General features: G+C 31.9%; 2 protein-coding genes across 2 annotated transcripts; one reads left to right on the forward strand and one right to left on the reverse strand.

The window, feature by feature from the left end:
• The first annotated feature begins 2,468 nt into the window (after nt 1-2,468).
• On the forward strand, nt 2,469-30,142 carry LOC134237255 (GTPase IMAP family member 4-like). The gene is made up of 4 exons (XM_062719357.1): nt 2,469-2,568; nt 2,839-2,904; nt 28,745-28,822; nt 29,301-30,142. Exons 1-4 carry the CDS (start codon nt 2,469-2,471, stop codon nt 30,140-30,142), a joined length of 1,086 nt encoding a protein of 361 aa, XP_062575341.1.
• Nucleotides 30,143-37,524: 7,382 nt separating this feature from the next.
• Nucleotides 37,525-42,340, reverse strand: LOC134237256 (ryncolin-1-like). Its single transcript, XM_062719358.1, has 5 exons — nt 42,244-42,340; nt 41,995-42,149; nt 40,722-40,818; nt 39,363-39,530; nt 37,525-37,784 (listed from the first exon to the last, which is right to left on the reverse strand). The coding sequence occupies exons 1-5, from the start codon at nt 42,338-42,340 to the stop codon at nt 37,525-37,527; spliced, it is 777 nt and encodes a 258-aa protein (XP_062575342.1).
• Between the last annotated feature and the right edge of the window lie 11,837 nt (nt 42,341-54,177).

Below are 54,177 nucleotides of genomic sequence, written 5' to 3' on the forward strand. Positions count from 1 at the left end.
TCATGGCGTCAAAAATCAAAGTGTTTTAGAAAGGTCTTGTCACAGGTAATATTTATTCGTAATATGAAAGTCCTATTCTTTCAAATTATATTACCAAGCATTGTTTTTGTGACAGACGAACAGACAAATAACTTTTAATGTTTCCTAGCTTTTTCAAAATCGGGGGACAACAACACAACAAAAAATAGCAATAGAATTAATACATGTATGTACAAATTTAATTAGTATACTTTCTAAATAATTTCCAGGCTATGAGAACATTATTTATTTCATTGAAGCTATCACGCTTGAAAAAGAACAGTCCAAAAAAGAAGAACGAAGATTTACTCGTGACTATTGGCGCAAAATAATGTATTGTGACCCGTCCTTCATAAAACTATGACAAATGAACAGATGCAGAAGTATATCAAGTACAGTGGACCCTAGTTCTCCGGACGCTTTGGTTCCTAGTCAATTTGTCCGGCTATGTGAAGCATCAGGATATCTGAATCACCAGTTAAACAAGAAAGAATAAAATTTAAAAATTTCGTTCCGAAGAAAAATCGTCTGGATACTGAAGCATCCGGATATCTGGGGTCCGGATATTTGAAGGTTCACTGTATATCAAAGTGTGCAAAACGATGAAAACGATAACATCGACATGTCTTTATATGGAATTGTAAGGGAAAATTTTTAATACGTAAACAAAAGGAATATAAAGTATCAGTTCAGCAGTATCAGATTATTTTTTTCTTTTTGCTACAGTTATTGTAAAAATCAAATAATAAATTTTCGATGTGAATCTGCTTGTACAATTTTTTGTTGGCTAGCTTTCATTCCATTATTTTGCACTATTAGCCTCTCTGACGGTCGTTACTCTGGGAAATGAGTGCAAAGCTAATGTCGACGATGGCTGGAAAAATTGCACTGGTTGTTTTCATGTTGAATTTTCAAGGATGCGATCTGGGATATTAATCACAAGTTTGAATTTTCCCCCCATTTTAATCTTAATTTACGTTTTCATCTATATAAATCATGTTTTGCGGTCTTTTTTTCTGTGAGAATTTTGAGTCGTTTCATTCAAAAAAATTCTAAGTACACTATATTTTTTTTTACCCTGTAACCCTGTGACCTTGACGTTGATGTTTGACCTACGTTTGCATAAATGTTAAATTTTCCTGATAACTTTTGATTGAGAAGAGTACAGGCTTTCATATATGCATGAGCATTATCTGTGACAAGGTATTTCCGCTATGATTTCTGACACCGTGACCTTGACCTTCACGATTGACATAATTCAAAAAAAAAATTCAAAGTGATAACTTTTGAATGACATATGAAAGGACGTTCATAAGTAACACAAAATGGCATTTCACCCACAAAGACTCCGAAAGCGGTGGACCACAATCCCTTGCAATACTGCAAGTAATTTTGCTGAAATTACGTGACTGCCGCATCACGTGACAAGTCAAAAATTGATATAAAATCTTATCGTTCTCAGTATGTAGTTTTTCACAATAATTACAATTATCCGATATAAATAATGCACTAAAAGAATCGCCATTCCGATTATGAATATATTTTTAACTGCAAAATATTTTTGATATTTTCATTGTGCACCTTAACTGTACCGAGAAGGTAGTAAAGGGTGCAACGAAATCGATTTATCGTGAGGGCATACCCTCATTGAATCATGCCAAGTTTTTTACACATGAACCCAAGAAGCATTTAAATATTTGAAAAGTTTTTTGAACAAAACGAAATCTTGCAAATAAATTTATTATACCTATATTTTATGTAGTTCCCCCAGTAAAATATTCTATTTACTAGGGGGTGTGATATTGATCCGTATCAGCCCTGCATGCATCAGGGCTGATAACCTATATCAGCCCGGAAAATTCATATCAGCCCTGCAGGGCTGATACAGCTATGGTGACGTCAGCCATATCGCATATGAAAAAAAACCCTGTTTTTATTACAAAGTATGTAATAAAAATGAATAAATCTAATCGTCCTCAACATGTTGATATGAATCACATAGCATTTTTCTGATATAAGTAAATTTATTTTTAAAAATCGCCCATCCTTGAAAAGAATGTACTTTTATCTAACACAATTCGGCGATGTTTCCATTTGTCATTGAAACACTGCGCCTTGAACAGAGTATTTCTATATTTTCTTCAATAACATTTTTTTCTGATTTCGATTTTCAAGTTAATTTAATATAAACTCATAAAAACTTTCATACCTTAACCAATAGCTACTTTAATATATAAATAACAGTCCTCATGGTAATTGTATAATAACGAGTTGAACTCGTTTTTGATATACATGTAAAATTTATTATCTCTAGAAGAAAATATTAATTTCATAATTTACAGGAAGAAGATGGAACATTTTCTCAATAAAATTAAAAGCAAAAGACACGTCGAAAAGAGCTCAAGTTCTCGTAATGAGTGATATAATAAAGAATTACACTTAATCAAATGATGGACGCAATCAACAAAAAGTCAACGGAAGAAGAAATCAGTGATATTCAAAGCAGTTTTGAATTGTACGTTGATGGAATCACATCTGATGACGAGAAGAGTCTGCCATGCATTTGCTTGAAAGAATGAAAAATATTATTCACAAATATGCAGGGATGAATCCAGAAAAGAAGATTGCGATTCTAAATAAATTTGTAGGGTTTATATCAACCCTCCGAAAAAATTACAGGCTTAGCGATATGAATATTAAGTATGGAATTATGTTAATGAGCATGACATTTGCAACAGAAGATGGATACAATCACTTCATAGATGACTCAAAGAAAGGGAAAGTAAATCAATATTTGATGGTATTTTTTTTATGATCCAGATATCCTGTCAGCAGTTGGTCTTGTAAAAGATGACATCTCAGTTTCTATTACAGATTTAAACAGCGGTATGTTTTTGTATAGATCCTTTCTACTAAAACATTTAAATAAACAGTCATGTATCTTGATTTCAGTCAAACATCATTCAAAACATGGAAACAAAATGGTTAACTTTTTTTGGAGAAGGGGGGTTGTGGATTTTACGGTACGGTGTACAGAGAAAATCCGTTCACCCTTAAGCTTATTTCAGCTACTTTTGATTTTCTCCAAAGAAAAAAAATTAAACAAAACATGATATTTGAGGGTATGCATCGTGTACAGTGCATCTATTGGCGAGGACCATTTTTAAGCATGTCATCTATACTTTTGTCGACTTCTTCTGTCAGGTTTGCTGTCGCCCTTCGTGGTCTTTATTTAATAGGTCTACTGTCACCTGTATCGATATGATGCTTTACTATTCAAATAATGCCATAGTCCAAGCTATTTTCTGTACATAAACATGTATACTTTAGCAACAGGTTTTCTGCGAAGGAGTCATAATGTTCTTACTTTTATTACGTAAATCAGGTAAATCCTAACAAAGCATTCTACTAGTTGATAATTTCTAATTTACCAGTCAGTCCATCACTATCACCCTCAGCAGGTTTATCAATTACTTCTCCAGAGTGCACATTTGACTCTTGCTCAACGTTCATTAGTCTATCTTACACCGTTTCTATGAGAGTTACCACTGCTCTTGCTGTGAATGTGATCTGATATTTTTTGTACTTTTCAACTGGTTCAATAATACTATCGGTTTATGGCAAACTTAACCCCTTCGGAACACACACTTTACTAGGTACAATCATCTCACTCCTTGGCGGAATGCTCACTGTATTAGCTACAGCACCAGAGTGAACCTTCAATTATCTTTCTCCTATCATGACCATTATCATCAAGAACTTCATTACTAACATCGACGTTGCAATGATTTATTTTCATAATGTCAAGGATCAATATTTCTTTAAATTTTGTTAAATAAGCAACCACTGCCGCACTTTGATGAATTATCCTTTGTCAGGGTCTCACGAATTTCGCCTGGTTAACACCCATTCTCAATATAAGGGCTCAAATAATGTCGCCTCATTTTCATTTAAAAGAAATACCACTGATGTAATTTCTAAATCAACATAATAAATAGTCATATAACAATGAATAAGAATTCATATAATTATCGATCTGAAAGGGTATTTAAGGAGTTCCGAATTCAAATATAGTAGCCTATTTGAAATGTACGTTACTGTCGCCAAGGCAAATATTATTCTGAATCCGCTCTGTGTAATATATAGTTTTGATTCTTAAGTAAAAATTTTCTGATAAGTTAAACCTTGTTTCATATATATTTCTTTTCATAACAATAAATACATTTTCTTTGTGATAATAAATAATTTTTATTGAGCAATGTCCCTGTCGCTTAATTCTATTTCAACCAAATTACAAGCAAACACAAAGATTATACACCTGATAGTTTTGTTCTCCTTTATTTATTGATGGGCTAAATTTGAAATTTCAAAGGATTATTTACTCCTACTTAGATAATGTAACATGAAATTGAACGATTTGAGCAACTTTTATAAATATGTTTACGGATTGAAAGACATTTTCAATCGTAGAGATAAGAAAGAAATGTACGTTACCTATATTCTTCCATTAAGAATATATATTAAGTAGAAAATATGAGACGACTGTGAATAAGCAACCCCTTGTATCCTGTAAACTGGCAAATACGTTTTGCTTAACACAATTATAAATTATTTTTTACATGAAAAGTGATCATTTGAAATGTACGTGACTGAAATGTACGTTACCATGAAATTCGAATTAAGTGAATCTCGCACGAATTTTCATGTATTCTCATACTTTCACACACTCGAATGTGTACACAAAGGAAAGTTTCAAAGGTTAGAGGTCGGCTAAATCCCAAAATTAATGAAAAGAAACATTTCTGCTTAGGGAAAAAAATATATTAAGGTCAATTATATGTAATATAATTTTGATACCTGGTATATATTTCCGAAAACGTAACTTGTATGATGCATTTCTTATGATATGCAAGTTCAAATAGTATCAATATATTGCGTGTCTAACGTACGCTTGTGGAAGAGAATTGATTTTTATATTTGAAATGTACGTTACGTATGGTAACGTACATTTTACGTATTTCTAACTGACATTTTTTTTAATTTAGTCAATGAATTGCGTTTACACGAGCGAAACAAAATTATCGTTACAATCCATTTGACAACTGGCCACATAAATCCATCTAAATTCACCCTAATCCTCGTAATTGTTTTAGACTTTTACCACATGCTAGATAATTTATTTCTAAGTGTCTTAAATTCATCTTAGGCAACCTTTTTGTAGTTTGTTTACTTTTAATATGCGACTTTTCGTCAATATTAATTTAATTGTTGTTGATAATTTAAAACAAGGCATGCATAGGCTTATAACGTAAAAAAAGAAACAAAAAAATAGAAAAAAAAGAAACAAATAGGCCTAAGTCCAGAACACAAGACGGTCACGTACATTTCAAATACTGAAAGGCACACAATACTCAGTTTTGTTTGAATCATTGCATTTTGGGTTATATTTTTCCAGATCTGCTGAAAAGCACGTATGTTTGTGTTTTGAAAAACGATGTTGCAACATACTAAATGAAATAGTTAACAAACTGTCGATGGATATATTCGGAATAGATTTATGTTCAGTTTCAATGGCCAAACACGAGCATTTGTTAGATCATAGCAAAATACGTCTCTTATATTTTTTTGTCTGTACCCTTGCACACAGGTAGAAGTAACTAGGCTACGACCGGAAACAGCACAAAAGAATGGTAATGAACTGAGGTGGAGGGGACGCTCCAATAATATGTGAAATGAACGTTACCGAAGTGACGTGACATTCATGTAGTTGATGACAAATAACTTCGTTTGTTACATTATGATTTCTTATATTACTGCCTTAAAACGCTTCATTGAAATGATTTCTATGTCAATAATTGCTTTTTTTTCAAAATTTCTTATTACTAATTTACATATTATTACAAGCTTGAAATGTACGTTACCTACTCATATTCTGAGGCAATCGTGTCTTTATAGTGGAGTTAGCGACATATAACACAATGTGATTACATAGAGAATCTTTTTTAAATAAACTGAAACAAAACTATGAATTTTTAGATGAATTTTAAGCTTTTTATTAAACAGAAATATATCTTGAAATGTACGTTGCATTTACGTAGTTTTCTAAATCGGCATGGATATATGTTAAAAAAGACAGTAACTACAAAATAGAAGTTTACTACATGTACATGTTAGGTTCCAGTATCTATAGAAAATGACAAGATTCCAAACTGATAGCTCTAAACAAAACAGAGAGAAGAATTTAAAGCATATATTTAAAAAATGTTTTTATACATCTGTATCAAAAATTAACCATTGTTTTTCTGAAAGGAAAAATCAAACGCACGTTCGTATGCCGAGAAAATATGTTGCTGACAGAGTTGGTAGGGTGTGCTGGTGTTAAGATGAGCTATTCCAATTGTGATTTTAATGACTACATTTTTTTAACATATCTTTTTGGACATTGAAGAAAGAGTAACGTACATTTCAAGCTACATTTCTGAAAAAAAATCACCCTCTGCTTTATCGTCTTGTCATTATTCCATGTATTATAATTTGATGAAAAAAATCTGGAAACAAAATCTTTAGATACTTTCTTTCAAAGGTAATTGATAGAAAAATTGTTTTCTTGAACTTCATTTTTTAAAAAATCAGAGAGGCATTTGTGCCCTTATATTGAGAATGGGTGTTAAGCCAAATTGGTCAAGAGTCTGATAATCTGGCCTAATTCAGAGAGTGTTTTGTCGGTGTTTGTCTCTTCTCTTTAAGATGTACCAGGCATCGGTCAGTTTGGTTTGGAGGTGATCTATCTCGTATAGACCTTTCACATGTCTCATAATGCTGACCTCTGTCAGTCGTAAATCGCCAAGGACAACTAGAGTTTAATTATAACTAATTTACAAGTTTCTCGGAATAATCTGTGTCATCCATATCATTTCCTTTGCATTAAAGACAACACAGGTAATTAAATGTGTATAATATTGGGACTGAAAATGTAAATTTCGATGAATTTTGCTGTCGTTACAATCAATATCTTAAAAAACAGACATACGCACTCAAAGTTCCTCTGCCGACATTGCTCAATGCTCTAAATGTTGCTGAGCCCATGCGGCGTAGGAAAAGAGATATGACTACCGTCACGAGAAAAGGGCCCTTAAGGTCAAATTTTCATAAAATGACCTTTTGATGAATTTTGATAGCCGAACTCGTTCTGAATGCAAATATACATAAATTTTGAAAATATCTCACTTTTTCAGTTTTTTATGAGCATTTTAGTGAGGCGCTCCAAAACCAACTTTGACGTTACTCACTGAAAACGTAATGACGTCGCCTGCGTCTAATTCATTTTTCATAAATTCTTAAAATTACGTTATTTAGATACTAGTAACATCGATCGTTTTGAGAATTTAAAACTTAAAGGTATTTAATTTTTTTTCTTCCAAGCGACTAATATGTAACTATTCCTAAGGAATTTCTTATTTTGTTATTATTTATTGTTACTAATTTAGAGCAGATCTAGTTATTTCGTAAGGGGGGGGGGGTGTCTAAAAAGAATCTAGGAATAGTTTATACAGGTAACATAATCAGTAAGGAATTAATATTTGTTTAAATCTTTTTATATGAAATATTCTAATTCAATTTATAAAATATATTTATAAAGCTCTCGGACACTTAAAGATTAAAGGAAATATATACAGAGAGAGAGAGAGAGAATCCCATGCAGAATGGCACCGCGCACAAAACGGGGCACCCCCTCGCAAAAAGCACATAGATCCCGATATTTAAAAAATTCATATGAGTCAGCATTCACTCACCAACACACACGCACGTAACTTTATTCCCTATAACTGTTACGATAGGATGAAAAACACCATGTACTTTCTGTATCATTGAAAAATTTCAATTGGAAAATCAATTCAGATATGTAAAATTGTTTTTAAAAACGTTTATTCCGTTTATAAAAATCATGAATTAAAAAATAATACTATACGTTCGCTACTTCCATGCAATCTGATTTTAAAACTTTTACCTTTTTGAATATTTTATTTAAAATTTTTAAAGCTCTAAGGTTCCATTGTTTAAACAATTCATTTTTTCGCCTGTCTTAGTTATGGAGTAGAAACATAGTAAATAGGCTAATACTAGTAAAAGATTCTCTTTTGAATGGTTTATATACCGTACCTTAAGTTAAAACTTTCTTTGAATTTTACCTCAAATTGAAACCGTCTTTGAACTTCTTACTTTTTTAAAAGTATACCACAATTAAAATCAGTTACAAATATTTCTGCACCTAAACATTTTTTTTTTAATTTTGTGGCACCTGTACCGTTTAACTTGAACACAACATTTGTATATTTTTTTCCAATTAAGGGCCGCTACTATGATCTGAAAAAAAAAGATCTATGTATATTGTATGATATAATCAAAAGGCATGGTGAATTGTGCTGTTCTTTTCTCTTTCTTACACATGTACACTAAACGCCTTGCTTGACTTTTCTTAGCTGCAGATCTGTAACGTTATGGTTTTACATATTTTGTCTTTGACCATGGTCAAAAACAAATGTGAAAAACCATAACGCTACAGATCTGCAGCTAGACTTTTCTGTGCGAAGTTACAGTTCCATTAAAATTTTGAGGAAATCAATTTGAAACTGAAACTGAATAAATACTAATATATTTTTACGAAAGAACGACAGGCCCGTAGGAAGCCATATTGGGTGTGTTTGTATGTGTGTGTGTGAGGGAGGGTGAGGGTGTGTGTGTGTGCGGGGGGGGGGGGGGGGGGGGGCAGCTATATTTTTTTTCAGTTGTGGGCATTTTCAACCACCAAATATTCCTTGACAAGCAAAACAAAATCTTTCGTGCGTCCATGAAAGGTCATCTATTCATTTTTTTCCTCCGTAACAATGGCTAATTAACTTGACACCTTATAGGTTTTTCACATTTTGATGCTACTGTCTTATCCACTAATGAAATATTACGTCCAGCACACGTTCATGCTTTTTGTACGAGGCGATGCTTTTAATTAAGTAATAATATACCACTCTAATTTGACTCTCTTTCGCTTAAAATATTTATGCAAACCATTGTTTTCCTAGTTATTACTTCAAAACATACCAAACATATAAAAAAAAAACAACATACATTTAACTCGTATCTTCTCCTGTCCCCACACACTCATTTGAAAGAAAAGGGGGGGGGGGGGGGGGGTCAGCCAGAAAAAAAAATATCATAAACAAACTACTCAACCAAAAAAAGGGGGGAGGGGGCTAGTCGAAACTCGAATCCAATTTCGCCGTTGGGGAGGGGGAGGGGGTGTAGGTTCAATCTTCTTTCAGTATCAATTTTTTTTAATCAAACATAACACACTGCCTTATTTTTTTTGTAGTGCACGAATTTGACTATGCCGCAACAAAAAGTGTGTATGTGTGTGTGGGGGGGGGGGGACCAGACAATTCAATGTAGCTCCCCCCGTTGCTACTTGCGTGGGCTGTAATGGCCAATATTTTCTTTAAAAGTAGAAATGTTTGTGTTTGTTTATTAATTCCTTTCCGTAGAGTCATGTTACATGTAGGATTATGATAAACTAGTGAAGTTTTATCTCGATTTTAACGAAACTTAAAGAAATTAATGTCGATAGAGATATGCGTGGTATTTTGATACATGTATCAGATTTGAAGATTTCGATGCAGAACGTGAATCATTTATTTCAAATCATGAACTCAATAGTCAGTGAAACACATTTCACGCACGTTTTCATTACTTTTGGAAATTACACCCAAAACCACTTGTCACCTATACTTTTTGCTCTATCTATAGTAATGTATTCTTAATACATACCCATATATGTGTCATTAGCCAGAAATTCGTACGTCTTTTCGCCTACTGTAATCTATATATAGTTTTTTTTCTTTTGGTTTATAAATATCCTCATTCATATAACACTGTCGATGCAATATTGTTAATTCCATCAACATACGGTATGCTTTTGGGAAAAGTCTACAATAGCTGTATTTATTTTCTTAACATTTTGCAATACAGGTTCGAGTGGGATTTCATTCAATCGTTTCATCGGAATAATTTTAGAAATTTTAAAACAATAGTAATTTTTATCATACAATTCCTTTGAATGTATTTATTCGATCATTTTAAATTTGTTTTTGAAACAAAATTCTTTTTAGCAAACTTTTCGTGGCATCCCAATCCACCGTATTCCCCCCCCCTTTTTCCCTTAGCATGTTCTCTTACTGTAAATTTATAAAAAAAAAAAATATTGTTGATGTAGAAGATTTCCTAGTATTTTTATTCAATCAAAAAGGGATAATGTTTTTACATTGAACTTTAACCGGCCATTTAATTCGAAGATTATGTTTTTGCTTGTCTACTTACCCCCGCCCCCTTTTTTTTTTACACACTTTAAAATCGACAGTTCACCGAAGGCTGGCTATCGGGGTACATCAGTAAGATTAACTATGGATTAAAATGGCTTTATATAATACATTATAAATAATGATATATAAGTAGCGCTTATAAGAACGGTAATTACTATATATGCAAAGATCTCTCCCTCGCTCTTTCTTTCTTTCTTTCTTTCTCTCTCTCTCTCTCTCTGAAAAAATGTACATGTGTCTGGAATATATATCTTAATATTAAGACTTCTTATCATTAATTCAAATTTCAGCATTTGTAAATTGCTCAGAAAACAAATACGCAGCAGCTTTAATATAGTTATGCATAGACATCATTTTATTCGCTGTTCCTGTGTTCAACAGCAATGTGCATGTCCAATGTCCCGTATATCAACATCAAGTTAAATGCTTAAACAAAATTATGAATAAATTTACGTACTAAATAGTAATAATATCATAGACCTTTTTAAAAAATATCCCCATCAAGTTTCAAATTCTTGTAACACTCTGAAATTCAACTTTATTTCTTGTTTACAAAATGCAGTCAACAAAAATTGCTTCCGTGTTTACAATACCGCGACTTTGACGTCGTTTTCTGAGCATTGTGACGTCAAAAGATAAGGGCCCTTTTCTCATGACGGCAGTCATATAATATATATGACGCCTATATACATGTAGATCTTGTACGAACTTTCGTAATACTGCTAATGATAACAATTTAGATGTGTACATCTTAACACCGATATGCAATAACGCATATCACAACGACTTACACATCGTTAACTTTTTTGTTAAACAGTAGAAAATAGCACATGTACTGATTTTTACATGTAGTACTTGTTTGGGATGTTGTTATGACGTATTTTTAGAGCGTGCGCATTGATTTTCAGGTCATACTGGGAACGCATTCCAAAATCAAAACAGAAAATCTTTTTTTCTGTTTTAAGCATTTTGCCCTTAGGCAATGACAAAACTCAACAAATAACACAGTTTACAAGATATTTATTGGTGCGAATATCAAAAGTTTAAAGAACGCAAACCATCGTTCACATAGCTAGATTTTACGGAGTAAATTTCCTCCCAAAACTATCACTGAAACAGTTTTCACTACCACATTACAATTTGAAAAAGGCAAAAATCTACAGGGTAAATTTCCTCTCAAAAATGACACTGATACAGTTAACACACAGTAGTCAATTCAAAAGCGACTATCCTTGATATAAAAAGATTTTACGGAGTAAATTTCCTCCCAAAGAATATCACTGATACATTATTCACTAAAACAATTACAATTTAGAAATACCAAAAACTACAGGGTAAATTTCCTCTCTAAATTCACGTTGGTGCATTGTACATTCAGTGTTTCAAAGCCAAAGCAACCATCGTTTACATAGCTAGATTTTACAGAGTAAATTTCCTCCCAAAGACTATCACTGAAACAGTTTTCACTGCCACATTACAAATTGAAGAAGGCAAAAATCTAGAGAGTAAATTTCCTCTCAAAAATGACATTGATACAGTGAAATAGACATCTACATTTTAGAGGGTAAATTTCCTCCCAAAGAATATCATTGATACAAGTACAGTGTTCACTACTAACATTACAGTTTTAAAAAAGCAAAAATCTACAAGGTAAATTTCCTCTCAAAATGACAATGATACAGTGTAATAGACAGCTACATTTTAGGGGGTAAATTTCCTCCCAAAGAATATCACTGATGCAGTTTAAACTACTAACATTGCAGTTTGGTAATAACAAAAGATCTACAGAGTAAACTTCCTCTCTAAATTCACATTGGTGCATTGTACATTCATAATTTCAATGCCAAAGCAACCATTATTTACCTAGCTAGATTTTACGGAGTAAATTTACTCCCAAAGAATATCACTGATACAGTGTTCACCACTACAATTACAATTTGAAAATAGCAAAACTCTACAGAGTAAATTTCCTCTCTAAATTCACATTGGTTCATAGCACATTCTGTATTTTAAAGCCAAAGCAACCATCGTTTACACAGCTTGATTTTACGGAGTAAATTTCCTCCCATAGACTATCACTGATATTGTGTTCACAACTACATTATAATTTGTAAATAGCAAAAATCTAGAGAGTAAATTTCCTCTCAAAATGACATTCATACAGTAACATACAGTAGTCAATTCAGAAGCGACTATCCTTTCTATAACAAGACTTTACGGAGTAAATTTCCTCCAAGAAGAATTTCACTGATACAGTGTTCACTACCAACATTACAGTTTGTTATTAACAAAAATATAGAGAGTAAATTTCCTCTCTTAATTCACGTCGGTGCATTGTACATTCAGTATTTCAATGCCAAATCAACCATCGTTTACATAGCAAGATTTTACGGAGTAAATTTCCTCCCAAAGACTATCACTGGTACAGTGTTCACTACTAACATAACAGTTTGGTAATAACAAAAATCTACAGAGTAAATTTCCTCTCTAAATTCACGTCGGTGCATTGTACATTCAGTATTTCAAAGCCAAAGAAACCATCGTTTACATAGCTAGATTTTACGGAGTAAATTTCCTCCCAAAGAATATCACTGATACATTGTTCACCACTACATTTCAAAATAGAAAAAACTCTACAGAGTAAATTTCCTCTAAAAATGCACATCAGTGCATTGTACATTCAGTATTTCAAGGCCAAAGCAACCATCGTTTTCACAGCTAGATTTTACGGAGTAAATTTCCTCCCAAAGAGAATCACTGATATAGTGTATACAACTACATTACAATTAGAAAATAGCAAAAATCTAGAGAGTAATTTAACTCTCAAAATAACATTCATATAGTAAACATACAGTAGTCAATTCAAAAGCAAATAGCCTTTATATAACAAAACTTTACAGGGTAAATTTCCTCCCAAAGAATTTCACCGATACAGTGTTCACTACTAACATTACAGTTTGTTAATAAAAATCTACAGAGTAAATTTCCTCTCTAAATTCACATTGGTGCAATGTACATTCAGTATCTGAAAGTCACGCAACCATCGTTTACATAGCTTGTAGATTTTACGGAGTAAATTTCCTCCCAAAGAATATCACTCATACAGCGTTTACTACTACAATTACAATTTGAAATTAGCAAAAATCTACAGAGTAAGTGTCCTATCAAACATGACATTGATACAGTGTATATTGGGTCCTTTCGACAACTTAACTTTACGGAGTAAATACCCCCCCCCCCCAAAGTATAACACTGATACACATGTAGAGTTTTCAACATATCTATAAAACGTTAACATTTTCAAGTTAACAAAATCTACAGAGTAAATTTCCTCTCAAAAATGACATTGGTGCATTGTACATTCAGTATTTGAAAGCCAAAGCAACCATCGTTTACATAGCTTTTTGATTTGACCATGTTTACGGAGTAAATTTCCTCCCAAAGAATATCAGTGATACAGTGCTACCTACTAACATTTATAGTTTGAAAATAGCAAAAGTCTACAGGGTAAATTTTTTCTCTAAATTCACATTGGTTCATTGCACATTCAGTATTTCAAAGCCGAAGCAACCATCATTAACATACTAGATTTTACAGTCATTATTCGCAGTAAGAAAATAAAAATTATGCAAAGAAAACAGCAGAACATCAGAGGGTTAATTTCCTCTAAAAATAAATTGATACAATATACACTTTTAACAGGAAAAAACATACATGTTACATCTTATTGAAAAAAAACTTTCGAGGGACATTTTTATCTCAATATACTAATGATGTAATACATTATTTTTTAATATATAAATAAACAACATATAATCCATACAAACGCATCTGTTTTTTGACTGATTTCAAGCCGTATTCAACGAGCAGAGGGGGTTCAATGTGCATGCAGGAGCATGTTGACGTCACAAACAATATTCAAAGTATGTTGAAAACTGTATTGTCCAGTCTATATCCGAGAAGGAAAAAGGAGAAGGAGGCAAGTCCCTACCTTGATTATTGTCGAACAATTTGATTTCAAACACATCTATCACATTTACTTTCTTTGACCGAAGATCCACTTCTATCATGTCTATGCTTTCCTTGTGGCTTATGCAATTGAACACTTGTTGAATGCATTTCCAACATGTCCAAAAGAAATCTGGCCGCCATATTCTGAACAAATCCATAGTTGACCTATTGATAAAATTTTTAGACTCGTAAATCATCTCATATAATTGTTTTTAAACTTTCAATTTTTCAAAACCCATGGGCATTTATTTCTTCAGGCATGCCGGATTACATGTTGTGCACCACAGTCGAGCAGTGGTGCTTGCACAATTTTTGTAAAATCAAAAAATAGTCTTTCCGTTGGTTTTTCGTATGGAAATTTCATTTATCTAAAGAACACGTACATATACCCCCAGTCTACACACATATTTTGACAAACTAAGACAAGATAAATTTTATTTGAGGATGATGTCAATTTTCTCATATAAATCCAGATCATATACTTTTGCATTAAACACGATTTTGCGTTCAGATTAGTTCAGACAGGACATATGCAATTAAGACACTAATTACTCACGCCTTGAATTTTAAAAGGGGAGTTCAGAGAGATAAATGAAAGCAAATACCTTGACCAAAGGATCGAAATCCTCATGAACTGTAGTTAAGGGTAGAATTCATTTGAAGACACTACCTAAATTACACTTATCGTAACATATACATAATTATATAATTGTAAATATACCTTTATTGTTCAATGTTTGGTCTTGGTTTCAATATTTCTCCATTCATCAGAAAACAGACACTTTTATATCCAGTCGTCACTTAAACCACTCCTGAAATAATTGCGTTCACAGAATGTGGGGCAGTCTTAACTTGGTTTTCTTTCCCTAGCTGTGACTTTGAAGTAGATGAACCACTGGGCAGAATGCAAATATCCGATGCCGCCAATTTCAAAACTGCCATACACACAAATCATTATGTCGGATATAAAACGGGAAACGGAAAAATAAACTGCTTTAACACAGAACTTAAAAACAAATCTATTATTTTCAAGATAAATGAATTAGGTTGTTGTGAGAGAAAATTGTGATGGTCTGCTTCTCATCATTTCACCATTTTCTTTTCTGCTGTATGAATCCCCGCTGTTACACTTGTTATCAACCCTTTGTATTGGATAGAGCTGCGGCCATGTCATAATAATCTGACCTAAATTAAGCTGTAATTTCAACATCTTCTCAGCATCAAAATCTAAGCCTGTCAAAAGCACAAGTTGCTATTATTTACAATTTGTTGATATTTAACATTATACTCTGCTGCGAGTGCATTAACATTATCTACTCGTGTCGTAGTATTTATTATTTTTTGTAAATATGCGGTTTCAAAGATCATGAAGATGTGGAAAAAATCACGGACAATTATTCCTTTTCGATGAAATATCTACACTAACACAAAGAGATTAAAAAAGAGAAAAATAAGCTTTATAAAAAAACTTTTTTTTGACATTAGAACTCCAATATTGTAAATGATTTGCTTTCTTTATGCCAATGTCTTTCGATCCTATTATAATTTATTATTTACAGATTATTGGATGTCAGACTGCAAAAATTGTGAAGAATGATAGTAAAAATTTGAAATATATATTATTTTATGTAGCGTAATTACAGTTACACAATCTTTCTATTTCTTCTTTTTTTAAGCGTGCCCTTTTTTAACTTTTAACACTAATACTGTATAATTTGTATATTTACAAATTTAAAGAAATATACAGGTATAAAAAAGAATTTAACTACAGGGGAACTTGGATAAGGCCGAGATTGTCTTTTCTTTTACACTGGCTGATATCGAATTTTTTTTATTAAGTTGAATTCCCGAGTGTTTTAGCATTACTCTGTTTGAAATATTTAATAATTAAAAAATGCACAGATAGACTAAAATATTTTTGAAAAATTAAAAAAGAAAAAACTGTTTTTAGCAAAACTTTTCGACAACAGATCTTACATGTCTTGTCGAAAGGGTTCGGGAGAATTGCTATTATTAGGTACATGAAGTTGCCAAAATAATAAAAAAGACATTCTATCTTAGTTTAAAATATAGTGTCTACAAAATTACTTTCTTTATTCCATGTTATGCAAAACAATCCCACACAGTTAAGTACATATAGTTATCAGATCTTCCACCCATTAATTCTCGATTAGGAGCAATATGTGCTCAGCATGCATTTAGGTCTATGGAGGTATCACATTGCCCATCCTGCATAAGTCGATCGCCATTACTTTCAGTCACTGAACCCTGACCCTAACCCTGAGCCCAATAGACTAACGTGTACGAACGGAGGAAATTCAGGTTGAAATCTGCACATTGTTCCAAGAAATTTTGATGAGTCCACGTGAAAAAAAATTCCAAACTCCCAATAACCCTTTGCAGTGCATAGCAACATGGAGGCTGAAACTTAAGAACAACTTACTTGAAAAAAAAATCAAACAATGATTTAATGCAATCTCCATACCACTTAAAACTATCGTTTGCGTCTTAAGTCAACAGGACTTTTTATTTGACGTCATACTTTCGTCACTTTAACGGTTCGGGTATTTCCGATTTTGTCGGTAACTTCCGAGAAGTTCGGAATCTCGATCCCCGTTCTTGGAAAGTGATTTCTTTTTATTGTTTTGTTTTCTTTTTTCTTTCTTTTTTCTTGAATGATCAGACAGTACATGTGTAGGTTTATGATAGTGCATAACTGCGCATAACTGCGCTCGTCCCAACGGTTGCACTGTAAAACATATTAGTCGACTATTCGCTAACATCCATAGACTTAAAATACGCTTTATTGCCTAGATATCAAGAAAAATTATGCTTAGATAAAAGAATGCATTTTTTTAATTTTAAAAATGATGTACATATAAATTTGAATTTTTAAGTCCAGAACAAAATTTTATCAGTATTGCTTTTTCCTTATTACTTATTTTTTTGTTGTTATATATTTTTAAAAGTTGTTTTTAGCAATATAGATAGATATCCTTAAAGTTTCTAAGAAAGGAAACATGCCAAGAAAACCTTAGCATTCTATCCGGAGAGCGAACTCAATTAAAGCCGAATTAACGTTAATGTGTGAAACTTCCCCGAGAAATCTTGGCGAGGCAAGTAATGTCTTAAGTTAATTGGGTTTAAAACAAAAGTACAAAACTAATTATTAAAAAGCCTTGGCACCCATTCTTTTTTTTCGGAGGGGGGGGGGTGTCATATTAATCAAATACTGAAAAACGTAAATAAAAGAAAAAGAAAGTTATAAAAATTATTTATTGTAGTAAACTAAATCGTTAGTAGAAATAAGCTGTCTTTCAATTTTTTTATTTACGTATTTCCATATAATTTTATTTCCCTTAGTATAAATTAACTTCGGGTACGATGAATTTGGTAATTCTGGAAGTACTGCGCATCGAATTATGGGGAAAAGGTTACGAAATTCTCGGAAGTCGGCATCATTTCCTGATTAAACAAGAGGAAGGAGGAGTACTAAATGGGTAGAGGTATCACACCGGTAATTGAGGTAGGTCCATACATATCAAATTGAAATTCCTTTCTTTTGAGACTTTTTTCTATTCTCTTCCAAGCCATTTTTACAACTTTGGTACCTAGTAAATTTTATGTATTTTATGAACAAATAAAGGTTTTTGAAAGGACCCTTTTTCCGGGCATGGGAGGCTACTACCTGTGATGCACTCGGAATGTGTATAAACACATTAAAACATGCGTGGATTTGAGGTAGCCCTGTTTGCAAATGGAAAAAGATACTGCCGTGTAGGTACCGTTTTGTGTGTGAGGATGTGTCAGCTAGTGTGACAGGTAATGTTTAACATCTCCTGCTAAGTATTTTTTTCAAGTAAACAATTACTTGATTCTTTTTTTACGATTTTTTTGTGAAAACATTTACCGTTGTGATACCTAGACACAACCTGATTGGCTATGTTAATATTTTCATTTCAATTTTAAAATATCACTGATAGAAATAAATGGAGGAATGTATCAAGTTTATTTTTCTTTAATTAAAAAAGCTGAAAACCTAGGATCCACCCTCCTGAAATCGAAATCTGCTGCCGTAAACTGTCTTGTCAGCGTTTGGGGAATATGGGTGATTTGCATCAATTACACTTTTATTGACTTCATCGGTGCGCGTCAATCGGACAAGATTATTTTGCATGTAAATGTTGACTGTTCATATTTTTGTTACATCCTGAAAAATAAACATTTTCAACAATGTATTAATTAATATACTGTCACATGAAATAATTATACATGCATATGCGATACATGTAGAAGTAGAGTATATGTAAAACATGTAAATGGTAAAATGGAATAAACTTCAATGGATTTCATAATTGACAAATTCTCAGAGGTCAGCTTGCGCTTTCAAGTTCGATAGATAATATATCTAGATGCTTACAAAATTTAAGAATAACAGTCTTAGTAATTAAGATCAGATGTATAACACCCAATACACCATTATCGAATACAAGTCGTAAATAATAAATTACAGGTAGGAATAGAAAATACAGGCATATAAAAAGGAAGGCGATATATATTTTTCCTATTCTAAATGATTTACATTATTTGAGTTTTTAAAATTAAAAGTCCAAAACAAGTTTTATCGGTATTGCTTTTGCGTTAACTTTTTCTAAAGTCTATTTTTCTCTTTTTTGACCTCATGGTGTTAGTGTCGATAGATCAACTAAAACGAATAACAGTCCGTGATTTTTATCACATCTTTGAAACCTCAATCTCGGTTACTGCTGCATGAGAAGATAATGTTTATGCAATTGCAGCAGAGTATATGTTACATATCAACAAAATGTAGATAGGGCGACCTGTGATTTTGTTGGGCTTATATTTTGATGGTGAAAAAATGTGAACTTACAGCTTGATTTAGGTCAGAATATTACGACATGGCCACAGCTCTATCCAATACAAGAGGTTGCTTACAAATGTAACAGCGGGGATTCACGCACCGGAAAAGAAAATGATGAAATGATAAGAAACAGACCATCTCCATTTTCTCTCACAACAACCTATTGACGCTTATTCATTCATTTATCTTGAAAACAATGAATTTGTTTTCAAGTTCTGTGTGAAAACAGTTCATTTTTCCGTTTCCCGTTATTTACCCCACATGATGATTTGTGTGTAAGGCAGTTTTGAAATTGGCGGCATCGGATATTTGCATTGTGCCCAGTGGCTTATCCACTTCAAAGTCGCAGAGAACACGAAGCAAGTTAGAGAAAGAAAACCAAGTTAGACTGCCCCTCAATAAGTGATCGCAATAATTTCAGGAGTGGTTTAAGTGACGACTTGATATAAAAGTGTCTGTTTTCTGATGAATGGAGAAATAACGAAACAAAGACCAAACAAAGAATAATAAAGGTAAATTTACAAAGATATATGTATATGTTACGATTAGTGTAATTAAGGTAGTGTCTGGCATATGAACTCTATCATTATCTACAGTTACATGAGGATTTCGATCCTTGGTCAAGGTGGTTGCTTTCTTTATTGTGTGAAATGCTAAACACTTTAGCGATCATTTTATTTGTAGTAAAACTACATGCATGTACATTTATCATTTACCTCTCTGAACTCCCCTTTTAGCGTTAGTAATTAGTGTTTTAATTGCATATGTCCTGTCTGAACTAATCTGAATGCAAAATCGTGTTTAATGCAAAAGTACATGTATATGATCTGGATTTATATGAGAAAATTGACATCATCCTCAAATAAAATTTATCTTGTCTTAGTTTGTCAAAATGTGTGTGTAGACTGGGGGAATATATACGTGTTCTTTAGATGAATGAAATTTCCATACGAAAAACCAACGGAAAGACTATTTTTCGATTTTACCATGGGTTTTGAAAAATTGAAAGTTTAAAAACAATTATATGAGATGATTTACGAGTCTAAAAATTTTATCAATAGGTCAACTATGGATTTGTTCAAAATATGGCGGCCAGATTTCCTTTGGACATGTTGGAAATGCATTCAGCTAGTGCTCAATGGTATCAGCCATAAGGAAAGCATAGAAGTGGAGCTTCTGTCAAAGAAAGTAAATGTGATGGATGTGTTTGAAATCAAATTGTTCGACAATAATCAAGAGAGGGACTTGCCTCCTTCTCCATTTTTTCCTTCTCGGATATAGACTGGACAATACAATTTTCAACGTACTTTGAGATATTGTTTGTGACGTCAACATGCTACTGCATGCGCATTGAACCCCCTCCGCTCGTTGAATACGGCTTGAAATCAGTCAAAAAAACTGTATGCGTTTGTATGGATTATATGTTGTTTATTTATAGATTAAATAATAATGTATTACATCATTAGTATATTGAGATAAAAATGTCCCTCGAAAGTCTTTTTTCAATAAGATGTAACATGCATGCTTCTTTCCTGTAAAAAGTGTATATTGTATCAATTTATTTTTAGAGGAAATTAACCCTCTGATGTTCTACTGTTTTCTATATATAATGTTATTTTCTTACTGTGAATAATGACTGTAGAATCTAGTATGTTAATGATGGTTGCTTCGGCTTTGAAATACTGAATGTGCAATGAACCAATGTGAATTTAGAGAGGAAATTTACCCTGTAGATTTTTTCTACTTTCAAACTGTAAATGTTAGTAGATAGCACTGTATCACTGATATTCTTTGGGAGGAAATTTATTCCATAAACATGGTAAAATCAAATACGGTTCGGTTTCAAATACTGAATGTACAATGCAACAATGTCATTTTTGACTGTAATGTTAGTAGTGAACATTGTATCAGTGAAATTCTTTGGGAGGAAATTTACCCCGTAAAGTGTTGTTATATAAAGGCTATTTGCTTTTGAATTGACTACTGTATGTTTACTGTATGGATGTCATTTTGAGAGGAAATTTACTCTCTATTTTCATATTGTAATGTAGTTGTGAATGAGTTTGGAGTGATATTTACTCCGTAAAATCTAGCTATGTAAACGATGGTTGCTTCGGCTTTAAAATACTGAATGTACATTGCACTTATGTGAATTTAGGGAGGACATTTACTCTGTAGAGTTTTTTTTCTATTTTGAAATGTAGTGGTGAACACTGTATCAGTGATATTCTTTGGTAGGAAATTTACTCCGTAAAATCTAGCTATGTAAACGATGGTTGCTTAGGCTTTAAAATACTGAATGTACAATGCACTAATGTGAATTTAGGGAGGACATTTACTCTGTAGAGTTTTTTTCTATTTTGAAATGTAGTGGTGAACACTGTATCAGTGATATTCTTTGGGAGGAAATTTCCTCCGTAAAGTCTAGCTATGTAAACTATGGTTTCTTTGGCATTGAAATACTGAATATGCAATGAACCAATGTTAATTTAGAGAGGAAATTTACTCTGTAGATTTTTGCTTTTTTCAAAGTGTAATTGTAGTGGTGAACACTGTATTAGTGATATTCTTTGGGAGGAAATTTACTCCGTAAAGTCTAGCTGTGTAAACGATGGTTGATTTGGCTTTGAAATACTGAATGTACAATGCACCAATGTGAATTTAGAGAAGAAATTTACTCTGTAGATTTTGTGCTATTTTCAAATTGTAATTGTTGTAGTGAATACTGTATCAATGATATTTTTTGGGAGGAAATTTACTCCGTAAAATCTTGTTATATCAAAGATAGTCGCTTTTGAATTGACTACTGTGTGTTAACTGTATCAGTGTCATTTTTTGAGAGGAAATTTACCCTGTAGATTTTGCCTTTTCCAAATTGCAATGTGGTAGTGAAAACTGTTTCAGTGATAGTTTTGGGAGGAAATTTACTCCGTAAAATCTAGCTATGTGAACGATGGTTTGCGTTCTTTAAACTTTTGATATTCACCAATAAATATCTTGTAAACTGTGTTATTTGTTGAGTTTTGTCAATACCTAAGGACAAAATGCTTAAAACAGAAAAAAAGATTTTCTGTTTTGATTTTGGAATGCGTTTGGGTTATCTAACCAGTATATCTGTATCCTAAATTAAGTGTGAGAGTTTTAAGACCCCCCCCCCAATCTACAATCATGTGCTATTAAATGAGTCATAGAAAATGGACTCAGAATAATAAATACAAAAATAATAATAAACTAGAAACAATCTCTTTGCGAGCAACGAGAGGTCTTCCGTCCGATCCTGAAAAAAAAAACCTTGTAAAATCGAGCTGAAAAAGTGATAAAACAAATTTTGTCTGAATGGAGATTGAACCCAAGTCTCTAGCGTAAAAATCCAACACGTTTACCATTACGCTAATGTGTGTACTGCACTAAGTTTACTTATGTTCTAAATTCACCAGTTCAAACGAACATAAATTATTTATAAATAAAAACTCAAACACCAATATATAGGATGAGCTCGCATGCACGAGTGCAACAGCTTTTTAATTTTACAATCATGATAACATAAATAAATCTTCTTCACATACAAGTAATCATCCCGTTCTACAAAAGAGAAACGATAATTTAATGAACATATTCATGAAAAGAGAAACCATACAAAATAATATACTTTGGGAGGGGTGGGGGGGGGGGGTCTGTTGCACTTAAAGCAGCGAAACTTCGAATGACTTAAAAGCCCATAATACAACCCAATACGACAATATACATGCCTAGCATGATTTTAACCTACAGAACCGCGAAATCTTAAACCAATCGATCTTCGATACAGCCACCCCCCCCCCCCCAATTCCGTAAACGAACCAACGTGTTTACCGTAACTTTTATAAATATATTTATATATACTTCTACAACACCGAGTACACCTGTCTAAGAAAAATGAAAGGCGGACCATTATTTATAATTTCGCACATAACGCCACTAGTAAATCTTTGCGTCTTTTCTTTGGAATGTTCCATTAAATAAATGTGATAGTTTCAATGAAATTAAGAAAAGAACGTTCCAATAACCTAAATTTCGAGGTTTAGAAAGTATATTTAACTCATTGTACAAATTCTATATCGCATAAAATAACACTAAAGCATTAAAATGACTATAATTTTAAACTTAACCCGATTAAACTATCCCGATTAGTTACACTTTCATGAAAATGTTGAAATGGTTCCTCGAAAACATGTCTCGCCCTACAATGGTCAGGAAATCTGATATTATTTATGTTGAATAACTTGAATCAGATCTTTCAATAAGATCAGAGAAAAGAATAAACGCCATTAAACGATCTTATTAAAAAAAAATTCTTATTTTTGTCTTTTGTTTTAGTTCAATATGACACAAGTGTGCATGTGAAAACAGTGGTTTGTTCTGAAACTTTCATGTAATTACATCAATATTTTTTCGAGAAATCGCGTGCACAAAATAAGAAAGTCAAAAATAATAATAATAATAATAATAACTAGATGAGATCTCGTTGCGAGCAACGAATAGTATTCCGTCCGATTTCTTGATAAGATGAGATGTGATTTTGACTGAGATATTCGTAAAAAGAAAATGATTTAAAGTTTTCCTCCGTAAAATTTCCTTCTTTTGATTCATATCATATCTTGACTATCTATTGTGTTCAATATGGTTTATTAAAATATTCCTCATTTACGAGAAATAAAGCTTCAGAGATTTAGCATTCTGGTCCCTTGTGACCCCTTAGCTTTTATGTAACATTTGATCAAAATTTTAAAATACTATTTTGTTGCAAATCGTAAAAATAAATGCCTATTGCTTCAGAAATGTATTATAAAATATTGATTATTGAAAGGTCTTGTGATTTTCAAGACTTTTTGTTCAAAACCTATTCAGAAATTTTCTTTTTGTCTCGGAGATACGCTTAATGGAAATATTTAGGGGCCACTCCTGCAAGTCCTTAATGGGGCCATTTTACAAAAAATTCAAAGTATGCATATTGTTTACAACACTATTCTGGTCATCTTTTGTTCAATATTGCTTATCAAAATATCCCCCCTATTGGAGATATGAAGCGTCAAAGATTTAGCATCCTGGCCCCTTGTGACCCCTTATAACTTAATACATGAGCAAAATTTTATAATATATTGTTGCAGATCGTTAAGATGAATATCTTTGCTTCTGTAATATATCACAAAATATTGATCATTAAGAAGTTAAAGATGAAAGACTTTCGGCCCCTTTGAGCCCCTAATTTGAGTAGTCAGCCCCTTTTTCTTGATATCAAATGAAAGGTCTTGTGATTTCCAAGACTTTTTGCTCAACACTTATTCATAGATTCCTTTTTGTTGTGGAGATATGCTGAATGGAAATATTTAGGGGCCGTTTCTGCAAGTCCTTGATGTAGCCATTTTACAAAACTTCAGAGTATGCATATTGCTTAAAACATTATTCTGATCATCTTTTGTTCAATATTGCTTATCAAAATATTCTCCCTTTTCGATGTATGAAGCGTTAAAGATTTAGCATTCTGGCCCCTTGTGACCCCTTATTACATAATATATATGATCAATTGTTTTCAATATATTGTTGCAAATCGTTAAGATGAATATCTTTGCTTCCTTAATGTGTCACAAAATATTGATTGTTAAAAAGTTAAAGATGAAAGACTTTCGGCCCCTTTGAGCCCCTAATTTGAGTAGTCAGCCCCTTTTTCTTGATATCAAATGAAAAGTCTTGTGATTTCCAAAACTTTTTGTTCAACACTTATTCATAGATTTCTTTTATTTGTGGAGATATGCTGACTGGAAATATTTAGGGGTCACTTAATGTCCTTAATGGGACCATTGCACAAAAATTCAAAGTATGCACATAGTTTAGAATATTATTCTGACCATCTTTTGTTCAATATTGATTATCAAAATATTCCCTCTTTTCAAGATATGAATCGCCAAAGATTTAGCATTCTGGCCCTTTGTGATCCCTAATTACGCAAGATATGCTTAAAAATTATCATATACAGTTGCAAATGGTCTTAAATTAAAAGATTTCAAAAAATCGAGCAGAAAAAGTAATAAATTTTTTTATAAACACACGGGGGATCGAACCCGGGTTGCCTGCGTGACAATCCAGCGCGCTAACCATTTAGGCATTAGGATAGCCGCTTCGAATTTTCAAATGCTAATATCTCGAGATTGGCTTTTTCGATTTTCAAACAAATTACATGTTTCGCTTCTGGAAAAGAGTCTCTATATAAATCAAAAATAAAAATATTAAAAAACAAAAGTTGAAAAAATGCATTTTTTAATTCGCTTCCGGTAGCGACCGGAAGTATTGACGACGCATGAAAAGGTGATTCTGCAAACGTTTGACCATGAACTTTTATCACCAATAAGTCTCCAGTTCATATCATTAGTCATTCTCGAGAAACAGGGGCGACAAAATTGCATTTTAAAATCAGGAAATTGTCGAATTCTCAAGACTGGAAGTGAGGTCATCAACAACAAAAATTTCCAATAAGGTTCAGATTAGAACCTATCAGATGTCAAAGTTTCATGGGAATCGATCCAGTCGTTTTTGAGAAATCTTGTGCACAAGAACGGTAAGAATAGGGAAAAAGAAACCGAAGAATAACAAGAAGGTCTTCCGTTGGAGACGGAAGACCGTAATAATAATAAGAAGAGACCGGAAGACCTTAAATATGAAAAAATAAAATTATTTTTGATGATTTGTTAATTTGAAAGATCTAGTCTACCTTTTGGTCTTAGGAACATCGATCATAAATTTACAGTTAAGATAAAAATAACTATTACATGCGATTTATTTTGTCGTTTGTTAAATCCCACACAGCAAAGTATAAACGATTCATTGATTACAATGCTCTTTTTAATGTGACATCATCTCGTATACCTTTACGTATTTTGTACGCAATGAGAGGCTCATCAAGTCAATTTTGTACAATGAAGCATGTCTTTTGCTATCAAAGAGAACATTATGCATGTATGTTGAATCTATGCCCCTACTGAAAATAATCACGTCTGTACTTGACAAAATTTGAAATGAAAATGAATTTAGATGACATGTAAAAAATAAAAAAAGACAGATCAGCACACCCAGCCCAAATTACATTTTACACTCAAAAGTTACGTATCTTTGAATATAACTGCTCAAAAGCGGGTTTATTCACAAAGGATAAACCTCATTATATAAAATGCCGTTAACCTAGAAGCTATCTATATTTTACAATTTCATTTTCATAATCTCCGTCTATTTTCCAAGCAAGTACTGTCGTGTATTTGTTTGCAGATTCATTAAAAAAGTAATATAATAGTCCTTGTTAGCCATATTATTACAAGGGCATACCCCCAATGTATCTTGCCAAGTGTTTACACATACTTTCAAGAGGCATTTATATATTATAAACGTGCTGCAAACCACATTTAATCTTGCACATTAAATAATTATAACTATAATTTATGTAGTAAGTTAATTAACCAGAAAAATTTTCAACCTGCCGTAAAACATATGTAGTTTTAGCAATTAAATAACTTTTCACAAAGCACATAAAGTGTTGAAAAGAATTATAAATTAAGCGAAGATTTAAACCTCGTTACATTGTATACCTTTGCAATATTGGAATTTTTAAAATTAATGATCTCAAAACTGCAAGTATATTTGCTAAAATCATTTAACTCCGAAATCAGTTGACAAGTCTATATACAATTCTAAATATCCGCAGCATGTAGATTTGAACCGTATTGCAGTATTCAGATATTAAATAAGTCCAAAAAATCGCCAATCATTCTTAAAATAAAGGACAAGATAAGGTGAGAGCAGTATTTGGTCCCCAAGTTTGCCTGTCTTTCAGAATGATCCAACAGTTTATCCAAAAAAAAAGTGTTGTCACCCCTGCCACTAAATGAGTATTGGTTTTAAGATTTGAAATATACAGGGCACACAGTGAGGTCAGGAAATAGGTCAATTTCCGTCATTTCTCATTCTTATGCAAATTTTCATCAATTTTACAGTACATTTTCTTTCGAAAAACATAGAGCACACGCTTGCCTATCTACCAAATTTATATATTTTATACACTAATACCAGATGCAGTTTATGTGTAAAAATCTCAGATAGGCAAGCTTGTGCTCTATGTTTTCCGAAGAGAAATGTATCCCAAATATGATAAAATTCCACCAGAATTGAGGAAACTCTAGAAATCGCCCTATTTCTGCGCCCTCTAGTGACTTCTATGTAAGCTTTGAATCAGAATTAGTGCTTGTATTAAAGTGAGGATCATTTTAACTTCTGAACTACAAACTATCACAATTCTACCATTGTTCTGATTTTTATATCAAATAAGGGGCCAGATTCGGCTGTTACCCTATCTTGTCCTTTACCAATATTTCCATGTCGCCTTAAATGAATAATATATACATGTATACCAAAATGGAAGAATTCGTTCAATGCTTACAATGAAGAAGTTGAAATGTTCAAACGTTAACAAACAACGAACTACGACGGAATAGATAAAATCAAAGGCCTGAAGGGCCTGCGAGTTGACTAGCTCGAGTTAATTGAGCATTTTTTCCATACATTTGGACACCATACCTTAATCATATATTCAGTTTATTTTACATCTTAACAGATTGAATATTACATGTCTCCACGTTCGGTTCAAAATTAATTAAAAGTGTATATTGCTTTTCCTATTTACATGTATATATACAGGTTGGCAATAATGGGCTTCCGTACATATTATTGCAGCACTGCAAACCTGGATTCTACAATGAATTTAAGCACACTAGCTGCAGTGGTCAGTGTTATGGAGTAATTAGTTTAAAGATTTCCACAGCAAATCTGGATTCTAAAAATAGATTTTCAAGCACACTAGCTGCAGCTAATGAGAGCAGCAGGTGTTTGTGTTAGGAAGTATTCTAGGTCAATTTTATGTAGTATACATAAACTTCAGATGCCAGGGAAGATTAGATCCGCCTAACATGCTTGAACATATATTCATACGCAGTAATTGTACATGTACAGATACTTAATAAAAAAAATCAGGAAAAGCATGAAGACATAAGTAAGGTAACAGTATGACATATTATACAGTTTTTACCTCCTAAGTTTATCATGGTTTATACAATCACTCAAATAAAAGCATTTTTTGCTAGAACTATCATATCTGGCGTATGGATCACCTTGATGAATGCGTGAACATTTTACAGCTCTGATCATGAAACGTCTATGTCAACAAAGAGTAGCTCGCTACGCGAGCCAACTAAAAAAATAGCCACATTTGAGTCAGGTGACCAAATATAAAAGAATTTTTTTTTTATTGGAATGCAAAATGAAGCAGAAACTCAATAAATCTGCTCTTTTTACAAAGATTGATATTATCCAAAGGTTATTAAGATACATATCCGTACTATTCTTATAACTCTGTCATCTATGCCTCTTTTTTCATTCTTTTTAGTTGGCCTTGAAAATGAAGACAAAACTTCAATCGCCTACAAAGAGACAAGTGCAGACTTTTCTTCCCTACTAGATAAAGGTAAAAGCAAGATATTTAGAAGCTTCAAATACATGCAAATATCAAGAATGAAATATCTGACGATTTCCGACACATCCGGGTCGTTCAAAATAGAATGCCAGTACAGTGTTTTTTTTCACTATTTTTATTCAGTATTGTTTGGTGTATTTCATCGTTTTAAGTAATTAGTAATAAAACCCAAATGTTTAAAATCTAGTTCTTTCTTAAACCATCAAAATTAATCTTTACAATTGTTTGTCATTTTATATTCTATTATTATGAAAATTTTAATTAAAAAAATAAATCTGTGCAGTTGAACTTATTCCCTGAACGCATTTAAATATAACTGATGTTGGTATTGCAAGGAATTTTCACAAATGTTTTATTGCATAATCTGTCTTTAAGTAAAGATATGCTTAAAATATACGTATCTTTCACCACATGTCTTTGCATTACTTACTGAAATTTAACACACATTTTTAATGTGAATTTCGTTTAGATGAAACAAAAGAAGAAATGCGAATTCTTTTGATCGGAAAGACCGGTGCAGGAAAAAGCAGGACAGCAAATACCATCTTAGGAAAGGAGGCGTTTTTATCAAAGGCAAGCATGCATTCAATAACACATGAATTACAATATGGAGAAGTTGAAATCGACGGAAAACGGCTACTGGTCGTTGATTCACCGGGGTTTTTTGACTTGACGATGAGGGAGGAAGATATTGATAGAGAATTACAAAGGTGTGTAGAGTGTACAGCTCCAGGACTGCACGCTTTCGTACTTGTTACTGGCATCGGTCGATTTACTAATGATGATTATTTGGTGTTGCAAAAGTGCAAAGAAAAGTTTGGTGATCATTTAGAAGAGTATTTGATTGTTTTGTTTACTCGAGTTGATGATATTGAGAAAGAGGGGATGTCAATAGAGCAGTTTCTATCAAATGGTGATGAACAGCTTCTGAAGATTCTTAAAAAGGCAAAGAACAGATACATTGCCTTCAATAACCGTGCACCAGAGGACCAAAAGCAAAAAAACGTTTTAAATTTAATATGCATGATACAGCGTTTAATGAAGGAAAATAAAGGTAAAATCTTTTCAAATAAGATGTATCAAGATGTAGAGGAAGCTTACCAGAAGAAAAAGAAGATGGAAGCAGAAGAAATGAAAAGAAAAGAAGAGGAAGAAAAAGAAAAACATTTCCAGGAAATAAAAAGACAGGAGGTCGCCTTAAATGAGGAAAGAGACTTATTGGAAAAAAAGAAAGCTGACGCAGAAGCAGCGGCAATTACCAACATGAAACTACTTGAAGAAAAGTATGAAAAAGAAAAAAAAAGAACTTGAAAAAAAAATGTTTAACCTTCAAGATGAATATCAGAGGCAAAAACATTCTATAAAGGAAAGTAACGACCAAACAACGAGGAACCTGGAAGAAAGACTTCAACAAAAAGAAAGAGAGTCTCGACAGGAAAGAGAAGAAATGCAACTTAAACTTCAGTCCATGATGGCCGAAATGAGAGAAATGCACAAAATGGAACTTGAACAGTTCCGTGAGTCACACAGAGAAACAGGTAAGAATCTCAATCAGATTTTAATCAATATGAACACTTTTTGTGTGTTTTGAATGTTTGCCTGCTTGTTAATTTTATTTAATTAGTCTTCTTAGAAGCAGTATTAGTAGAAGACTTAATATTGTTATTATTAAAAAAGTACTCAAAATAAGTTAATTATTAATGGTAAATACTTTATTATTGTTTATCAAGATCTAAATTACATCCTTTATCTTTCAGTGAGCAAACCTCAGTCAAGTGAATCAGGATGCATATTATCTTGAGCGATTCCAGAATTTTATAATTTAGCGAGAATATGAATCATGCAGAATTTCTCTCAACGTAAAATAAGCATTTATTTTTTTGTATGTAACAGATTGCATGTGTAATTAACATTCTATAATGTTTCATCTTAGTTTTAGTTTTCAATTTAGTATATTTCACCCAGACCAACATATTGGTACATGGGTTAAAGTACATAGATAACATATGTAGAAGACTGTATATACATTATATAAAAAAAAACATTCTGGTAAGAGGTACATATATACAATATAGAAAACATGGCAGAAGATTAAGGGGGAGGATAAAAGTGGGAAAACATATTGAGGAGGACAGACAGCAGCATAATTTTTCGGATAAACATACAAAGTTTTTTTTCAGCATTTTTTTGCTTGTAGTTGACATTATTTCTATGAATTCAACAACATTCGGTCTGTGAGAATAATAATTGTTCAGGTAATTCTTTTGTACATTTCCTAGAGTTTTGCATTCTAAGATATATATGTAATCCATCTGCAATTTGAGTGTTTTACATCACCAAACATTAACTTCTTTAGCATTAGAAGGTATTTATAAAAGAGTGCTTCTAAGCCTAAAAAGTAATACAAAAGCTTAATGTCATAATATTAACTTCTTTTGTTCTCGTTCCAGTTTTAGCTCACATTTTTTGTACATGAATTTTTCACTTCTCTCTTGCATCATATAGTTTTTTGTATTTACAATATCAGAAATTCAATACAATATGTGGAGATAACGAATTGTTTTACACTCAGAAGTCCATTAAACAATACAAATAATGAGCAGAGCACATAGGGACCTCACAAACGTCCTACATGAGATTAGGTGCCATGAAGAAGTAAGCATGTTCTGCCGACCAGTCACACACGCCGTGTGTACCTTGTCATGATTGAGAAATAAATGAAACATTCGTCAACAATTCAGTGTCTAAATAATGGCCTAACAATTAGTATGACTATCGTCAGTCAGCATCTGACTTAATGATAGATTGGCTGACTATGCCATGGTGTCGACTTATGAAATTCTGTCTTTAATTTTACTGCTGCTATTTTTGTTTATTTCATTAAGTTGTTTGTCAATAACTTACCACGTTTTTACTAAATGCACTTGTGTGTAAAGCATACAATTTGTAGTTGCTAGAGTGTATGTATTTGTTTATGAAAATAATACTTTTATTTGCATAAAAATATAAATAGAAACAATTTACAACGTCTGTATATGAATTTACATTGGTTAACATTGCTCATTATTAAAATCTCCCAAATTTTTCTTTTAATTTTATTGATGTTGAATATTTAAAAGCATAAATTACAAACCTCTTTCTAAAAATAATCTTTTGATAATTATTTTTAAAGAAAGTTTATTTTTTCAGATATATATTTTGATATGTCTGGGTTTTTATCAATTATATAAAACAACATTACTTCGTAATCTTAGAAAAAAATATGCAAAGGAGTACATGCAAGACCTCTAACAGTCGTTGGAGTGAGATAAATAACTAATCAAGGGCATAAGGCTAATTTAGCAGTGAGCGTTTTTCAGGGTGGAGAATGTTATAAGCTGTACTTCGATCTTAAAATGAATTTTCCAAACGGGAGTGATTTTTTTTTTTGCAATTTAAGTCAAATGTGAAAATGTGTCATTTAAATTCAAATTTTGAGAGTTTATGCGCATTTTATGAGCATTAATAGTTTTAGAAGAGTAAAAGAAAAGAACATCTTTGAGATCGAAAGATTCTGTGAATTTTATACATCTTGACAATGCAGTGTTATGTTTCAAAAGTATACTTACTTACGTTATTATATTGATTTTGATTTGGTGTTACTTTTATAATAAAACTGCGTTTACTTTTGTCTGAATTTCTGCTTATCAAAAATATTTTGAGGGACTTGGGTTGCAGCCATTTTCAGACTATTTCGATCTCATTTAAAAGAAGAACTCTATATAAAGATATGCACGGATGATCAACTTTTAAAACTAAAGTTTTTGAATGTTTTCTTTACAAAATGAAAATTGACAACAAATAATAAGTTAAATCTGGTAGTTTATTTGTTGACCCCAAGCTTCCTTAAGCAAAAGGAATTTCTTGTGGAATCACTGTCTTGTTAGTATAGTATGCTAGGACATCATCGAAAGTGGGGAACTTGGGATAATTTGCATAACGAGCGAAGCCTGGTATGAATGAATTATCCCATGTCTCCCATGTTCCTACTATCGTTGATGTCCCTAGCATTATACAGTGATTACTTATATATCCATTTCATTGAAAAATAAGATTGTAGATTAAGATTTTTTTTATTTTTTATACACGACGACCCCCATGCCAAATTTAATAGTACTCTTCAATGACGTCAAGCACCAAAAAGGCAGCTGCACGTGATTAACATGCATTATTGGTCTCCTTAGTGCCAGACACAAATTAAGATGCACACGAGAATTAAATGTATATTAGACCTCATAAGCTCCTGATATATCGACCTGCCCAATTTACATTCTGGTAGAATTGTCAAGAATCAACTCCACTAACTCTCAAAGACATATCACAGAGAAAAAAAATAGTACTGGAAATATAATATGATAACTCCATATATGGGGAGTATAAACATATTTATATGCACATTATTTCTTAAGTACTTAATCATTAACTTTAGTCTATGGTATTGTAAACAGTTTACCTTAACACCAAGGAAATATCTCAATTGACTCTCATTATACTCAAAGTATATTCAATCTACATCATTATTAAAATTAAGAAATAATAGGTATAAAATATAATCACAATTTTATATAACTTATTTTTTGACAGATTTGCAATTGGTAAGTAGGTTCACGTCGTTACAGTATGTTTATGACGTTATTATAAACTGAAGCTCTTAAAGAGAGAGTGATAAAAATCTTATTAAAGAAAGAGTAATAAACAAACGCTCTTGCAATTTAAAATAAAGAAATTTGAGAATATCTCCATAATTTCTTTTATGTTTCTTATGAATCCTTTGTGCCCGAGATATTTTGTAGTACTCTATAAAATCAGGAAAATATGTCAATTTTTGGCATTTTGAGATGCCCCTCTGGTAACAAGACGGTAGATGTTATTGTTTCTTACGTAAACTGTATAATATAGTATTATCCATCCAATATTATAGTTTGAAGAAAAGTCTATTGTAGTATTTGAATATTTTGCTGTAAAGTGCTAAAAATTGGCATTTTTCTTATATAATCCTATAGTAAATGTACCTGTATTTGGAGACGGACCCTCAAATATACATCGAAGGCAGATTTTCCCAAAACTTCGCACGTAGACTGAACTTTATGTAAGTTTTATATGACATAAAAATAAAAAGTTTTTCTATTGTAGTTTTCACACAAGAAAACCACATTGGACCTCCTTAAATTATACATCTATACTTAAAAATTAACAAATTGTGTAGATATACTCTGAGACGAATGCACAACAGTTCTTACCTAAGCCTGTAGGAAAACACTAGGTATAAGGTGATGTCCCTAAACTATATTCAGACTTCACTCGCATAGTAATCAATAATTATCGTATACATGGTATATATTTAATTAAAAAATCTACTTTCATTTTTGAATAACAGTCTCGAAATACCACTGAAGAGAAAAAAAGTGGTGGCGCATCTAAGTAAATGGCATTTTAAAGCTGACAACAAGCAAGCGCTTATTTATTTCATAAAACGTCAATAACGAATTATTAAATCAAAACTTGATTTAAGTGATATAAAAGAAATAAGCTTTGGTCATTGATTAAAAAACAAAATATGCAAATCATTTCCGTTGATGTCTGTTCTTGCTATTCGTTGAAAGTTCTGGAAAGTCATGTGCCATCGAATCCAATGTCTTTTAAAAATTAAGTTTAGACAATTGTTTATCATGAATGGACAAGGAAATAAATGTAGAGAAAATTGTAACACAATGATTTTGGGAATATATTTTAGTAAGTTGTGCTAATGTTTTATAAATAAATGTCGATTAATTTCCATGAATATATGTTTAGATAGTATCAAACAGTACATTTTGATTTTTAAATGCTTTAAAAAATTGTGTTTTGATGAATACATTTCAGTTAATTTTCTACACAAGGTCTTTTATTTTAAAAACTTATTTACACCTCGGAGGCCTGTTTGCGCATTTGGAATGAAAACTTAGCTTTTTTTCAGTTATTTATTTGTAGTGCGTAATGTATAACAGAATGAAGTTTAAAAATAAATACAATTGTAAAGTGTTCAAAATGTCAAAGAAATGTCTAAATTGGGAAAATTTTGTTCAGTGCTTTACAACGAAAAGATGTATTAAACTGTTCGTAGCTTATGATATGTATGTAAACATTTATTATATAATTGAAAGATCTGAATATATGTATACCTTGTTTATAATACAATGTACAGTTTAATTTGTCCAATCCAGCTACCGCCGGTTCCATGAAATTTGGCCGGATTAGACAAAATCCGGAGTGCAGGAAAATATCAATTTCTAAAATTTTCGTTGTTTATTTAAAAGTACATTATATACATATTATAAATAAAATTAAATGAAGAAATCAATCAATATTTTAGAGGCTAGGAATTATAAAATAGTCTCACGTAACTTTAGTTTTCCGCGAAGTTTGAAAGTCGGGTGAAATGTTACCTCAATAAAAATATACGGGCACGCATGAGATAAGCCTACTATGTATAAAGTGGACCAGGGTCCAAGACCATAAACTGAAAACAGACTCAAGTAACAAATTTAGATCAGTGTAACTTTAAAACTTCTTCTGATAAGAAAACAAGATTTTTACTGTATGCTCAAATGAGAATATTATGCAAACCCACGAATTCTTGATAACGTATGTCTTCTGATTAATAAGCTATTAAAAATCAAAATTTTGTCTTAAGTCTGTTCTCAGTTTATGGTCACCAAGCCAAGTTTCGCTTGTCAAAGACCTCATTCAATGTACAGGGGTATTACCAGTAATGCACAATTATTTACGATGTGCTTATTATTAGATTGAACTTATAATTTTTTAATATGTAAAAAATTACGTCTCCCCCCACAGTGTTATGGCGCCATTTTGAAATGCGTTCGATTTTCGATCCCGATTTATATTTTGATTTGTAAATCGCATAACTATATTTTTGTGTTTATTTTTATAATGTGGTAAAGGAGGGAGACAAAGTTATTTTGATTGTAATTTAATCAAATAATTTATTTTCTAATTGGGCTTTGTCACCGCCGCATTTTACTGAGTTCGTCTCAATGCACTAAGGATGCTAATGTAAACACGGATTATCATATCCACCACGAAAGGTGTTAATTGCTTTGAAGTTACTCAGGTATGGCCAGATAAGAGGGAATAATAACTATTAATTATGAGCAGTTGGGACTAGTATGGCCGTTCGGAATACAGAATAGACAGTATCTGGACTACACAGAATTTTTTATAATGAATTTGTTAAAGAAGTGCATGGGACTAAAATTTATAGACGGAATGGACAAAAGTCCGGAGTACTCAGAGTCCGGATTGGACAAATTTTACTGTACATGAATCTGTCTGATGTGCCATTTGGCATAAGGAAAAAAAGAATTGAATTAACATATAGTACAACAAAATAAAGTTGCTTTATAACATGCAAGAAGAGGTCTTTAGTGAAATTGATATTTGTAGAACTAAAAAAACTTTGAATATATTCAGTATTTGTACACAAATTCAAAATTAATGGGTTTTTTTTAAGTTCTGTAGCTCTTATTTAGTATTTTTTAAAGTTTTCTTTTCTTATGCTGATATATAATACATACGTTTTATACGCATGACTTCAAAGAAAAGTCCGAAAATATTTATTTGTTTACCTCTAATGGAGGCTCAACTAATTACAATAAACTGCCCCCCCCCCAAAAAAAAAGAAAATAGTGGACATATACACCTACTAAAGTGTTAGTGAACAACTAAAAAAATCATAGTATGATTCTTTTTTTGTGAAAAATGTGTAATATTCTAACAAAATCTATAACCATATTATTTACAAGGGGAAAAGGGTTAAAACTGAGGAAATTCGGATTATTGTGAAAATGATCTTTTTAAGGTATGAGCACACTTCTGCCCCACAATTTTTTTTTCATGAATAGAAACCTTTTGATGTTAGTTTTAAACTGAACCCTAAATAAATTTGGGGCAGACCTGTGCTCTATGTAAAATTGACTATTTAACCCCAAAATGTGATAAATCAAGCAAATTCCTGATTTTCTATGATTTGGGGGCTATAGATCTCAGGCATACAAGTATGGAACTCCTAGACTTTTTCCACTTTGATAAACTACAATACCTAGACTACCTTTTAAGCAAAAAAATTTTGGCCAAAACTTTGATTTTGACCATTTTACAGGGCATATTTTGACCCTTCGTGGGCCAAGCTCTTTGTTTATAAAAGATTTATTTCACAAAAATAATAATAATAATAAATGAATAAAAGAAAACAAGATTGATTTATACATACATATGGGAATGATCCAACAATTTGAGATCAAAAATATGATACATAAGTAAGGTGATACATGTACAATCGTGTAAAACAAGAATAAAAACAAATATGGAAAGATTAATACATGTAGTAAAGGATCTTTGTTTTATTTGGTTTACGTTTCAGGGGAGCTTAGAAACTCCTAATCTTTATAAGGGACTGTTCCACTAAGTGTCATTGTTCCCTCATACATGCATGTAACGCAACCTTTGAAAAAATGCTTTTCAATAAGTTTGATATTCTGCAAAAAAGATATATTTCCTTGCAGACGGAACATTTCTAGTATTTTAACACTTTTTATGGGGATTCATATCAAATTAGAATGAACCTTATTTATTTTACAATTTTTCAAAGTGAAATCCTACAGGAATTTTTTACGCCTGGTCATCATCTTCGTACTAGAAACATAAGATCCATTACTAAAAGGTGGATCCCACGGCTGATGCCAATGCCCGGGGGGATAAAGTCCATTGAGGAAAACATCATGGCAGTAATTAAACCACCAGCCACCTCGGTGTTCAGTAGCACAGTTTCCTGGGGACCGGTCGGTATCCTTGTCAAAAGTGGTAAATCTGGCATTGTTTATTACGTCAGATAACGGTGCGTTCCTGATCTTGTCTTCTGTAAAATTATGAATATCATCGTTAATTACACACATTTATTATAAAAACCTTTTTCTAAAAATGCTTGAATTAAAAAAAAAAAATACAAATCAAAGAAACACAAAGATTGATTAACAATGATGTTTAAAATGTTATAAACCATGATGTGCAACTATTATTATTTTAAGCAATATTTTCGTTAGATAATTGTGTACATTATGCTTACTATGAGAGAAATAAGAAGTGTCTGATAAAGTATATTTGTAATTCTGTACTCCGTTAAAGGGAGACTCAGGTTCCATGTCTCTTTGCCACATCGCTATAAACCCAAATGCGGCACGTAAACATAGGTAGTGACTGTTTCGTTTCTTACACGTAACACCAAGTATTTAAAGTTAAATTTATGGAACATTAGGATGAGACCTTTAAAGTCGACTATCCGTGTCAAGGGATGAGCTGGCACAGTATAGAACTCTCAATGGAACTGAGGGTCGAGCTTAGGTAATGTTTCAATCACTGCATGGGCAGACAGCGAAGTCTCTATATAAATGAAAAATCCTCAAATGTGAGGTTAAACAGCATGTAGTCAAATAAACCCCATACTACACGTATTAAGACGTCGATGATTGATTGATGGTATATTGTTTAACGTCCCTCTTGAGAATTTTTCACTCATATAGAGACGTCACCGTATGCCGGTGAAGGGCTTCAAATTTAGACCTATACTCGGCACTCAGGGCCATTGAGCAGTGAGGGTTTTTTATCGTGCCAGCGCCTTCGGTGACACGGGACCTACGTTTTTAAGGCCATATCCGAAAGACCCGTGACTTTCACTTCTGATTCCGAGCGCCTGGCGAAGGAACAGTCGCTACCTATTTTTTCGTCTTAGGTTTGACGCGGCGCCGGGAATGAGAATCGACCCCTGGCCTCCCAATCACGAAGCGAACGCTCTACCACTAGGCTACCGTGAACGGTATTAAGACGTCGAAATTGAATGACAAGATGAAAGAAGTGAAATGAGTAGTGTGATACATGTAAGTGTAGTATTCCAGGTAGTTTCCATTTACGATTACTTATTATATAATTATTAATTTCAATCTAAGTTTTAAAATTTTGTTTTCTACTACTTAAAATCAAAACATTCTTAAGTTGAAAAAATTTCAGAAAAGTTAACAGACTTTTTTTGTTTGCTTATTTTTTTTTTGTTCTTTGTTTGGGGTGTTGAACCTTTATTTTTGATTCTACAAATTTATTTTAGTTAATATCAAACAGAATTGTTGTTTCTACTATTCTACAACAATGAAAATTAAAATATGTTTAAAACTTTCTTTTTATTCACATTCAATTATTATTTTTCCCCTCAAAAATCGTTCTTCCCAATTTTCCTAATATTGAATCTTCCTTGCTTGTTCAAAATAAAAAAAGAGAAAGATATTCTGCTAAAAAAAATCTGAATATTTTTTCTTTAACATTACGTTGTTAATAATTAATATTTTTAAATTAATATTACCTATAATTTACCCCCTATATATCATTCAGAAACGTGGATGCTTATTTCTTCTTCAAACTTTTTCAGAAAAATGTTGATTTTACAAACCCAAGCTTCCCGTAGCTTTTCCACCAACATTCAGTCTGTAGCCATTGTTTTGGTTGTTTACGAAGAAGAAATCATATCTTATAAACATGTTTGTTTTGTTCAAAGATGTTATCTCTATGTAGAGAGAACTTGTTTTCTCCTTTGTCAATTGATGTATGATGTCATTTCCTGAATGAAAAAGAAATGAGTTGAGAATAGGTATTTAAAACTTCTTTAATTTTGAAAGGAAAATTGTTGATGACTTGTAAATATAAGATATGATTTGAAGTTTAAGAGTATGTATTACACCAAGTTTTCAAAGAACAAAGGAAATATTGATAGCTACCCGAGAACAGTACCAAAATTTTATTTTAGATTTCTTTTCTGCATGATCCAATTTTTTCTTTAAATCAAACATTTAGATGTTTTCTCTATGGCACCTATAAACACACTTCTAATGTTTTGAAGGTCCGTGCTTGTTCTGCTCTTATTTTGTATTTCTAATGGACTTTTGATCTAGAATGTTGTTCGTTATCTCCATATTGTACATTAGGAACTTTTTGTATCGTTCTTGAATCATGACATATGTGCCAACAATATTCTCTCTCTCTCTCTCTCTCTCTCTCTCTCTCTCTCTCTCTCTCGTACATAGGCTTATTTTTACGTCATTTTTTTTTATCATAAGAACAATTTTTTTTCTCTGATGCTGAACAGAGGAAGTTCAAAGGTGGCAGGGGGCATAATGAACTGCATTTTACAAAATGTAGAAATAACCAGTATAGCCAGTTACATTTATTTAATCAGAGTCTTTTTTATAGATGGCTATAGCCATTTTTTAATTTTGGAGGGTGATAATTAATAATGATATTTTCCATTCCTACGTCGATACGATATATCCTGGTGAGCTTGAAATAAAAGATACCATCACCTGCATGCGGAGTTTATATATCTCGGTTGATTCGATACGCAAGAGCATGCACTATGTGTAAACAATTTCTTAAACAAGGTAAATTATTGACAAGAAAGTTGGTGGAACAAGAATATCAGTAGTCTCGTTTAAAAGCATCATTTCGTAAGTTCTATGGTCGAAACAATTACATTGTAAGCAAATACAATTTATCACTGAGTAAAATGCTGACTGACTTTTTTCATACCAACTGTTACTGTTAGTAAGTCTTTATACACTGAATTGACGATGCTTTTTTTCCGTTATTTTCTGATCATGACAAGGAGCACAAGGCGGGTGTGAACGGTCGGCAGGGGATGCTCACTCCTACATGGCACCTAATCCCTCCTCTGATGTTTGACAATGAAAAAAGCATGCAAATTGCAAAATTGTTCCTGAAGCAGTAATTTTATGTTATTGTAAATTTCTGTTACCAATCCAATAGCTTCTGGAAACGTCTCCAAATCCCAATTTATAATCCTTCCAATTTCGTTCAAAGCTTACTTTGCCGGATTGTCTTCTTTGTATCACCTTAAATGTTTAGTTATATGAAATATGAAATAAATCTTGTACTTGCAAATTACAATATTCACATTTATTGCAACATTTTATTGCTATACCTTAAAAAATTCCTTTTGAAAAAGCTAAACAAAAAAGTCAAACATTTCAAAATTCAAAATTTTGGGGGGTTTTAAGATGAAAAAAGAGAATGTACGGATTCACTTTATGGTGCTTTTATAAAATAACATGATTTTTAATATAATTTTGAAAATATTTTTTTCACAATTTAAAAAATATATAAAAAAAAACTCAAAACACATGTAGATATGAAAAAAAAACATAAGAGCACCAGTCTGATAGAAGTTTGGTTAATCAAAATTATTGCAAAACTTAATAATGATAAAAATAGGTACATTAGCCGTGGTAAACTCGCTCAATTTTTCTCAAAAAGAACCCCCTTTCTCTTTCTTACTGAAAAATGTTAACCCTAGTGCTCTTTCAGAAGTTTCAATTGTTTTAGAGCTTTATCTGAAACAAACTAGAATCAACAATTCACTATGATTTTTTTATACATGTATAAAAAAAAAGAAATACATGTTCATGTAAATAGAGATCTTTATCAGTTTTCGTGTTCAAAAGCGCACTGATTAGAGCGTCTGCTCTAGAGTCGCGAATAAAGGAGAAAGAATTCCACTGTGGGACTTGGGGACCATTCTTTCAAGATAAGACCGTATAAACCGAGGTACAATGTCGCAGTAGGTGCTGATACAAAAAAGATCTCTCACTGGTCAATGGCCCTGAGTGCCGAGTAGAGGACAAATTTTGTAACTCTCCAGCGACAAGTGGTGAAGTCTCTTTGTGAGTATAATATTCTCGAGAGGGACGTTAAACAACATGCAATCAATCAACAATCTGTAATTCTCAATTAAAAAAAAAGATGAAAATGCGATAAGTTTGAAACGATGAAGACAGCAGCGCCGAAAACCAAACCAAGCTAATATGAGTCATGGATTAATTTGATCTACACATGTATATTCTTTTCAAATCATAATCAAATGTTGTCTAAGAAATTTACATTGGCGAAACAAACCCACATGTACCAATGTATTGAACTCTTTGCAATATACCTGAAAAATTATTTAGATTTTTTTAGGTTACTAACAAAGTGTTGTGTTGTACATTTTGAATAATTTCAAAAGTACATACAGTCCAGCCACCTCCGTCTGTCTCCATATCACAGTAAACCTGTACACAACGAAAGTTAGGGTCCAATCTATTCCAGGGACAAATAATGTACACTCCAGAAGTCGTAACGTGTCTTCTATAGAGTTCTGTGCAGTCAATGGCTGATGTGCCTTTATCTTTAAAAAAAGGTATATTAACTATTCATCAGAAATTTCTGATAGGAATTAAGCAAAATAATTCATTTCAGTATTATAGAGTAAAATATTTTACCATCAACGGTATTTTTCACAGTTGTGTATAATACTGCAAATGTAACAAATCCACTCAATAGACCAATGAATAGTGTGGTGATCAAAAATATCATCATATTTTTATTCCGAAACTGACATATCTCCTTTTTCTGTGGACAATGTTCCAGCTCATGAGATGAAGAGTTAGTTTCAATCTTCAAAGATATTAAATCTCAACAAAATCTTAATTTTCATGGTCAATACACATTTGTTTAATATCGATCGTTGTATTTACTGGTTAATGTATACATTTTATAAAAAATAACAAAAGATATTGTATAAAGATACAGGTAACTGTTATGTGTGTTTTTAGTTTATTCAGAAAGACATCTGCATAATGTACCTTATTTTGTGTAACATATACCTGAATTTCCGTGAAGAGAAAATAATTAAAACTATAAACATAAGCAGATTGATAAGGTGTACGTGAATCAGTAGGTATTATAAGGGAAAATACATAGTATTACATGTATGGTATTTAAATATAAACCCTATATATTACAGTAAGATGAAATGATATTTTACAAACATAATTTTAAATCATTAAAAATATCTCACCGGATCAGATGTTATATTATCGCTGGATCCCTGAGGGAATAAAAAAAACCAATTAACAATTACATAGTTTTACGTTATACACTATAGAAGAGATGTTATTAACTTACAATGTAACAAATGAGTATAAATTGATATGTTAAAATTAATGTTCAATATATACATGTTTATCTAATATTTAGTCTATATGTTTATTTTTTCCTTAGTTCAAGCATCATAAAAACTCCAAATCATATGAGATGTAATATAACACCGTATTTGTTTAGGCGGGCCCCCCCCCAAAAAAACCAATCTGTCACACTCGTGTTTTTATAGGTGAAGGTGGGAATTTTTTTTTTTTTTTGGATTGACGATAAAAACTTCAGATTGTTGTGGTTTAGGAGAATACACATCAAATACACTTTTTTTTAAAAAATTTTTTTTTTTTTAGGAGAGACGTAAAAACTTCAGATTGCTAAGCTTTTTGATAAATGTGATTAACTTTTCAACCGTCTGCTTCTCTTACTAATGAAATATACCCTTAATACTTGTGCATTGGGTTTACATCCCTCAGTTGATTCGATACGAAGGGGGATGTTTCATGCATGAATAATATCTAAAACGAGACAAGCTATTCAAAAACAAGTTAACGAAACAAGGATATCAATAGCATTGTTTGAAGTTATAATTTCGTTTTTCTGGTTGATTAATTCATTGACTTTTTCAGAAAATACAACATATCCTTAAGTCAAAATTATCAAGTTTGTATTGTTTTCTTTGATATTATTTGACAGTAAATGGTCAAAATCCAAAGAAAAGAAATTAGAATAAAATAAATTGTTTTGAGGAACTGTAATGAATGGTTTGCATCTTTCAAGAAAATTTTATATATAAATCTTTTTACCAAATACGTATGCATTTCCTCTCGAACAACCGCTGTGCCAAGATGATCGTCATTTATCTGTCGAATAGAAAACAGAAATATATAAATGTCATTTATACATGTATGGTATAAAAAATAATTCTTTATATAGAAACGATATTTGGTCGAAATTTCAAAGTTATTTTACTGATATAATTATGCATTATATACTGATTATCTATATGTTTAAAGTCAACCATTATTGAAGGTTTCCACGGTTTGATGGAAATAATGTTTTTCTTTTCCTTGTTTTTTTTAAGATTATATCTACAAAAATTCATACAGAGGGAAAACGTCAAAGGTCACAAACATCAAAATAATGACTAAGATTTTTTCTTTATGTATTTAGAATTGTTGAAAAAAATGTGCTGCTTGTGTATGCAGATCAGCGTAAGTAGCTTAGTTTCTTTTTATTTCTTAATATAGAACTGTCGAAATCTAGCACAGGTTATGTCGAGAATTGCGTTTTAAAACCTTAATTATGTCGCCCCAAACGACATGTTTTTGTTATACAAGCTGTTTCTTGGAGATGGCTGGAACAATATTCCTGAAACTTTCCTCAAAGGAGGATCACTAATTCTAGCTGTGGTTTCAAAATGGCTACCGTTTCCACGGACACCTGCAAAAGGTGACAAATTTTGTCCGCAAGTTTTCTCTCTACTCCCTTGAACATTCTTCATGAAATTTTATTGATGTAATGACTAGTATCTGTAATTGTTCTCATTGGATTTAAATATTGAAAATTGTCAAAAGTTTCCATGAAAATTCTTTTCAACTTCGATTTTTAAATGAAAGTACTGATGCGAGTTGATGGTTGTCCAACCTTAGCTAATGGGTGAAAAATTGAAAGTATTGTCCAGTTCGGGGCGACACTCGCTATTGTTTGCAGTAGCAAGCTTTCTAGTTATCCTTCTTATTTCCATGTTCATTGAAAGGCATATCAAACAAACGGGAAATGGAACTTTTTTAACTGAATATGAACTCTGTTGGTGAAATGAAAATTTCCGAAATAACATTTGAAGAATTATGTGTTTTAAAAAAATGTACGCAAATTTTCTTGTGTATCACAAATGATTTCTTTTCGTCGTTTTTTGAAACTCTGTGACCTGTTATTTGCATTTAATTCCTTTCCATATCAAGTTCGTCGATGGCGAATGGAAAAGAGTTTTGCTTAGCACGTGAGAGGCCCCCTCTTCAAATCCCTGTTGTTTTTATTTTTATCAATTTTTAATTGATAGCATTTAGCTTATGTCATGAGGTATGGCGTGTACAAAATATTACTGTGTAATAATTTTTTTATATTAGCAGAATCTTCATAAACCCATTTAAAGAATAAGCAGCCAAATCTTCATAATCATATTCTTATTTGACATGTTTTTATTAATACATTGCATAATTCATTCAATATGCAAATTATGGGAAGAGTTTTTAGGGTTGGGATTGGAGGAAGGGGTTCGACCCCACAATCTGAACATTCCCCATTTTTTCCTTAACCATTGCACACAATTTATCTGAATTATTTCGTTTTTTTATATCATAGTCACGATAAAGCAAAAATTACGGTAACCATTCATTAGACAAATAAGATTGATAAAATTTAAGAATTCAAAAATTGACAATATTTATTTGCATTGAAAGATTAAGGACAATGGAATTCCTTACAACTTCGTATCCGTCCTGTTGATCCTCATTCAGTCTGTTAAAATCTAGATTCGATACATTCATTTCTTTTTTTTGTAATCTACAAAAGGAATACATGCATACTTAAATGTAATTTAATTTCCGTTACAAAAAACATGCCTTTTTAAATCTTTGCTCAATCCATACAATAGAAATAATCACTAGTATTTTAGGAATGGAAATCAAATAGAGAATTGCCGATCGGTAAATTGCAAGACCCTTAACCGGTTTATCGTATCAAAATAATAATTTAAAGAAATAGGAAATAAAAGATTAAAAAAGACGTTAAACAACATATTATTAATCAATCGAACAGTGTACCCAACTAATTTGGCAAAATATATGTTAATTGTTATCGAAACATTAATAAACATTAATAAAAACATTAATGTAACTGGTAATTCACATGTACAATTAGCGTAAACCATCGCTTTTTCATTTCAAGGAAATAAATAAGACAAAATTTCATTGCTCCAAAAATCTACATGTATGTTTAAATTTTTAATTATCATTTTGAAGTTTCCAGTGGTGATATAAAGTTTGGAATACCACAGTCATTCAATTTTATTACTTTCATTGTAATCTGTGTCTGTTTAATGTTTTAAATGATATCAAAATAAAGAAGCATTCTGAGAGTATTGCATATTAAGCAATACATGTCTTATACAGCTCAACAAACCTTTTAAGCTCACATGGTTTTTCGCAAAAATTAAGGTCACATTAATTTGATATAATATTGTGTATCTAGACAACAAAATACATTTTAAAAATACTTGGTTACATAATTTGAGTTTTATTTCATTAACTGAAACTTAATTCACACAAATCAATTGGTAGAACTTTGATATATTTATGGATAAAAAATAACAACTATTATCATTTGAATTTTTGTAGTTTCTTGCCAATTACAGCTGTCCTTTTATCCTTTCTTTTGAAAACAATAACTTTTTATTTCTGTATAGACAGACTCTTTAATTCAGGTTGGTAACAGTAATTTTCATATGTTTAACTGCTTTCTATGTTAATTAGGTGAAATTTTTAAGAGTCAACTTCTAAAATCTATAAACATGAAAGATTCATCCCACTGCTTTGAACGTTTTAAACCGTAAATGCATAAGAATTTTCCTTTTCATAGAAGGAATTTACTATTCAAAAAAAAAATAAATAATACTTCATTATGCTACCCTTTAATGTGGTTTCCTTTTGCAATATCATCCCTTTTCGGTGCTACATTTCAAAGAAACCACGAGGAGTATGGTAAATGAGCAAAAATTATTTTAAAATACTCAACTTTAGGAAGAAAATTTAAAAATTTCAATTACATGGGGTCAAGAATAGGTCGTTTTATACAATTTGTAAAAACCTATCTTATAATCGTATTGTCGAATCATCCTATCATTTACTTTTAGATTTTCCTTTAAAACATCCGCTTTGGAAACCTAAGATGATAATTTTAAAAGACATTTATGCTTGACATTATATACGTAATGTAACAAAGGGTTATGCCATTGTACTTCAGTTCCAAAATGGAAATTTTTATTACAACAATGTGACCTTAATTTGTGCGAAAAACCATGTGAGCTTAAATAGTTTGTTGAGCTGTATACCAGATTCTCCTTTTTTTAGGATACAACCTAGTTTGGACTTGAATTTAGTGCATAACAAATCCAATAGTAATCCAAATTATGAAAAATAGAAATGCCAAAATTCCGTCAAAAATCAATGAATCGGAACGAAGTTCAAACTTGATCAGTAACAATGTTGAAGATGTATTCACATACCAGAAAATAAGCTCTATATCTGCACGCGTTTAGAAAAAAATCGCAATAACCAAGTAAGACAGACAGACACAGAAGAAACATGTGGTCCCTTCTGGTTTCCCCGTTTGGGGACTAATTAAGGATAAAAATGTTTACTATAGGTCACCAAATAATTTAATTTCACTTGTATCAAGCAATTTTATTCACTGAATCATTCAGAGTAACATATAACATTTTGTATAACATAACTTGCCTACGTCACAATGAGTTACGTCATTTTCGTATTAATCCGCATTACGTTACTTTTAAAATATTGCTCAATTTGAAGCCTTTATCCGGAGGAAACATTGTCTCATTCTCTACATTGAAATTAAATTATAAGGAATGAAGCTAATTTCAAATTATGTTATCCGATATAACATTACTTGGGGCAGTTTACGCTTTTTTATAAACCGCTTCGTGTTTTATAAAGCGTAAACTGCCCCAAGTTAGGTTATACCGGATAACATAAGTTGAAATTAGCTTCATTCCTTACATAAACCCTAAACTGATTACTGAGAGGGAAATTTGTAACATATTATCCTAGGTTTATAGGGAACTCAAAGATGTTTTATTGTTCGCAAAGTGTGTTTATAATCATTGTTTTCCATCTGTTTGATACAAATCCATATGAGATTATTGTTACAAAATTGATCATTAAAGAAGTTTCCTGTATTTATCATATTTCGAAGATGGTGCATTACAATTTTTCCGGAAAAATTGAAGAGTTTTAATTTTAAAACGTCAGCCGGAGGCCCATCTTCACTAGCTAAGGGTTTCGGATACGCTACTCTACTCACAATCCCTTGACAAACGGTGTTGATAGAAGTTTGGTTTTTTTCCTCGAGTTCTGATTGAGATTCAATAATCCCGGTCGGCCAGTGAACAATTTCGTAGAACATTGTATAAATAATAAATAAAATAACTCAATAACTGCCTCTTAATTATTCTTGAAAAAACTTTAATTTAATTTTTAAAAAAACGCGTCTCTTTTTCTTTCGATGACGTAATGTGTTTGTATCTGATACATTCGAGATCACGTGAGAAAATCCTGTCTATTGACTGCCTATTGACTTCACCGTATGCCGAGTGTATGAGGAGAGTAGAGTATCGGAAACCCTTGGCTAGCGAAGATGCCTGAGGACTTGTAAATATAGTGTTCCCTGCATTTTATCAAATTTTAGAAACACACGAGTATTAAAGACAGAAGTACTCGTATTAGAATATGTTGAGGACAGGTGCATTTTTCTAACAGATCTAGAACTGTATCACTGAACATGAAACACTAAAATATCACGACACATTTACTTCAAGCGCTTTCGTCCCATGTAAGGTTCTGATTTCACAACTTAAAAGCAATCTAACAACTTTTAAATATTCTTCACAAAGCTCAAAATGAATTTAAAACTGTCTGAACAGCAATTTAAAATCCAACTTACACGAGGGGGTATCAAAAAATTCGTGGACTAGCACCATAAAATTTAAACCGCTTTAGGTGCATCAATGAATTTTAAAATATCTAGTTAGCATCATCTATTCTATCTATAGAGTAAACTGCAAATTATAAATTTTATTTTTCAATAAATTAGTAATGTTTTTTTTTTTTTGTACGCAATAATACATCAAGACGGCACAACCTCGAAAACGATGACGGTTTTCTTTTCGACCTTAGTGTAACAGAGAACATTTGACATCCAAAAAATTCATTTATTTCAGATATGTGTTTGGACACTATTGTTCCATAAAATGTGGTATTTTTTACCTCATTCTGGAAATTATATGAAATTTAATCGTATATAAATTTTACAAACAAATATAACTTGAAAATGACGTCAAAAAGGGGGAAGAGTTTTCCTTTTCCAACTCTCTATAATGTTTTGCCTCTGAATAAAGGGTAAAGACTTAAGATATGTTTTAAATGGCTACGGAGAAATAATATGCATCCAGGGTATTTGTTTTTAAATGCCAAAATAGATTCAGAGAGAAAAGGAATACACAGCTAATGTCGATTTGTAGTCAAGGTGTGAAAAATCGGTCACGTCAAAAATGACGTAGATCATTTGTTTTAGATATTGAACTCCAAAAAGAAAAAAAATATGTTTGCACAAACAAGCGAAGATCTCTCCTATGGTTAAAATCTGTTTGCAATATTATATGAATTGGAAGCCGATGTTCATGACATTGTGAAGTCATTGAAACAAGAAGGAATGAATACCTTAATCAGCTCCAGGGAATCTCATCAAAATAAGTGAAAATAAGAGTATGAGGTAGAAGAAGCAGCCATTGAAAAACAATGACGTTGTCGGACGCCATAAAACTAAACGGCGACGACACCGGGTAATATCGTTTAAAATAGACATTAACATAAGAAATTAATCATTGACGTTATTACAATAACAGGAATCTCTTATTTTGTTTGCTTTCTTTCAACATTTTTAACCAAGAAAAAATCAAAAAAGGATACATCAATATTGAAATATTAATCCGCCACATTCGAAGAAAGGGTGAAAATACACTTCATCTGAGTTGGTATCAATTCTTTTCAAAAATGAAGCATTTCAATTTTTAAAAAAAAAATGTTTTAACATCTCTATAATGTATGCTAACAACAGAAGAGAAAATAAGAATAAAATATATTACCTTCAATTTTTCATCTAAATATATTTGCTGTGATGCTCGCAACATGTGACTCAGGTTTTGAAATAAATCGATTCATCTATGCTTACAAAATAAAGTGATAATTAAGGAAGAAAAATTGCTGATCAGAAAAAGTATCACATGTCACCCATGTTCTCAAAAATTACTTTATGATATTTGTGAAATAAAGTAAAAGTGCATACAGGTCAAAAATGCCTTTTATTTCAATATCCAAGATAGAAGTGCATGTTTGCATGTATGTCAGGTATAACAGAAGAAATGGCATGAAAAGTAATTTGAGCGGTTTTTTTATCATTGTATATGATATACAAGTTACACTTATTCGTTTTTCAATTATTCAATTCAATTATTCAATTTCAATTATTTGATACTTCCTAAAAAATAAAACCAGTTTATTATTTATCTGTTTGAAGGAAACCTTAGATTCATAAAGGGGTTTTGTTGAAGGAATTTGCATTCCTTTGAAATAATCAAACTATTTACTAATAAGGCTACTAATATGTATTCATGTAGGTCGATTCCTGTGATAAGTTTAAAAGACCATAATTCTGTCAAATATCATTAAAGCAGAACAAAATATGATTTTTTTTTCAGATGAAAAGCTTCAAACAATCTTGTTGCACCAAAAATTAACAACAATGTAACTTGAATCAGCCCTACCTGGGAATGCTTCAATATTATAACCACCGATACTGGTTCTGTTGTTCTTGAGGAACATATTTTGAAAGACATTTTTTCTATATGTTCAAATGTTTAACTTTAAACCCTATTGTTCCCCGATTCCGGGGATCGTGAATCAAAAATATCTGTAATTAAAGAATGTTTCGATATGTTTTATCTTTTCTAGCCCATTGGTTCATGAGAGGAATAATAATAAATGATGTAAGAACATTTTCAATTTCTTTATTATCTCCCCTTAAGTTGTCTTGACCTTAAAATGCTTTCCTGCAAGTTATGTTTAATGTTTAATTTGGACAAGTGATTAGGGAGCAATGAACGCCTTGAATACTCTTATCAGAAGAGCTCACCTGAGTTTTCGGTTCAGGGGAACAAAAACAGAGTTCAAAACGCCCATCCGCTTTTAAAAGAAAATTCTGGAAAAAGAAATTAGACAGACTGGTTAACAAATAAAGGTACAGAAGGCTCGGCATACAGACAGACGGACAGGCAATATATAATCTACTCACGTTTAACCTCTAGGGGATTCTAGGGGATTCAGAAGGTCAGTATAATCAATTCCTGTGTATATATTTATAAAATGACTACTGCGATAAATAAAAAAAATGAAGTTATCCTAATGAGTTTTTTTTTATCTTAAGATTTGCTAAGGAATGCTGTGATGCTCTTTTCAACACATGCCATTCTGTAATGTTTCTCTTTCAGACGTTAAAAAATCTGACTGGTACATAAAAAAAAATATTTCGAGAACTTAAAATATATTTTCCTGTTCATTTTTGCAAATGCTGATATGGGTAATAGGTGAACTTTTTTTCGGGAGGGGGCGGGATGTTCAAAATGAATTATCTTTGAAAGAATATACCAGTGCTTACTGAATGCACACAATATGGGGGGTCAGAAACTTTGTCGACAGGAATGTTTATACAAAAGAGGCTTTTAATGTGAATAACAAATGTAAGTGGTGATGCAATAATAAAAAAAGTAGGTCTTCCGTCCTTAACGGAAGAATCTTCCGTGGATACCATTTTAACAACTTAATAATCATGTACAATAAGTGTTTGATACTTATGATAAGTGTTTAGCTATATTTATACATTTAATAAAGTAGAACAGGAGATGCATGTTGCCTGACCGTGGAGGCATACTTAGCCAAGCCAATTAATTGTTTTATAATTATCTTTGTAATATGTATCGTAGATTTAAGTTTTAGTCATTTATTATTTGGATAAATGACAGATTCGCTCAATTGTGTCTTAGATAATTTATGCAAGAAATTATATAAGCAAAAACAAGCTTCGAATAGCAAGAATTCATTTTTCTCAAAATCTGTGTGTATATATATATTTTTTATATATACACTCACTTCTGGCTATCTTTAATTATTATGAAGAAAAGGAAGCTGATGCACAAAATGTTCAATGACTGTTATTGAATGATGAATTGAAACTGTAATAAATTGATAACTCTGTATTCAAATTAGTCTGCACACGGCGTTGTTCTTGAAACAATGCAGTTGATTAATAAACAATACTCTGGGTGGCATAAGACATGTACATTAAATATTACACACAATTTCTCTTCTCTCTCTCTCTCTCTCTCTCTCTGTCTAATAAGGCTGTAACCTACAGCTAGTTTTCCAAATTACAAATATATCAGCATTTGGTTTATTCAAACTAGTTCTTTGGCAAATGAAATCTCTGTAATTCTTTGGTAGATTTTTGCTTCATCCCATTTTCTGACCCTTGACATTTTTGTTTGAAGTGATACAGTATGACAACCATGAATATAGCGAGTGCACATGTGCAAAAAGAAAAACGAAAGACATTGGATCCAATTCGTAAAGTCATTAAATCGTTTTGATTCTTTTGTCTAGCATTTTTGAAACAAACTTTTAGTCATTGATTAATTGATTGATTTGACCTAAACGTCCTATGCAAGAGTGTGATTTCTTACAAAGCTAATCCTTACTATTTTGGTGATGTTTTTAAGTTTAGTGTGTCAACGCCGTGTCACGGGTAATTTTTTTTAGGTATTGATCATCCACAAGATATGCAACTTTAACTGTAATGTCTTACTAAAACCAAAAAAAAAAATCCATTTGCTGTTCAAAATTATTCATAAATCTGCAGCTAATTTCACTCAAGAGTTTTGTTAAATCATTTGAAAATGCTTTACGATGACTAATTCAAATCTCCTTTTTTTCAAGTCATGAAAGAGGTGCCACAGTCTCTGTTGTGCCTTTTATAACAAGTTCACTAGGATACTATAGTATATCGAATCAATAACATTGTCAATATACCTTAATTTAAGTTGAATTTAGGACAACATGAAGTATTTGCCTTTTTCTCATGTACAAGTTTTTGAAATAATTCTACTTCATAGGAATATAAACAACTAATTCAGAAATGTCTCCCGCTTAAAAAGTGATATTTATAAGCGGATATAAGCCAGAGAAGAGTGTTGGGGTGGGATTTTGACAGGATGATCATGACATTTTAATAGGATCTGATGGGATCAAAGGGAGATATGATATAAAGTCAACACCTCTAAACTTATCACAGGAGATGTAAGTCGGGTGTACTCAATCTCCAGAAGATATAAACTGAACAAAATAATTTTGATTTTTTTAATGAAATTTTTGTTTTACTTTTTGTTCGAATAATACATGGAAAATTGCAAAAGCTAAAAAAACGTCTTGATATATCGATCTAAAATGACATTTTTCTCACAAACAGAGAGTATGATTTATTACATTCACCTTAGACCTTTTGACCCCAAGAGTTAGGTCATGGGAATTCTGGTATAAATTTAAATTGTACAAGGTCAAAGGCTTCTCGGGATATTGCTCGGAAATGAAATTTTATCAATAGTTATGGGGGATACATGATTTCACGTCCTTTGACTATTTGGTTTCCATTTGTCCTTCAATATTGACCATCTGACTATCGACCATATTAAAAGGTTGACAATTAACAATTTCTTTTCTAGCGCAATGTCAACTTGAATGGTGAAAGTTGACAATTCTAATGTCAACCGTAAACAGTTGACAGTTTCTATTGTGATCTACAGTCAAACGTCGACAGTTGAAAAATGTAAATTGAGAAGAACATATATGGAAAGTATCAACAGTCAAAAATCGACCTGTCCCCGATCTACACTAGAAAGTATAAACAGTGTCAATTATTAACCGTTATTAACCGCACATTGCATGTCTTAGAGTCCAAATTCAGGCACGGGGGAAACGAACCTATAACATATTATACTCCAACAATCAAATTATGCTGTCATAATTAAGTGGGGTTTATTTTAGATTTTATTTCAAAAATATTGCATTGAAATTAACTCTTCATATAAATTGTTAAGTCATACTAACATGGCCGTTTACGTGATGGGTGTCAGATTGTGCAATATTTTCCTAAAATGTGCATAATACTGTACCCATGTGTAATACTTTATATTTGAGTCCCCTTGTTCTATTATTATAAAATATATTAAGACCCCCTTTTGTTTACTGTGTTTTGCTTATTTCATTATTTATTTTAATAAATGACATATTACTACGTGATGCTTTTTTCCCTGCTTTTAACAAAAAACAATAAGCTCAGTTGGTTGGCAAGGAATCTGAGGTACATAAATGTGTGAG

Source organism: Saccostrea cucullata, unplaced genomic scaffold (genome assembly GCF_032062105.1).
Source record: "Saccostrea cucullata isolate Sc308-1 unplaced genomic scaffold, CSIRO_AGI_Scuc_v1 ctg7718, whole genome shotgun sequence".
Classification (NCBI taxonomy): Eukaryota; Metazoa; Mollusca; class Bivalvia; order Ostreida; family Ostreidae; genus Saccostrea; species Saccostrea cuccullata.

What these genes read in the sequence shown, in the direction of transcription:
- LOC134237255 (XM_062719357.1), top strand. Translation starts at nt 2,469, where the DNA reads ATGGACGCAATCAACAAAAAGTCAACGGAAGAAGAAATCAGTGATATT. An exon ending in TATTACAGATTTAAACAGCG is followed by an intron (nt 2,905 to 28,744) that starts GTATGTTTTTGT and finishes CATTCTTTTTAG; the next exon opens with TTGGCCTTGAAAATGAAGAC. An exon ending in TTCTTCCCTACTAGATAAAG is followed by an intron (nt 28,823 to 29,300) that starts GTAAAAGCAAGA and finishes AATTTCGTTTAG; the next exon opens with ATGAAACAAAAGAAGAAATG.
- LOC134237256 (XM_062719358.1), bottom strand. Translation starts at nt 42,340, where the DNA reads ATGATGATATTTTTGATCACCACACTATTCATTGGTCTATTGAGTGGA. An exon ending in TGTGAAAAATACCGTTGATG is followed by an intron (nt 42,150 to 42,243) that starts GTAAAATATTTT and finishes CTTTTTTTAAAG; the next exon opens with ATAAAGGCACATCAGCCATT. An exon ending in TTCCAGAAGCTATTGGATTG is followed by an intron (nt 39,531 to 40,721) that starts GTAACAGAAATT and finishes TTTTTCATTCAG; the next exon opens with GAAATGACATCATACATCAA.